Source organism: Dioscorea cayenensis, chromosome 7 (genome assembly GCF_009730915.1).
Source record: "Dioscorea cayenensis subsp. rotundata cultivar TDr96_F1 chromosome 7, TDr96_F1_v2_PseudoChromosome.rev07_lg8_w22 25.fasta, whole genome shotgun sequence".
NCBI lineage: Eukaryota > Viridiplantae > Streptophyta > Magnoliopsida > Dioscoreales > Dioscoreaceae > Dioscorea > Dioscorea cayenensis.
The window spans coordinates 5,640,631-5,712,719 of NC_052477.1; the positions used below are offsets into that span (position 1 = coordinate 5,640,631).

At 33.0% G+C, this 72,089-nt stretch overlaps 2 protein-coding genes across 2 annotated transcripts; both read left to right on the forward strand.

Annotated features, from left to right (window-relative positions):
• Positions 1–26,009: 26,009 nt before the first annotated feature.
• Positions 26,010–41,083, forward strand: LOC120265894 (ENHANCER OF AG-4 protein 2-like). Its single transcript, XM_039273848.1, has 12 exons — positions 26,010–26,333; positions 27,009–27,085; positions 31,307–33,379; positions 34,742–35,192; positions 35,851–35,959; positions 36,051–36,163; positions 36,232–36,416; positions 37,051–37,534; positions 37,615–38,080; positions 38,234–38,413; positions 40,502–40,551; positions 40,636–41,083. The coding sequence occupies exons 1-11, from the start codon at positions 26,211–26,213 to the stop codon at positions 40,525–40,527; spliced, it is 4,287 nt and encodes a 1,428-aa protein (XP_039129782.1). The 5' UTR covers positions 26,010–26,210; the 3' UTR covers positions 40,528–40,551; positions 40,636–41,083.
• A 22,020-nt stretch (positions 41,084–63,103) lies between these two features.
• Positions 63,104–64,289, forward strand: LOC120264561 (EID1-like F-box protein 3). Its single transcript, XM_039272384.1, has one exon. It carries the CDS (start codon positions 63,159–63,161, stop codon positions 64,089–64,091), a length of 933 nt encoding a protein of 310 aa, XP_039128318.1. The 5' UTR covers positions 63,104–63,158; the 3' UTR covers positions 64,092–64,289.
• The last annotated feature ends 7,800 nt before the right edge of the window (positions 64,290–72,089 follow it).

A 72,089-nucleotide genomic window follows, 5' to 3' on the forward strand; every position in this document is an offset into this window, starting at 1 on the left:
ATGTCATTGTTTAAACATCTTTATGTATTTGCTTAAACACAGTTGTCACTGTATAAAGAGTAAATCGATTTTGTTTAACATTTTGTTTTGTTTACAATGCCGTTTTTTGTTTCTCAAATTGTTTTTACTATGTCTCTGTTTAAATATCACAAGTTATCACAAGTTGACACTCAAATAAGTTTGTTTGATTTAAAATAGTTAAACATTTACAATGGCCTCTGATTAAATATTAGAAGTTCACAATCAGATAAGTTTGTTTCATTTAAAATAAAACATTTATAATATTTACAACATTTACAACGTCTTCTCGGATCTCGGACACTTGCGAGTCGACCCTCGTTCGTCTATTAAGATTTCGATTTGACTCACCAAGTATCTGTACCTTCGAATGCTCACGGCGGTTACATAACATACGCATCAACTTGAACTTGCACAACGTAGAACACAAACAGTTAAAAAAGGTTAAGCAAACACATTGATAAAAACGTCTATTAATCGATGTGCATGGTCTGACTTAAGCGAAGATCCTGAGAGTTAAACACAGAAAATAATATTTATACATTGAGGAAAAGTTTTTAAAGGGTGAGAATAATTCTCAAGTGATAAATATCAACTTTGTCTTAAAGGATGTTTCATGATCTTCCTCCTCTAGAGAATCCTCCGCAATCAAGCAATAAGTGAAAACTTTCTTTTCTTGCCCAAGTCGAAATGCCCGCTTAATTGCTTGCCCGTCATCCACCGCTGTAGAATCCTCCGCATTCAGGCAATTATGCGGGAATTTCGACTTGCCCAAGAAAAGATAGTTTAACTTATTACGTGATTATGGCTGATTGATTCTCAAGATGAGGAGGATCATGAGACATCCTTTAAGATAGAGATGATCTTAAAATTTTAGTCTGACTCCAGCGAATATCATAGACAAGAAGCAGAGGAGGAGAAGGAGGATGACGAGGAGGGGTTGTCCAGGGGAAGGGTTCTTCCTTCTCATTTATGGTGTGAAGTCCACAAGCCAGTTGACGCTTCAGATCCGAGAAAAAAAGGGAAACGCACGGTGGACCAAGCTTGACTGATCACGATGAACGAGTCTTCCGATATTTATGTTAAAATTTAGAAAATTTAATGCTGTCATTAATTCTTCTGCACGGGATACCATAAACTTGCCATCTGCCACATGCCAACACTTCAGTTCAAACGAAAAAGATCAATATTTTACGCAGAGACTTTAAGAGTTTACACGTTAGGTCAATATTTAAACGTTAATATGAATAGTTAAACAGATAAAGACAAATTTAAACGGAGACGATAATTCTTAAACAAATATGTAATATATTTAAACATAGAATAGCACAGTTAAACAGTAATTAACATATACAACTAGATAAACATAAATAAGAAGAACTTTACAATGAAATAAACTCGTTTTCAGTAGGATTCGACAATGGCACATCGTCTGTCTCGACAACAAGATCGATTACAGCTCATTTGAAGATGGAGTGCACTTGACCAATCCGCTGGAAGTCAATTTTATTTTCTATTGGACAAACCGATTTATATCTCTCGGGTATGATAAACTTCACCCTGACTCATTTTCTGAAACAGATTTACATCTATCAATACCACAAAAACTCTCCATTATAAGCATGCATTGTTTATAAATTCTGTTACTCCCTCCCTCCCGCAGAATAGTCAAAGTGATAGCAACGAAGAAATTCTCACCGTATTTCAAAACCAGCAGAACTGAAATCAAACAAACCAAATGAGGAGAAGAACAAGAAGATGTAATGCAACTTCTAAACATTATCTAACAGAAAACAAGCAGAAAGCCCCACATAAAGGTTGGACATTATGTGATTGGGCGCTTTTTTCCCACCATTTTCAAGGGCAAAAATGGGATTTCACAACATGGACCCATTTGAAGTGAACGGTAGGGGGTAAAAGGGAAGTTAAACAATAACGGAAGGGATGTCCGGGTTTGCCAAACTTGGAGGAGCTGTTTGGGAATATTTGAAATTCACGAGGGGTAAACAGTAATTTTCTCATTAGTATATTAATAGTGACAACTTAATTATGAGAGGTTTTAAATCGTCACAATTATAATAGTATTAGTGACAAAAAAATAAATCATCACAAGTAGTTTTAACAATAGTGTCAATTAATTTTTTTTTTGTCACAAAAAAACTAATATTTGTGGCAAAATAAGAGATGGCCACAGAAAAATTGTCACTAAAAGTCTTAATTCTTATAGTGTGAGCTAGAATCTTTAATAAATGTGTGGCAATATTATAGTCTTATGCCTTGGAAGTAGAGATCTTCCGTAGTTGTACAATATCTTCATTGATGTAAATCACTCTCCTTTCCCTTGACTTTTGTCCCATATCTTGCTCTTGGAGTCTTCACACATTGTTAATTATTAGAGGCTCTTATTTTTCATCAAGGCAATTGTACCCATCATTGCATTCTTCATTAATTGTCAAGGCATAGCATGTACTTGACAACTGGTATTCTTTAGACAACTTTGTTGCACTAAACTTGGCTATTTTGTGTAACCGACTTTTCAATCCACAATAGTCTTCTAATGCATGCCTTATTAAACAATGAAAACAACAATAATTGGGGTGATTCTTCATGCATGGAGTGACATCCCCTTTGGCCTTTGGGGGCAATAGCCCCTCCTCAACCATCTTATGAAACAATTTGTGGATTTTATCCCCCCCTTGCAATAAAGCTTTGGCCTTTTGCATTTCTTAAAGTTTGAAGTTCACTTCTTTGTTTCGTGATGTCTTCTTAATCCTCTCTATCTAAGATTATGACTCTCTCTTGCTCAAGAAAGCACATGTAGACTCCATAACTCCAAATTCATTCCAAGGAACATCAGCATTAGGAACATGAGGCTTCCTATAAGTGAGTTAGTATGTCACCCTTTGGATAAAAGGATGGAATCTCCTTATGTGGAATCACTTTTCTAAGTATATTGTACTTAGGTGCCCTTATTGGCTTATCCTTTAGAGATTACTGACTTGATCCAGAGGATTGTGTCAACATTTCTTACAATCTCACATTTGTTATGCGAGCCCATTCTTTAAAGGTTTGTCTTTTCTATTGCTTCTTATTAATATAAGGTCTTCCTCGTTGATCATAGAGCTGCTCAGTCACTGAATCATTTCCATTCGAAAAACAAAGCTCAAGCACATCTTCATTGTTATCATCATCATTCTCTTGTATCTCATCTTCATAGATAGTAATAACTCTACATGTCTTGGTCATGGGCTTCTTATCTGCTTCTTCAAGTTGTTTGCTTTATGGTAGTTGCAAACCATCCTTTAGTGCATCTTTGAATATCTTCATAACCTTATAGTTTTTCAAAGAATACCTCTTACTCATCCTTTCTTGCAGAAAGCTGGAGGGCTTAGTTAGTTCACTTTGAGTTCCGAGTGCTGGTGGGTTTGGTTTATCATAATTTGGTAGTATTGTAGCCTCTTTCACTTTGTCAATTGCAAAAGACACATCTTTGACACTTTCCGACTTTGTGACTTTTTCTTGTTTGATTTTGTGGGTTGTATCATAGGTACCATCTTCGAACTAGTTATCTCCAGCTTCTTGACTTTTGCAATAATCTCTTAGAATGTATGTATATAGGATGGCTAAGAAAAGGTGTCATCCAATTATCAATGTTTCCCACTAGTAACCCACAACTTACACTTGATCATGTGGCTGGTTAGATTACACCATCTTGTCACATAATCAATAACTTTCTCATCCTTGTTTCTTCTTATATTAGCCAGATCTGCTACAGTGATTTTATCACATAGTCCTCTAAATCAGATTCTGAAGGCTTCTCCCAACTGTTGCCATGTCTGAATAAATTCAAATAGCAAATTTCCGTGCCACTCAAATGTTATGCCAATTAAAATTGTGGCAACTTGTGGTAATAGGAGGGAGGAATTATTGCTTGTGTCTCCACATACTGTCACAAAGTGGGTCAGGTGTTCATATGGTGTTTCTTAAGCCATTGAACTGCTTGAACTTAGGGACATTGTATCCCTAAGGGTAAGTGATACCCCCCTTGCGTATCCATAAGTGCACAAATAGTACAAGTAGTAAAGTGTACTCAAATGGATAGGGTGAGTCGAATTCACAGAGACTTGTAAGCTTTCAGTACTCGTTGTTGTGGGCTCTTTTTCTCACCCGGGTCTTTAATTAGGGTTAGACCGGTTAAAAAAATAATAAACCATAAATCAACTTTTAATTTTTTATAACTTCATGCTGATTATGGGTTCATGACTTCCATTAGAGGCAAACCCCTAATGTTAATTACCATGGACATTGTCGCAGGAACCTCTGATTAAGAAATAAGTGTGAACAAGAAAATTAAGGGGCCATTTGTATAGCAAAATGGGAATGAGAATGAAAAAAATGGTAATGGTAATAGTAATGGTAATGGATGGCAATGTGAATGAAAACTGTGTTTGATTTGTAAAAAATTTCATTGGGAATAGGAAAAAGAAAAAGAAATATGTGGTAAAGTTGCCATTTTTCCATTTATGCAAATAAATAATTTTGAAACATTACTTATGTCAAACTTTTTATTAGTGAAATATTTTTGAATGTTGTATTTCTTTCTATCATCATATATTAATTGAATAATTTATTTTTATTATTATTTAAATTACTTACTACAAATAGGTATTATAAATATTAAAATATTATTGTCAAATATGTATGTTAAATAGTTCATAATAATAATAATATTCATTTTAATAATTATAATTACATATGTATGTTAAATATGTTGTAATTAAATATTATCGGAGATGGGTATTTATGTCAATTCCCTTTAATTCCCATCCATTACCCCCAAATTTGGAGGTAATGAAGACCAACCCTCTCTTGCTTTGACTAGGGAATTTATTCCCATTCCCTAGCTTCCCCAATCATGTGCTTCTCTTGGGATATTTGGTCATTTCCATTCCTGGGTAATCAAAACCCCCATCCAAACACACAATAATTGTGACAATAAATTTCATTCATTTCAATAAATATGAATTTGTAGATTTCATTTAAAGTACAAGGAATTTGAAATCATCTTGACGTCACTTAAGCTTATGGGCCTAAGTAAACAATGATTGTAGCATTTTATCTTTTTCTAACTATTTTGCCGAAAAGCGCTTTGACTCTTGTTGACATCTGATCTTCGTCAAATTTTGAGAATTTGAATCTCGAACATGATTTTGAAACTTGTGAACTTGTGTATGCAAGCTGTGTCTTTTGACATTTTTGTATCTTGGATTTGATTTGCATCTTAAATTTGATTAGAAGTTCAAGTTATCAATTCTCTATATTGATAAATCATAAACTTGATTTGACTTTTCATAAGCTTTGGCTTTTATGCTTGTGAAGCTTCCTTCAAGTCTTGACTTGTGAAACTCTTTGGGTCTTTGACTTCTGGTGTCTTGAGACTGCTGAGTTCAATTGTCAATTTGTATAAAATTTTCAAGTCTTGACTCTTTTCATATCTTGAATCTTGACTTGGTTGCTTTAGTTTTGATTTTTGTTTTGTCATATATATATATATATATATATATATATTTCTTATCACATCATATACATATATATTTGAACATATAACTTATATATATATATATATATATATATATATATATATATTATATGTCACTGCATGTGCCTCGTCATCGCGTTGCATGCCTCATAGCTATCTTGCATGCCTCGTTGCCACCGCTGCCTTGAAATGAGTATTCTTGTTATTGCTTCAGAATGAGTAATTTTGTCATTGCTTTGGAATTTCATACAAATATATATATACATAAGCATGGTTGCATACCATGAAGAATGCCCAGATTTAATTTTTATACAAATAACCTCACAATCCATGCTCATCATTCATTCATCTTTTTCATAGTGGGACCCGATTTTGGATATATATATATATATATATATATATTGAAATCATAGGCTTTGAAACCTGAAAATCATGACAAGAGCATTAATTCTATAGCAAATCACCTATATTTGCCAAGTTAAATCTTCATTTGGATTGCAAGATTCTAGAAACAACAACAAAAGGGTTCCTTGGAGACGGTACAATTTGGTGATCACTTTCATTGTTATTATTAATAGTGTTTGCAAAGATAGTAGTACGAAGGAGTTTGCATAGCTATTAATGGAGCTCTATTAATGGAGCTCTATTAAATGTAGTGGTGGTACGTACATGCATGCATGCATGTAATGCTTCTTTATTTTTATTTACCACTACCAAATCAGAGATATTCCTCTTCAATATTCATATACAATATTCATATATATATATATATATATATAATTGAGAGGAAACGTACACATAGGTTGTAGTTTGCCAGCATTTATCTAACTCAACCACCTCCATGATTTTTTTATACTCATCCCATTGGGCATATGATGGTTTGGAGTATTTTTTTATTTAAAACATATATAAACATATAATCATTATTTTTTCTTGTCATGGTTTTACCAAGCATACCATGACGTAAATGTTTACAACTATAAATATATATATGATGCAAAGAACTTTAAATTTAACTAAGTACACATGGGCATGCATGCTGCATGTATAGTACATGTGACATGCTTTTCTTTCTTCTTTGTTTAAGTGAACAACATCCTGGAAAACAAATGGTACTGATGGTGCCTGAGAACATAGTTGTATGCTAGCACTATCACATGAGGTCCATTAAATCATGCAATGACTAGTGACAAGTGCTTGGCCATTTCTGAAACTTTCCTCGATCTATGTTGTCATTGATAGCTTTGATGAATGATGGAACAAAGAATGCTTCAGGATGCATGTTGTATAATTCTGTATTCAAAGGCTGATAGCCTAACATTATTCTTTGTCTGTATTCTTTATGTTTCTGAACCTCAGATCGCTCTATGTCAGACATGTACCTTGTGGGGATCTCCTTCATGAATTGGACCTTGACATCACGCTGCACCTCAAGCATACTTGGCGGCAAATGCCGTTCCAAGGAGGTGAATATAGATGGTTCCAAGTTGGTTTGCAGGTCATCTCAAGATTTGTACTCTCAGCTGATCTAGGGATTTGAATATTTTTAGATCACCTCAAGATCGGTGCTCTCGGCTGATTTAGGGATTTGAATATTTTAGATCGCCTCGAGATATGTGTTCTCAGCGGATCTAGAGATTTATATATCTAAGATCGTCTTGAGATCTATGCTCTTAGCTGATCTTGAATACATCTAAATGTTATGAAATATATTTATCTTAATCATATATTATCCTAATTCCATTATGATTGGCTATATGTGATTTTTTTTAAAAAAAAATTTGATTTGATTTGAATTAGGATATGAAAATTTTTATATAAACAGTTGTTCTTCTTATATCTAGCCTGATCAAAGGTTAATAGAAGACAATAGACTAACAGCTATAGTAAATGTAGGACTAGAAGTGAATTGGGTGAGGATCACAGAGATAGAGTAGTGCCCCAAACTACTTCCGTCAACAAATGTATCAACTCTAGCAATGACTGCACGATACATCTCTTTGGACTACAGGATAAAACCCTAGATGGAGGGTTGGATAACATACGCCCTATCTCTAGGTGCGGACTCAACCCCTCCCCTATGTGTTCCCTAGCTAGATGAATTTCTCGATCATCATCTAGACAGTCGATATACAACTATGGTAGACATGCTCATTAAGTATGCAATTACAACTACTTAAGGCATGCTCATCAAGTTTTGCTAATGCAACTAATGGCAATCTACACGCCAAAAATTGTAACATGCAACCATGGCAATCCACACAAGAGTTTTCCAAATAAAGATATAACATAAGAGAAATCACAAAGAAACTCCATAATCAAGCAAAAGAGTCAATACATCAAATGTCAAGGGTCATAACCCGTGGCACCGAATGATCTCCATAACTTAGCCCTTATATTTTTACAAACCCATGAAAGCCTAAAGAAAACAAAAGAGAAAGAATCCATAAAAGACTCCCTTTATGCTTCCCAAACCACTCTGACAGTGCTCCGATGAAGTCCCACCAATGTTGCTCTGCTCTACTTAGTGTTGTAGCACCTCAAATCTACCTCCAATCAATGGAAAAATGATGCCCAACCACCGCCTCCAAGAAAAATCCAGAAAAAGTTCACCAAAAAGAGTCCCCTTGAAAACCTTATTTTGGGGCTTAAAAACATGTTCCTGATGCAAGCACAGCCATGCTTCTGGCCGTGCTTTTGTCCATGCACTTTACGAGAAGGTCTTCGGATGTGTTTCGTCATGAAAATCCAAAAAATTATAATTTGCACAACCTGAAGCACAAGCGTGCTCTAGGTATTGAAGCCGTAATTTTCTCCCTCTGAACTCACCAGTAATCATAGCCTCGTTCTCCCCTATTGGTGATCTTTGTTCTTACTTACTAGATTCAAGGTATCTCACACAATTAGCACCATCTTCTTTTTTTCCCACCCCTCTCTGTCTCATACCCCGGAAGAAAACGGACGAAGAAGATGGGACCCACTTGAGAAGAAAAGGCTTTCTTAACACGTGGAAGAGCGTTTTGTTACCTGCTAACGTGAACACTGTTGTGGCACATGTGATGATGTGGAGAAGGACAACTCAACTTACACCATGTCACCTACTCTCTGACAAGGGATTTTCGGCATCCACACAACCAAGCATAGGCCGAAATCCCTTAGGTGACTTGAGGTGAAAGAAAATTAAAGTTCGGTATCCATTTTGATTCAATATGAAGTTGGGGTCCCAAAATGAAAAAAAAAAGTAAAGTTTGGTGACCTACCAAAAAAAATTAATATAAAAAGTTAACTTATCCATTACAACTGTATAAAAAAAATCCTACAAACTAAAAGCATTATTTATTTAGGATGGAAATACCCTCAAATCATTGTCGATTTTTATGGGCAAGAAGCACTTCTACATGACCTTGGCCAAATTGAAAATAACTTATGGCCAATTTTGATTCACTTTTATGGTTCATAAGTACTTAACTTATAAAATAAGTATTTATGGCCCAAACTTGCACTTTTAGGAACACTTGTAGGAATTAAAAATACTTTGCCTGACATTATTCCATCAAACTATCGTTATTAAAAGAAATCTTTTACCTTTATGTCCCAATATATATATATATATATATATTTAAACATAAACATAAACATAATGCCTAATAATATCCTTTCTTCTTCATTCACTTTTTTTTTTTTAGGTTGGTTGATCATCACATCTCCATGTTCATATTTGTCATCTTGTTCAAAGTAAAGTAAGGTATGTTAGAAAAACATTGCAAAATATAAAATAAAATCAGATGTAGCAAAAGCTTAGAAATTTTGTGATATCAACTAGATGATTTGATAACCCCTATAATTTAATTAAATTTACTTAAATACAAATATGAAAAAAAAAAAATACCTTTAGATGTTTCAAATATGTGCCTCAAATCGTCCTTGATCTTCTAGCATCGAACAAAAGCCCTATTCCTCTAGATTGCATGCAAGAATCCAGAAGTACCCTCATTTTTCTCTAGAAAATAGTGGCTAGGGTTAGAAAGGGAGAAAGAGATCAGAGAATTATTCTCATAAGAGAAGAGAATTGATCTCCTAGTGTTAGAAAGGAGTCATTTATATAAACTTTATAAAACATATTAAACATTATCCCATTATGAAGTCCCATTATGAAGTCAGACAATATACATATATATGAGTCTGAAATTGACTTTTGTCTTCAAATCCTTATAATTCTGATTAATTATTTTATTCTCTTGAACTTTAATCAAAATTTAAACATAAGACAAAACCCTATACCAATTTACAATTTCAGTCCATCACGTAAGGTAAAATTGTCACCTACAATCAAAACGAGATTAATTCTCTATTCTATTAAGGTTGACTTTGTAGTTGTGTCCGACTGTCAATGGGAGGATACTAAAGGATGTAGGTAATACTTAGTCAATTCTATAGCCCCATGTTGTAGTTCAATCTAACACGAATGAATAGATCATTCTGCACCTTTCCGATTATGATTATCATATGTGTACAACCCCTTCGTTCTTGTATCCCAACTGAGTAAGAGCCATGAAAAGAAGTCAAATTGACTAAACTCAATATGCAACCATAGTAGAGTAAGATTACTAAACTACCCTTCATGACTTACATGATTAGTTTGAATGTGTTGCCAAAGGTCTTCAAATCTCACCAATTCATGATTACATAGGATACTAACTTGTTTACTTTTAAGAGAATATTCTTGGTGATTACTCACAATTGCTAGTTGCCTGATATAGCCGCACTTCGAGGTTGACCCTACCAAAGGATAAACTGAGCCTAACAACTATATTATAGACAAGATGTCAGAAGTACGTCGTGATCATTATACCTCAGGTCTAAGGTCACCTCATATGATCATAATCAACAATCTCAATCATTGATGGCCAAAGAGTAAAATTCATGTGATTGGATTGTAACGAGTCATGCTCAAATACGCCAATCGCATCTATGTATTTATGGCATACACTTCCACTATCTTATAGTGTATAGCTGACTCTTTTTGTCAAAGTACAATAAAACCACTATAAAATAATACTCTTAGGAAAGAAGAATTATTATTTTATGGAGGTTATTTATTTATCAACAAATAAATATTTCTTAATTTATCCATAAATGAATATTTATTAATTTAGATAGAGTTTTTATATTTTATAACTTGACTATAGTTTTCAATTTAATGGTTGATAGATGAAGTGTAGCACAAACTTTCAAGTACATTTGAATGTAAATTTTGTAAATAGGCATTAGTTTGTAGTTTAAAATTTTAAAACATTATAATTTAAAAGAGAATTACTTAAGAATCCTTTGTAATTGGCCAGAAATCTCATATATGTGACTAAACGTACTCTTATATATGCTATGTAAATAATTAGGAGAGGATCATTTATATTTATCTAGTAATATCCTATATCTTGCTAGTGTTGTAAAATTGATTAGGATTTGTCATGTCTTAAGAAATTACTTGCTACAACATGAGAAAAATATCCCAAATATGGTGTATACTTTGCAAAAAAAAATTAAGGATGAGATTGAATTTAGTTCACAAATAAAGAAGAAACAAATGGCTTTAGATGCATATTTTACAAAAGAGTAAAATTTACAATAAAAGTAGTAAAAATAAACTTCAAGGTTATGAGTTTTGTATAGCATTTTTGTATGTATTCAATGAATTATTAATTTATATTTTTATTGGGCCCTATAGAGTTTTTTTAAAATATATATATATATATTATCTCATACATTTAGCAAAATTGTTACTTTAGTGCACTGGCCTGAGTCGGGACTAGGAAAAAAATGTTACTTAATCAAGGTTATTAATTTATAGAACATTCACTTATCGAGGTTTTACTATATATGGAATACAAATTCTTATGAATCTTTAACGCTCAATGAAAGATTCTCTGATTTGAGAACTATTTAAATGTATAAGTACTAAACTCTTTTAATGATCTTCTCCTTTTGCCATAAAGAGTAAAAAGTTTAACTTAATACACATTGATTAAAATGTTCAAAAATTATTAGAATATCAACACAAGCTTTATATGAATATTAAAATAAATGTTTATTATAAATAATAAAAATATGTGATAAAAATGAAATGCCCTAATATAAATATCCCCATTGGCTTTGGAGGGCATTCTCCTAATAAGGTAAATTGTAATAGATCTCAAATAAATAAAAGATTCACACCTAGTTGATTCATAAATTGCTTTAAAATTGAACTGGATCTTATACAATTCAAGAAAAATGTATTGTAAATGCTTCAAATGGAATGAATTCATAAGAGGGATTTGATAACTAATAACTCCTTCACAAGCTTTACAGTTGTATGCTTATAAGAACTTTCAAATAAGGAAAGAGCAATGATCTATGCAATCAAATGCAAGATAATTTCTCACTCTCACTTCTAATGATCAAATAAACCAACCTCTCTAAAGAACAAGGATGAGATCTAACTTTCCTTAGGTTTCTAGTCACCTGAATCCCTCGATCTCCCATGTAACACCCAGTTCTTTTTTCTTTCTTTTTAAATTAGTAAATAACTAAATAAATAAATGAACTAGCATAATGTCTCACAACGTCTAACATTGGCAATCCATGTTTTTTTTATAAATTCTAACATTTGACCTCATGTAATAAATCTAATTCGATAAAAAAAAAATAACTATCATAATGTAGACTGGGATGAGCCTCCTTTTGTTGGCTGACCTAAACAATAGAGCAAGCGACCAGTGCTAGATGAAATGGAACCTTAATTGTGTATTCCTGAAAAATGGTTGGCAAGGAGTAAGCTTTTGGGATCAATAAGTACTATACTTATACTATCATGTAGGTCATCATACAATGCCATACAATTAATAGCATGTAAGTAATCATATTAATTTTATTCTCATGATCAAAAATATAAACAATAAATCAATACTTGAAATCAAGCATGTTACTTCAATTATCAAATCAGGAAAAACAAACAAACAGTTCATCATGCCAATTTAATTATCGAATTATTTACCCTTTTTCTCTACCATTCTCTCTTATTCCGTTTTATTTACTTGGGCCTGCTTAACTTAGCTAAGTATGTCCCATGATCTAATGGTCATATCTCTCCCTAGGCATGCACTATTGTCACCTATATATATATGACACGCATCCCAATTACATCAATTCCAGGTAATGCTATCGTCATCTAGATGTATGGACACAGTACCCTGACACTCTATCATCGCATGCATGGATAGGTGTCAACATTGTATCATTACCTATATGCAAGACAGGTGCAAGAAAGATCACAACAAACAACATCAATCTCTAGCCCAAAGGACATCCTCAACTAGGCAAGCAATACCTTTTTTCGATTATCCCATATTTCAAATTTCAATTTCAATCCAATTTCTTTCCATCAAATATTCCCATTAATTTCTTCTGATCACATCTTTTCTCTTCAAACATAAATATTATGTTTTATCATAATACAACACAAGTTTTACTATGCCATAAATCCAAACAATAAAATCATATTTAATATTTTCATAAAATATACGTAAGAAAATCAATCAAAACAATAAAATCTCAATCACACCTAATTATGTGCATAACATGATCAAATATAGATTTTCATACAAAGCAATCACTCAATCAATAAGCATACAACTACAATCAAGTATAAGCAAGTATTTACCTCTCGTCTAACGTTAAACCAAAATTTGCCCCTATCTTGCTTACCTATAACAAAACATACATATTCAAAATAAATTCTTAGACCTATCAAACAAATTTAACTACCTCATTATTAATTCTAATATCAATATTGAAAATACCTCGGGAATCTCGAAGTATTTAGGCAATGAGAAGAGAAAATTTGTATGATCTAAAAAGGGAAAATTGGTGGCTTCTAGAGGAAGTGGGAGAATAAAATATAGGGTTAAGAGTCATATACATACATATATATATGTGTGTGTGTGTGTGTGTGTGTGTGTGTGTATGTCTTTATTCATATTGATCCCTAGAATTTAATTAAATTCTATATTAGCCTTTTTTTATTAGTCATAAACATTATTATTATTATTATTATTATTAAGGTATGTTACATCCCAGCTCCTCCTCCACATGGGCCTTTCTTTCTCTCAGCCTTCTTCCCCTCTTCTTTTTGCCTTCTTTCCTTTTAATCCCCTCCATCCTAGCATTATAAACTTTGTAAAATAGTTATTAATTACTCTCTCTCTCTCTCTCTCTCTCTCTCTCTCTCTCTCTCTCTCTCTCTCTCATGCAACACCATGGACTAATGACCTCCTTCCTTGCATTACCCTTGGTCTGGACACCACCACGAGATAACGCATCCCACATCTTCGACATGTGAGTCTTTTTTAAACTTTATTTGGTTGGATTACTCCCACCACTGATGACCTTACTCCAGCTACCCATGATATAAACTTTCCTATTTCATTGTGTTGATGCCTCATATAGATCTTTATATATGTTTTTTCACATGCAGAGCAGCAAATGTGCATAATTCTCTTTAGTTTGTGGATGTTTATTTTTTTAATCATAGATCTATATTTCTCCTATAATTAATTCTTTGTGACTCCAGTGCACCTTTGTAATATCATACTTTATATTTATTTACCTCATATCTAAATTTATTTTTTATTTTGTTGGTATAAATAATTAATTTGTACATCAAATTATGGTTGGATAGTTTGAGATCTATAGATCCTCAAATTTTCAAGATCTATACATGGTGATACCATAAACAATTTGGTCAAATTCACAAGCTATGATCTAAAATAAAGAAGAATTTGTATTTTTCAACATTTTGCTTTTCATTTTTTGGAAGAACAATAAAGGATAAAAAAGGTAAATGCAAGTTGCACATATATCAAGCTAAGTTGTAGTTCTTACAACTATCATAAGATGAAAGATTGTTAATGTAAATATTTTGATGTAAGATATTATGATCTCAATTATGATATCTACTATGTCGTATTATTGTGGAAGCAGGATCACTTACCTCCAACCATAGTGAGTTGTAAAAGACTACAAGGGATTTGAAATATATGATTGAAGAAACCAGGGACTCTTCCTCAATACCAATCATGGATGTTGTGACCACTCCATAATTAGTAAAAATTCTTTTGATCACATGACATACCGACCATATGCATGAAAAATTCAAAGCAAAATAATTAATTATACTAATTACAATTAATCCACTCGAGGACCCGTTTGGATTGCAGAATAGGAATGAGAATAGGGGGAATGAGAAAAGGAGAGGAATAGGAATTGGAATAAGGGGAATGTGAATAATGTGTTTGGTTTGAGGGAATAAACATCGGGAATGGAAAAAGTAAAATGATAGGATGTAGTAAAATTACATCAATACCCTTGTAGGTAAATGGTATGATATTATATAAAATAATTTATTATGTTTAATGATAAATATTTAACATGATTTATTATTAATTATTTATAATATAAATACATATTTCAATATATTATAATTATATAATTAATCTTAATAATTTATTTAACTATTATATATTTATTAAATTAGTTAATATCATGAATGATGTTTAATTAAGTTAATTTCATTTATTGATTTTAATTTTAATTTCTCAAAATAATTTAATTAAATTATTTAATAGTTAAAGTTAAATATGTAAATATGTGATTGTATTATTTAAATTATTAATAAATATTCAAATTTAATACTTTGTTTCCGTCATTTGTATTAATTTTAATTATTGTCCTTAATTATTTGCATTAATTTCAAATTAAATATATAATTATATTATTAATTGAATTATTTAATAATTAAAGAGAGGTTTTATATATCAGGGGTATAGTAGTAATTTCATAGCTCAAGAATACTCCTCCTCCCATTTTTGGGTGGAATAGGATGCCTCTTCAAAGTGCAATCTTTTTCCCATGCATGGAGGTAACCCATGACTTTCCTGGTTACCAAACAAGGTCATGGGAATAAGATTCTCATTCCCAAGCTCTCAATCCGTGATCCAAACGCCCCCTCAATGTATGAAAAAATTCATATAATCAAAACCCTCCGAAAATAAATAAATAATTAAATAAATAAATTGCGTGAACATGAAAAAAACACACTTAAATTTGTTTGAATCAAAGCAACTTTGCACAATCATCCATCAATTTATTTTATTAAAAATAATTCAAAACAATGAAAAATATAAAACATAATAAGTAAAAGAAAAATACAAAATAAAATAAGATAATAAACTCAACACTAGGGTTTTGGGCAAACCGTTTTGGCTACATCCAAGGCTCTTATTGATGTCGAGGATGGTCGTATGCCACTTTGAGAGGGGGAAGATGAAGTGATTTTCAAGCTCCATGATTCTATGCGTCACACGATGGACTTTGACGATACTTGTTATTTTGTGGATGTTATTAACGACTTAGTTTCTGATTATGTGCAGGACACGTTCATAAAAGATGAATTATCAAAACTACTTGAAGACGACCCTTTTGATGATGTGGGTACTGAAGAGGGAGTGGAGGACTTACAATGTCTCGATGTGGCTAGGGTTGAAGCAACCGTACTCCCCGAGTAATCGACGAAGAAAGTCTCACGAGCAACTCGTTGGTGGAAGAAAGTGGTCAACAAAAAGATGAAGCCACCCAACTTATTACCCACTCTTAATCATCCAAATTCATGGACTTTTAGTGAGGCCAGTTTTATTAATTCATTACTATCATATTCTTGCTTCTGTATCGCAGGTAGTGAAGTGAGGCCTCGATGTCACGAGCCTCCCTGAGCGTGTTATAGGTACGTCAAGCTAGTGACGTTAAACAAGCGCTTTTTGGGAGGCAACTCAAGTTGTTGTGTGGAATTTTCATTTTCTTGTTTTCTTTTGTCGTTGTTTTCTTGTCTTTATCACCACTTTCACTGCGGTTTCTTAATTGTTGGACTCTCTTTGTGTGCTTTCCTTATTCTACGACATGGTATCTTCATGAGTCAATTTCGCGTGGTTTGTTTGATCATTTTTTGAGAAAGAGAACTCTTGTCCATGCCTTTTTCAGGGCAAGCACGGGCAGAGCACGCCCCTGCTTGTCCCACTGATTCTTACTAGTTTTAATTTTTAGAGATTTTTAGGGCAATCACGGGTTAAACATGAGCGTGCCTTAAGCTTCAGCACGATAAGCATGATTTGTGCACGCTCGTGTTTCCCTCCTCGTTGGTTCAAATTTGTTTCCTGAGATTTTCAGGGGGAGGCTCGTGCTGAGCGCACGAACGTGCTAGGAGGGTAAGAACGAACGTCATGTGCTTGACACGATCGTATCTCACCCCTCGAGGTTTTGAAAAGTTTTCTTGAGATTTTCAAGGGGAGAGACACGTCTTTTACACGATCATGCTTACCTTGAACTCAGAGCCTAAATCCTGAGTGCTACGAGCACGCACGTGTTTTACACATACTTGGTCACAACCGATCGGCTTCCACCATTTCACTTTGAAACCTACCCACCGGTCACGTTGTTTCACTCTATTTCTTCGACCATTCCTCTCCTTCTCTTTGATTTTGTTTCATTTCCGCGAAGTTTGTCTTGTTTCTTGCCGGATCGTGATTGCGTTCTATCATTATTTTACTCTTCCATTCCGGTAAGTCCTCGGCTCTATATTTAGGGTTCATTCGGAGTTTCACCATCGTCTTATCTTCTATTTGTTTGTTTTTCAGATGACCGGGCTCATGAGGATCAATGCTTGTTGTTTCCTTCAAAGTTATTGAGAGGTTTTTGAGTTGGTTGCTTTGTACTTCCCTGTGGGGACGTGATTGTTTCGGGATACGATCGCGTTTCGAATCCTTGCACGGTCGTGTCCCCTCGCTTATGCGGGAGAAGAGTGTGGTGCACAATCGTGTCCTCTGATACAACATGCTTTCTGTGCGCCTTACGCGATTGTGCTCCACCTGTTTCCCTATGTTCCTCATACTGATTTCACCCCTCTCTTTTACAAATAATGGCAAAGAAGCATACATCAGCCGGGCCTTCCAAGCAACCTTCAAAGCGACCCTGAGCGGAGGCACCCTCTTCTGATGCTGATTACACCCCTAGATTTCATACTACAGTCATCAGGAGAGATACACTCATCTTTCCCGTCGCCGATTTGGTGAGTCCCGAGAGATTGATTGGGATGTTCTCCGGGAGGTATGACTTAAGAAAGAAGTTCAGATGTATTTGAGTGTCGAGGCATGGTAACAGTTATTCAGATCACAGATAACACTTACGAGCAGTTGGCCCTTGAGGTGTTATCTACTTTTGAGTTGTCCCGCGGCATCGTCGCATTCCATTGAGCCAATTTCATACAGCTCCAAGTTTACGGTGCCTTTGCAACGGATGAGCTTGACAGACTTTTTAGTCCGTTTGGGACTATATGATATGGAATTCACTCAAACTCCTACTTATGAGGAGTTGTTGATTTCTCTGCCACCTGGGGATTCTGTGGAGGAGGCTTAGCGACGACTGAACACTGTACTTGTTTATGATCCTTGTCTGACCAAGGCCACTACTCTCCGCTCTTCGACACTTTGACTTTTTACTGAGCATGGTGGAAGGGTTCCACTTATATTTGGGATGTGAGGTGGCAGTTTCAATTGCACATCAGGGGACTGATCCCTGCGTTGGAGCCCTATTCATTGGCCCCTACATCACCCGCATTATCAGACATATAGGCCTTCTTCAAGGGACGGATCACATGAGGATTGTCGGGGGGTTTGCAACAATGTCCTTGGAGACTTTGAGGTCGATGGGGATGTTGTAGCGCATTCATACTGCTAGGGGACTAGAGTATAGAGTTCGTCAGTCTACTACATTAACTACAGCTTCTGATGTACCCTCGGCAGCTGATGACACCCCTGTTTCACCACCACCTACTGCCGCATCATGCCTGAGAGCCTGATCACCTCCCAGCACTCCGTATTAGATTACTTATTCTTCAACAACATTCCGGTGGCTACAAATGAGGGTCACTCGGATCGTTGAGCATCTGGGTGTGCGACTTTTCCCTGAGCGCCCCATTCGTCACATCGGAGTCAACACTTCTGATTTAGGGGAGTCTCAGGGGGATTCTACTGGATCAGGCTGTGATTCTAGCCCCAGGAGTGCACCTTTCTGAGTCTAGTTGTGCCACCGCCGTCTACCCTTCATTTTATGTTTCTTTGTTTTTCTTTGTCAGTTGATTCGTTTTGTTAGTCTTTTTCCTTTTGTTGTCAGTTAACAAGGGGAGTCTCCTGCTACATTTTGGTTTGGTTATCTTATTATTGTTGTAGTTGTAGTTTCTTTTTAGTCTTCCTATCTTTAATATATTGTCATATTTTGGGAGATTTACTTGTGTCCTCCATTGTTTTCAGGGATTGTGTGGATGCTTGGAGTTGAATAGCACACACGTTGAGAACGGCAACATCACTCTCTGTGTTCTGTAAAGTTTTTTTCAACCCTCATTTATCTGTTATTGTCTTCATTGTGTTTTTTCATGCGTACCATTTTACATTAAGGATAATATATCATTCAAGTGTGGGTGAAGGTTGCCTGCTTGTTTTGCTAGAGATGAGTGTTTAACCGATGATGGTCTCTGATCGATGACATGTTGAGCTTCTTAACCTTAGGGAAACACTTGTGTGCTAGTAATTATTTGATATCCATATTGTAGTCTCACTCTTACTTCGAAGGCCCAAGTTTATCACTCAACCCTAATTATGGAGCCGCATGTTTTCTTGTGTTTGAGTTTCAAAAAAAAAAAAAAAACTGGAAAGTCGTATCCAATGTGGGATGCCCTACCGGTTATTTGTAAATACTTTGTGAAAATATGGTAGAAAGAGCTATCACCTAGAAGAGTGAAAGTAGTCGAATTTTGGGCATTACAAGTGTACATTTGATGACCTACCGGGAGAGAAGGCTATCTCTAGGGTGTATGAAGCTATTACCCATTGTAAATAGTCAATTGTAGGTTTAATTGTGCTAGGTTGAAACCTGAGATCTATGAGGCACTCAATTTAGGGTTTGCATACACACATGTCCTTAGAAGTAAGAGTGTAGCCATTCATTGAGTATCCTTATTGTTCCTAACCGTTGTTGCTTTCCCTTTGTTTAAGAAGTCCAAGTTTTTCTTGAGATCAGAGGTGATGCACTCATCCTCCTTTTCATTTGAGTGATGTGTGATTGCTTGAGGACAAGCAATGATTCAAGTGTGGAGATATTTGATGAGTGCAATTCATATCATGTTTTCCTACCCTCAATTCATGCTTTTGCTTGTCTTTTAGCACTTCTTTGTATATATTCGGTGTTATTCTGGGTATGTTTGTTAATGATGCAGGAATTGAGGAGCTTGATGTAACTAGGAGTAAATTAGGTCATCCGATGAAGAAAAATGGAAGAAATGCTAAGTGTTCAAGCTCAACACGGGCAGAGCACAGTCGTGCTCTATCCCCCTGAATCTCCTAGTCTGGTGCGGATTAAGTGAAGAAGCTTACAAGGGTGTGATACCGAGACGAACACGGTTGAAGCATGATCGTGTTTCTCCCCTTGAATATCTCAGGCTGGAGTTTTATTCTTCTCAATGGGGGAAGCACGTGCTAGAGGCTCCTAGCACGATCATGTTCATGGAAACATGTGCCAAACATGACCGAGTTTTCTCCCACTGAAAATCTCAGGAGAACACTTAGCTTATTTACTCTAAGGCAGCCTATGGAAACACGTTCGAAGCACGATTGTGCCTAGACTGTGTTGAGCTTGAAAACAGCCCTTTTAACTCCAGTTTTTAGGGTTTTGCTCTCATCTTTGTTCGGGGACTCAACTCTCCACTGGGAGGACACTGAAGAGGGCGAAGATCAAGATTCACCACACACTCTAAGGGGATAAAGGAGGAGTCAGAGGCACAAGAGAAGTGGGGTTGAGCATACATTCTCGACAAGAAAGATCATCTTGAGTAGAAGGGAGTCATGTCTTTTTTCTCTTACCATTCATCTATGTCTTTCTTGTTGTACCCATCTATGAGGGAATAACCGTCCACAGTGCCCAGGGATGTTGAACTATGTGGTTTTGTATGCTTTGACTACTTGATTGTTAATGATTACAGAGTTCTTTGAGTTTATTGTGTTTAATCTTGTATTTGCATATCTTGATGGCTTGAATTGCACATCTGCCTTGGTAATCTAGTTATCTTGGCATAACGTGGTGTGTTTGAGAACCATAGATGTAACATTGCTTTAGGGCACACACTTGAATCTTAGAATGTACCTGGTAACCATTATAATCAAGTCAGCATACTATAACTCATAGGGATCGTCCGGGGGCATTGCTCTTTGTAGTTGAAAACACAATCCTAATCCCTCGGTTTTTGTCATCATTCACTCTTTCACTTTTAATTCTTAATTTAATTTTACCTCAATCTTTGCTTAACTAGACATCAGAAGATAGATAAGTATTTTATGTCTAGTCGCTGAGGTTCGATAACCCTACCCTTTTTGGGGTACCACTGTATTACTTGTGTGCGACCCATGCACTTGTGGAGAATGCATCCCAATTATAATTGAATTAAAGTAATGAATTGTAAATTCAAATTAGGAATAACCTTAAATGTCCAATTGATGCCATCATCCAAATGTAGCATTAGAATTAGCATCAATCACCCAAATGTAACATCAGAGTTAAAAAATAGAAATAAACTTTATGAGCAATTAAGTTTTCAAAACTCCTTAAACAATTAAGGAAATAATATAAAATTGAAAATTATAATCAATTAGAGAATCTATCAATTAAGAACATATTAATAATAAAAAAAACTTTTGAAATATCTTTAAAATATACAACACAAATAACATGTAATCACAAATATCTATAAACTAAAATTAGATGTTTAAATATGATTATAAAAATAATCATTCTCATGCTAGGCAGAAGTACAGAAAAAGCTCTGATGCCAATTGCAAGATATGATGATCTCAATTGCAACATCTAATATGTTGTATTATTATTGCGGAAGCAGGATCACTTCCCTCCAACCATAAAGAGTTGTAGAAGACGACGAGTGATTTGAAATCTATGCTTGATGAAACCATCGACTTTTCCAATCTATCCCGTCCCGTCGATGGAGCTAGATATTTGTCAAAAACAATAGATCGGGGACCCATGACGTGTTCAATATATAAACTTTCCATCAAATGATTAACTCCACTTAAAAATTTGAGTAAATTATTTTTCAAAGTACCAATTAGAATTAATTTAGGATCCTAGTGATAAAATCATAGACCACTCTATTCAGTTTTTCAAATTTGATTAATATCATCACGAACTTAATTCAAATAGAATTCGAACTAATATATGAATGATATATTATTAAAAAATTAAGGTTGTTGCAGTAAATATTGTTGTAATAATAGCTTTATATACATGGGAGCTCATGAGTTTTACTATATAGTTCAACTTATGTTTGATTTTGTAGTAAGTTAAAATATAATGAGAAGCTATTTGGTTAGCAGAAAATGTAGATAATGTAACTTCCTTTACAAGGAAGTAGTTATTTGGTTTGATATGAAAGTCTTACTTTAATATATAATACATGATATATGATTTTTGGGTTTAGAAGATACCATTTGTTATTTAAATTTAAGTACAAAATATTTCTTTAGATACAAAATTAAAAATAATTAAATATTTATACATTTAACAAATATTTCATTAAATTAATTAATTATTTATCTAAATTAATTTTTATGAAAAATATTAGATAATTATCATTAACCATAGATAATGGGGTAATATGATGTAATTTGATACACAACTATTTCTCTACACTGTAATTTTACTTATATTATGTTTTCACAATTTTATTTTCACTCATGGATAAACAACCACTCTCCTAGGTGTATTTAAAGTCTTTTACATTTCAAATTATAGTGGAGTTTCTATATTTTTTTATAAATAATTTTTTTTATATTTTCACTTGCATTATGATTCTTTGGTTCTATATAAAATGAAAATGCTTTATTTAATTTTTATTATTTGCTTTGAGGAAACTTGGATACAATCACCGTTTGATAACATTACCAATTATCCATGAATTCATATTTCAAAAATAAATTAAATAAAAAAAACTTTATTTAATGAAACTCATGTAAAAGATAAAAAAATTCTAATTAATCTAAGAATCGTATTTCTATCTAAAAAAAATAATTTAAAGAGCATATGAACTCATCACCTCCACTAAATTTAATTTTTATTTTTCATATGTATCCAACATGAATGATAGACTAAAAATCAAACCAAATTTAATTAAAATACAGTTATATAAAAACTCTATCTTTGCGAAAAGAGATTGAAACAGCCAAATCAAATTTAATTTAATATAATTATTTAAAAATTATACTACAATCCATGAAAATTTAAATTAAATTAACATAAAAAATCATATCAAGAATTTGATTGTTTAATTAATTTAAAGCAACTTACTAGTATAAAAACAATGAAAATAATTATATCTAGATAAACAACAATGGCAAACAATATCTTGATAGGTTGTTCGTGTCTTGTAAAAAAGACAAATTTGGACCTCAATTCATGTAAGGTAAAACTATTGGTGTGCTGAGGAATTTACTTCATGCTTGTGCATGTAGTTGACGTGATTTGTCCACATTTTTGAAAAAACAAAAAAACAATTAGCATGTATGTTCACTCCAATCTATGCATCTTCTTCTTTGTTTATATCCAAGAAAAATATAGGGGCTTGGGATTTGAAGAGTGACATGTTGGCAAGTGGGAGAACACAATGGCCTATTAATTGTATTGAGGAGGAGAGACACAAAGGGCAACACAACGACCTATTAAGAATTATTAAGGAGAGACACAAAGGACAACAACCGACCTACCATTAGGGTTTTTGGCGTATGTAGAGCTTCAGTAAATGAGAGGTGAGAACAAACTTCACTGCACTACAACAAAGTGGTTTTTGCATGAAATAGATGGGACTTTTACATAAACATAATAAAAAAAAAATTAAAATTTACATGTAAAACTACTTGCATTAAATCGCGTTAAGACAAAAATTACCTTACCAAAGAAGAGTTGGATTGTTCAGGATTTAGGTTTGTTCGATTTGCAGGTAAAAACAACACAAGAAATACAATACAGTATAAATTATATTTTATTGAGATCGGATATGTTAAGAGTGATTTGTTTTTTTTTTTAAAATTTTAATTAGTGATAATTTTGTTATTTTCATTGTGCTCTAACTTAGATAAAATCTTTGTAAAAAAAAATTATGAATTTGTGTTATGTTTAACTATCATTTTATGTTATGCAATTTGATATACAATTTTTTCTCTACACCTTAATTTTACTTATATTGTGATTTCACCCACCTATAAACAAACACTCTCCAAGGTGTATCTAGTCTTTACATTTCAAGTTATAGTGTAATTTTTATTTTTTTATAAATAAATTTTAATATTTTCACTTACATTATAAAATGTTTAGTTCCATATAGAGTGGAAATGTGCATTTAATTTTTATTATTTGGTTTGAGGAAACTTGGGTTATAATCACGTCTGATAACATTACCCATTATCCATAAATTCATATTTCAAAAAATAAATTAAAAAACTTTATTTAATGAAATACATGTAAAAGATAAAAAATTTCTAATTAATTAAAAAATCGTATTTCTATCTAAAAATAAATAAAATAACATATGAACTCATCACCACCACTAAATTAAATTATTATTTTTCATATATATCCAACATGAATATAGACAAGAAAATCAAACCAAATTTAATTAATATACAATTAAATAAAAACCATATCTTTGCGAAACAAGATTGAAACAGGCAAATCAAATTTAATTTAATAATTTTTTTAAAAATCATACTGCAATCTACTAATAATTTTAAATTACATTAACATAAAAAAATCATATCTCGAAGTTGAACGGTTAATTAACTCAATGCAACTTATCGATATAAATTAGAGAAAATATAGAAAAAATTATAAACGATCAAAAGAATTATCTTTAGGTAAACAACAACTACCAACAACCTCTTGACAAATTCGGACCTCAATGCATGCCCGTAGATGTATTGAGAGATTAACTCCATATTTGTGCACATTGCTGATGTGAAGGAAAAAACAACTAACATATATGTTCACTCCAATCTATCCATCTTCCTCTTTGCTTATATTCAAAGGAAAATTGTGCAAAAGTTCTAAAAATCTTTGGATTGAGGGTTACCGGGAGTTTGGGATTTGTAAAGTGACATGTTGGCAAGCGGGAGAACACAATGAGAAATTAAAGGCGGAGAGAGACAAAAGACAACGCCTGACTACACTTAGGGTTCTTGGCGTATGTAAAGCTTTAATAGATGTAAGGTGAGAACAAACTTCGCTGCACTACCAAAAAAGTGGTTTTGCATGAAATGGGTAGAACGTTTGTGTAAAAAAATGAAAGAAAATTAAAATTTACATGTAAAACTACTTACATTAAATCTAGTTACGACAAATAATTATCTTTACTAAAGAAAAGTTGTCTTGTTCAGAATTTAGAGTTTGTTTGATTTGCATGTTAAACAATATAAGAAGTACAGTACAGTATAATTTGTATTTTGTTTAGATCGGATATGTTAAAAGTAAAAAGTGATAGTTTTGTTGTTTTGATTTTGCTGTAACTTAGAAAATGCTTTTGTAAAAAAAATAATTATGAATTTGTGCTATGCTTAAGTATCATTTTATGTTGTACTCATATTCTATTTGTTTTTGATAAAACAAGTGACTTCAATAAACCAAACAATGAAAAGTGACATTTATATAAAATTGTTTACATGACATTAGTTGTTCCAAACAAATTAGACCTAAAAACTTTAAATGTACATTTTTCGTTGCATTTATGGAGTTTATTTTAGATATTAAAATATTTCCATGAAATTTATTTATTTGAGTCCATTTTATTTTGTCAATTAATTAATTTTTTTAATGTGATTTATAAAATTCATTTTCAAAGTATAATTTGGACACTTGGAATAATATTAACTGATACACAAAAAAAAAAAAAATAAAATACCTTGAGCGTTTCCTTTAATAGTAAAAAACTGAAAGAAGTTATAATTTTTTTATTTTTTATTTTTTTAATTTTAAATCTAAACTCCTTTAATAGTAAAAAAAAAATGACAGAAGAGATGATTTTTTTTTAATTTTAAATCAAATGCAACTTTATATATATATATATATATATATATATTATTTTTTTATTTTTTTTTTGGAAAAGAAAACAAAAACAGAAATTAGAAAATGGAAAACAGTTTTCAAAGGAAAACACCGATGATGTGCCCGAGCTGCCTCCACATAGCACTCGCTCTCACCTCTTCATCGCCTCATTTTTTCCTCTCTCTCTCTCTCTCTCTCTCTCTCGTTCTCTCTCTCTCTCGCCCCCACACACACAGCCCCCTCCGCTTCGATGCCGGCGGCCTCCGACTACGTCCTCGGATCAATCGGAATCGGGGGATTTCTTGCTGAGAAGAAGATAGATCTCTCATCCAGTTCGTTCTTCTGTTTCTCTGGATCTTGGAATCGTATGTGTTAACCCTAGGCTTAGGGTTCTTGGCTGGGGCTTGGTGGTCTCTTGATGGCGCCCAGTCGGAAGAGGGGATCTGCGCGAGCGGCGGCGGCAGCTGCTGCCCGACAACAGTGGAAGGTTGGGGACCTTGTTCTTGCCAAAATGAAGGGTTTTCCGGCTTGGCCTGCTGTGGTATATTCCTCTTGTTTTGGGATTTTCTTTTTCTGTTATGCTTTCTCTTTTCGTTGCATCTTGGATTGATGGGGGTTTTGTGATGGGGGTTTGAGTTTGGGTGTTTTGTGGGAGGAAAAAAAAAAGCTCTTTTTTCGGTGTAGCTGTTTTGATTTTGATGGCAGAAATGTTTTCACTACTTATTTTGACTTGCCACAAGTTTCAGTTGCATTTTGGATGGTTTTTGAGCATTTGATCGTGAATGCTATGGTTAGGTTACAGTGCAAGCAGTCTCCTTTTTACTTGAATTGGGTAAATTTAGTCTTTCTTTGTAGCTCTTTAGACTATAGATTGAATCTTGGATGGGTTTACCTGCTTGATGCTGTTGATTAGGGTTTGCACTTGGCTTATGGTGGAAAGAAACTTCTCTTTAAGATAATTTGTAGAATTTTGATGCTCTCTTTAGTTTACCTGGATGTGGGCTATTTCTTTTTGTATGAATATCTATCAAAAGCAATTTCAGCAAGTAATCTAATCCTGTCTGAGCTATGAGGACCCCTTGGTGGCTCAAATGTTTTTGTACTGCTGAAGTTTCTCTTTGATAGAAACAATCATTTCTTTTATTGAATGTCATGCATGATTCTTTTTACCTGTCTCAGCAAATTTTCTTTTGTTTATGTTTTGGTGGTTTAACAGATAAGTGATCCAACAAAATGGGGCTATTCCTCTGATCGGAAAAAATTGCTTGTTTTCTTCTATGGGACAAAGCAAATGTGAGTACTTTTCAGTGTAAAAATTCAATTCTCTCTGAGTTGTTATGTATTTTGTGCTTGCTTTGATATTGAACTTGTCCGGTACATCCTCTATTACCGTTTTATGGTAATTGCATGCTAATCTAATGGGATCAAGAGGTTTGATTATGCTTTATTGCTTTCTTAAAACCGTACTCCTTTCCAAGAATATTTCTTTTTCAAGAAATGTTATAGTCTTTACTGTCAAATTTTGGTAGACTTAAGCCTATGACTGTGTTGGATATGCTTTTCTTGCATTATCTGCGGCTGAGTCTTTTCTGTCACCTATCTACTTCTGTTTTCATTCTTTTATGTTGTTCTTCATGAAAATTTTCTTTTTTCTTGTTTTGTTTGCTATTTTTTGCATTAGGACATTGTGGTTATTTAATTACTGGATAGTATATATTTTACACCTCATTGCATGGGCAGTTGTCAACTGTTCTCTTGAATGGTTTCTTGTTATTTCATTGTTTAAGGACAGTCACATATTCTTGGAATTGCATATCTTGCATTTGCACTGTGTGCTGGAACGCATTGATCATTTGAACCAACGATCACACGGTAAACTATGGATGTGCTTTCAAGATTTATGGTTATTGAGATTGTTAAAACTTAAAAAAAAAAAAAAAGCTTTTTTAAGACTGAACACTGCACTTTACAGTCCATTTCTGGTCAGTGCAACTATGATTTTTATGCTTCTGCCTTTAATTAAAACACTTTACCATGCTAATTCCTATCTAGAAAAATAATATGCTTCTATCTATCTTATTTTATTTACAGTTTCCCTAAAAATCTCTTTTTATTTCTTCTCTAAATTTTGTTTTGTTGTAACATACAGGGGCCAAATAAGTTGCATTCAACTGAACATTTTTTGTTTGTTTGAACCTCAACATTTTGTTCGAGTAGTGAAAAATGAATGGGTGCATAATAACAGTACCAACTCTAGATTTTAAAGTTTTCTGGTGGGGATTTTTAAAGCAGATTATTAGTTCTCATTCATGTGGTCTCTTGTTCTGAATTCATTTAGAAGAACAGCATAATTACTTTCCAAGTACATTGCTTCAGAATAAAATAAATTTTCTTTTTATATATCATCTTTTCATTTCATTATTCTGTTCCACAATTCCATCAGAATTTTTGCTTAGGATTGTTTGCTTGCTTTTATTGACTGCCATGCTTCAATATTTGGATGATTTTATGTTTTCAGTTTTCTTGGATCTGTTAAACTGTTCAACATTTGCAGTTGAAAATATTAGAAATTAGTATTTTCTTCTTCATGTTTTCTGTAATTGATCAAAGGTTCTTGATTTGTGCTTGGGCGCTTGATTCCCTTGCATGTTGATGGGTTATTCAGGAGCCTTTAAGACACTATGTTTGTCATGCTTGTGATTAAAATATCATGATTATTTGTCTTTTAGTGTTATTATACACTTTGCTTAGATATGTTCTGCTATACCCAATAGTAGGTGCCCAATCATTAACTTAGGAAAGTTTTTGCAAATTCTTGTTTTAACTAGGAAAATCCTATTACATGTTCTGATATTCTGTCTATCAGTCTATGTAAAAAATACTTGCTTATTGCTCAAGGATGTGATTTTTTTTTTTTTTTGGGAGTGGATTAGGTGGTGCATGTTGTTTATGAATTTCTGAATTTTTATAATATTTTTATTTTATATAATTTTACTTTTGGTACTGCCTTCTTGTGGATAATTTAGTCACATGTTCACTATGTTTGTTTGTGAATTTCGTTATTTGATTTGGAAGGAACTAGAACAAACTTGCTCTATTGTGTTATGTGTACTTACAAATACAAGAGCCAACAGTGCCATCAAGAACATCTTCTAAGCCTTTTAATAGAATTCTGGCATGAGGGTTGGGAACGCTTCATTTAAGGATATATATCTGTAAATGTGTTGTGTTGTGGCTGATGTTTAGTGTTAGTGTCAGGTTGTTGTGCCAGTAAGTATATTGCTACTGACCCTAAAGGCAGTTTTAGGTTGTTAGAAGCTGACCTTATATTGCTGGAATTCCTCTGTTCATTTCACTTGCAACTTCACCTATGATTAAAATAGCTATTGTATGCAGTTTGTGGAGAAGCATCATTGGAATTTTGAATGTTTGACCTCAAAAAAGACTTGTATTTGTATCTTTGGAAAAAATCAAACTACATTTATATCCTTGTATGATCTGGTTTTGAGCGATTTACCTCTCCACCCTACCATGAGCCATCTTATGAAATTAAAAAAATGGTGTGACTTGAAATTTTAAATTCTAACGGGTTGTATAATTATTTGTTAGTCTTAATTTGTGAATATCATTGTAGTAAACTTAAGCGTTAGTAATTTGATTTTTTCCAAGGTGTAAAAACATGGTAAATCAAAACTATTTAGTCCAGACTTGTCCAGACTTGTGGCTCCTATGACAATACAAAATATATATAATTGCAGTTTTCTTTGAGCTTTAATGATATTTTTGCACAGTCAGGGCTTTGTGTTGATAGTGGTCTTAAGATTCTGAGTGAAAGTGTAGATATCTCACTTCAAGCCCTTTTGTTGATCAAATATAATCCTTGTACTTATTATTGGTTTGTTTTTAGTTATGCACTTCATCCTATTTTCTGCACTTCTCTGTGTGTGTGTTCGACTTCATGTTTTTGTGTATATTATTTGGCTAGTCAAGAGGAGGGCATACTGTATTACATGGAAAATAAAGTATTTGTGAGAAATGTCATAGAGAATATGATTTGAATATTAATTTCATCTGAAATAAGACTCTTTTTAATTCTATCATTCTTTTGGAAAAGTTTTTTGTATGCATTTTTATTTCTTCTAAGGGATGCTTTATGTTAGAAATCTGCCAGTTTCTTTTATTAATTGTACAAGCTAGTTTAGTGTTATTTCTTTTTGGTATGATAAACAATATCGATTAATAGGCCATGCCAGAAAATATCTATGATAGTTTACTATTTTAAAATATTATTGTTTATGATTTTTAAGGTATTTGTGGTTGAACAATTAAATACTGTATTATAAAATTATTCAAACTGTGTTTGAGAGACTTCCTCTGATTCCTGCATAATATTAATTTTTTTATAATTATGTGTACACCCAGTTAACAAATATTCTTTTGACCTGGCTTATCAAACTAGGCTACTGTACCAGACATACTTTTGTCCCCCAAAGTGTTATAAATCAATTAGATATGGAAAATTAGACCTTGTATTATTTATCTTTGAAGTTGCAGTAGGTCTAAGTGAATGCAATTTGAAGTTTCGTTATAGTCATCCTGTGTGATTAGCTGTATTTTGATCACTCAGTGTTTTCAGAACATGCTGTGAAGAAGAAACTAGTATGCTATGGATCTGATTTGAACACTTGTGGATCTGATACCCATTTCCTTCTCTTTTTTCATGACTTAAATAGTCAAATTACCTAAAACTATATGTTTATATAGCAAACTAGTTTTACCTACTGTGGTATGGATACAACATGATATTGAGAAGAAAAAAATGTTTGCATAATTTTGATACAAATACAAATCTAGAGAAAATTTAAAACACTTGTGTTTTTGATAGCTTTTGACTAATTTGCTAAATATAAAATCTATTTATGATGGGCAGCTGTTGGTTGATTTTTATGACTGTCTATAGAGTTTCTTGTTATGCACTCTTTGTTGTTCTTGCTGCACCACTTCCCTTTTTTTTTGTGCGATGACCATGGCTAAATATCAATGAGGTTTTTGATGTATTTTTATTGGGCTGAGGGTTGTAGTTCACATTTGTCTTTGAGCGAAGATTGTGTGAACAATGAACATTGTCGTATTAGTTGAATCTGATTTTGTAATTATGTCAGCTTCCCTAAAAATTGCCGCTTGCTTGCTTTTGTGGTTCACCCTGTGCTAGGAAGCTCCAAATCATGAGGATTTGTTGCTGAACAGACCTGTTTGCAAAAGACTTGCTTAAGCACCATGTGTCTAATTTTGTGACTTCGGCTAGGGTTGGTTTTTCTTTGTAGCAGAGTTGCTGTGCTCAACTTGTCTATAAGTATGTTCATAGTGTCTATGCAATAAATATTGCTACCCACCTTGTAGTGTTCTGTAGGTTTTATGAAAACATTGCGACTATCTACACACATGATAAATTTTCTACTCTTGTGCCCGATCCTTCAGTGTTTATGACTTAGTGTGTGTGATTCTATTGTGTAGTGCCTTCTGCAACCATGCTGATATTGAAGCTTTTACAGAAGAAAAAAAGAAATCTCTTCTTACTAAAAGGCAAGGTAAAGGAGCTGATTTTGTCCGTGCAGTAGACGAGATTATAGATATGTATGACAAACTTAAGAAGAATGATCAGCCAGAGAATAATACTGAAAATGAGGGTCTTGTGCCTAATAATGGTAATTTAGAAGATTCTGGAAGCAAAACTTGTGGGAAGCCGACAGAACTGAATTCTCATATGGCTTGTGATAGCCAATCTGAAGTGCTTTATTCCTCTGTAGATAACAGCACTTTAGCTAGTCCTCATTGTGTTCCTGTAGCCTCTGAGAAATCTGACTTTTGCAAAATGAATAAAGTGGCCAAGGAGCCTTGTGAAAAAATATCAATTCTTGATCAATTAAGGCAAACTCCTTTGGCTATTAGTACCACAGTGAGAAAGAGGCCTAGAGATGTGACATTGCAAAGCTGTGGAACTCAGAGGAAGGTATCATCTCTTCATAGGTCCAGAAGCTCAAGTGCTGACCCATGTAAACAACAAAATTCAACTTTGCAGCAATCAACAGGTGATTGTGACTCTGGTGATGATTTAATTGCTGATGCAGTACAATTAGAACATGTAAATAGAAAAATTGTAGTTGAGGAAGTGCAGGACCGCTCACCATCTGATGCTCTGAATCCTCAGGATTCCACAGATTTTGGTTCAAATAGTATCTGTAGAGAGAGTGAGCATAACATAGTTAGTATGGAATCTGAGGCCATTGATTGTGAAGCAGAAATGATGCCAGAACCTAGCTGCCAATCTAAACATGTTGGAAATGGGTTTTTGGACAATGATGATAAATTGAATCCAGAGCTTGACACATCCATCAAAACTGTGTTCCTTAAGAAGAAAAGGAATTCTACTCGAAAGCGGGTACAAAATGATTCAGAGTCTGCACTTTTGGGCAGTAATGCAGATTTACAGATTGAAGAGAAGGGGACAGCTTTGGAATCATTAATTTCTTGTAGTGAAATAAATGATAAATTTCATAAGACAGATGGAGATGAGCACCTTCCACTGGTAAAACGTGCAAGGGTTAGAAAGGGTGAGCCTGTTATAGATGATGCACAGCTAAGTACAGAGGAATCTGGAATGTTTGTTCTGTTACACAAGTCTGACCAAAATGCTATATCTGGTAGCCCTTGCAATAATTGTCCTTCTGATAAGCCTAACTTGGATGATACGGAAGCCTCAGAGTGTTCACTGTCCATACAAAATTGCATCTCTAACACTAGAAGTGATATGAACTTTTGGAAGGCTAAATATCAATTGAAAGGTATGCCAATAGATGTTGAGGCTGCATTGCCTCCATCAAAACGTCTTCACCGAGCATTGGAAGCTATGTCTGCCAATGCTGATGAGCTAAAAGTAGGTTGTATTGATGTTCCTATGACTGCAGAATTGACATCTAATGGTCATATGGATTCTCTGAAGACAACTTCTTTGCATCTTTCTACAGATGATGAAATTGGGGAATATTCAGCCCAGGACATAGGTTCTCCTGACAAAGTTCCATCCCTTGATACCATATCTGAATTGCCTTCAGGTGTTTTGGAAAAAGTTATGGATTCAAATTTGTTAACTTCGTCCAATGTTAATCCTGATAACATCTTATGTCATAATGTGGCTAAAGAAATTGATATGGATGTCAAAGACTCTGATGAATTTTCTCCCAAGACTGAAGAAGCTGATATACCAGAGGAAACTTTGAAAACTGTTCCTTGTTATTGTGAGAAACAAGTTCCTTCTACTTCCAAGGAAGCCATGGTTAGTGAGTTGCCATCTTATGTGGCTGGGGACATGAGCAGTGGGATGCTTCAATCACTAGAAGTTTGCCATGCTGGAGTTGGCAAGAGAGAAGATCAAATTTTGGAATTAATCCCTGAGAAACTGTATAGTGAAGCAGCTGTTTCTGCTGATCCAGAGAATGAGGCTAATGTGACTCTATCAATGAATGATGGGGTTGTAACTTCAAAATTTGTGCAACTTCCTGCATCTAATATGAAAGGCGAAAAGGAATTGTAAGTCATTCACAACTTCTATTTTTCATTTGTTAAGCAGATCGATATGATTTATATTGCAAATGGATGGATGTTGTTTTTCCTGATTTAAATTAATTATTCCTTCCATTTCATGGGCATACACATAATCTTATGTGGCAAACTCTTTTAATACTTTGACTTTGTTTTTATTTTTATTTGTGTAAGCCATGATGAAACTAGTCCATTGATGTCAGTCATACATGCTATAAAATTAGCATGCAGTACATGTTAATTTACCACTTCTTGTGTACTTGATATGTTGATTAGCTTCACCTTCAATTTTTGCCTTACAAAGGGTCAATGACACAGTAGAAATGATTTTAATTTTATGTGCTTAGAAACTTATCTTTCAGTGATATTAAAAGAGTTAGGCAAATCTTTAACTTACACACAGACGAGATGAGTATCATGTTTGATTATGGATATTTATTTTGTTGTGCGTGATTATCCAACCCTCTCTTTTGAATTGGTTGTCATACAATTATAACATGGAGCAAGGATATGATGTAAAATTTGTAGAAAAAGAGTCATGGATGAGGGACTTGACCTAAACTCCTTTATATATTTGCTTTTAATTTGTAGCAACTCCAAATCATGTTATGAGCTTTTATTATTCAGCAGAGTATCAAATTTTAGATTGCATTAATATTCAAGGTAATGGATGTTGTTCATATGAGTGGTACTCTCATATGTGTTAATAGAGCAAGTTTTAATGTGCCAAATTTGAAAATTTGGAAATTTGTTATTTGCAAATGTAGTAATCCAGTGCATCCCTTTTATCATTTACCTAAAGTAACCAGATCAGGACAGAAGAAGTTATCAATATAAAAGAGGTGGATCGGAATAGAGATCACTCTTGCTTTGCCTTGACTAATAGTTGTCTCATCTTTGAAAAGGAAAATGAGACATGACAACATAAGCCCTAGAACTTTATAGCACTTGTTTTGTAGGAAAAAAATACAGTTGTTTGAAATAATTTGGCCAATGTATACTTATTTGTAAAGACTAATTGTAGTTTTATCTGTGTATCTGTTTCTTTTTTTGTTCACCAATACATTAAGGGCCCAATAAACACTAATTTGGAGGGACTATTTCAAGCTGTTGGTACTAAAGATCTTCCAAATAAGATGTGGTTTGAAGTGATAAGATAAGGTATGACAGCCGAGAATGTTAAAAAGGTGATTTAGAAGGGATGATTGGAAAAGGAATGTTTGCCTGGTCTTCACATATATTTGTTGTAATTATTATTTGATTAACTATAAGTATGCCCATGTTTTTACCATGCTATAACTGATGCTTGTGCCTTCTCTGCCAGCCACATTAATTATTTTAGCATTTTAGGCAGGATTCTGTTGCAGAAATTACACTGTCAGCTGTTTCAAAGGAAAGGGGATTTTCTCCTGATCTGGCCCCTATCAGCGTCTTGATTGCTGCGGCCCAAGCTAAACGTGTCCTCTCTAGATCTACATCATTCTCTAATACTGTGGAAGAAGGCAAGGCTATTCCACATTCTCTTGTAAATTATATAGAAGATTCTTCAGAACAAGGGTCACCTTCAATTCCTTCGGCCACCCATGGAGCGCCTTGTGATGATAGGAGCCAAACGTCTCCAAATAGCTCTAGTCCTGCTTTACATCAAAAAGATGCTGACATTCCAACAGAACATGCTGAAGTTGAGGCAGCTCGAAAAGCTTTTGAAGTTTCACTTCATATTCTATCAAGGACAAAAGACAGTATTGGTCGGGCAACACAACTTGCTATTGAATGTGCAAAATATGGCATTGCTGGAGAGGTTTGGTGAATCTAATTCTTTCCCTTTCTGATATTGGTTGACTATGTTTCTATTATTTTTGCATTAGTTGTTTCACACTTAGTGTGTTATTTACTTCTTTATATCTGGATCATGAAATCTGGCGTATAATGTTTTTGTATTGCATCTCGATTTCACATTATATAGTAAGTGCCGTAATTTGATCACTTGCTTTTTGATTTTTTCCTGCTCACTGAAGCATTTTTCAGAAGTTTCACAAACTCATTTTAATTTCAGTTGGTAAGAAAATTTAGGATAAATTATGTTTCATGTTCATTATGAGTCCAACTATTGCAATATTAGCTGCTGAAGTGTTTTCCATACTGAAAAGTCATAAGCTTTGACACAGCCAAACAAGATTTAGATCTTCCTTGAACTTCTTCAGCTGAGTTATGCTAGAGTTGTACATTGTGATTGGCATTAATTTTTTGAAATGATGACATTGAGCTTTCATGTGGACTACTGGTGGCAACAGTCTGTACGTTGTTGTTCTATTATTCTGATGTATTATGCCTTTTCTATTCTTTAATAGGTAATTGAATTGTTACTTCGAAATTTAGATTCATGTGAACTTCTGGTGGCAATAGTCTGTACGCTGTTTATTATTCTGATGTATGATGTCTTTTCTATTCTTTAATAGGTAATTGAATTGTTACTTCGAAATTTAGAAAGGGAGTCAAGGCTGTACAGGAGAATAGATCTATTCTTTCTTGTAGATTCAATTGTTCAATGTTCTCGCACTCAAAAAGGTACTTGAAAGCAGTTTCTGTTATTTTGTCAGCAGCTTCTTGCTGTACACAAACAATTTTGTTCATGTTGATTTCAACACATGATTTTTAGGATGCGCTGGAGATGTGTATGCTTCATTAGTCCAATCTGTGCTTTCTCGCTTATTATGTGCTGCTGCACCTCCTGGAAAGCCTGCGGTGGAAAACCGCAGGCAATGTCTCAAGGTAAGAATCTCTTTTATTAATTTTCATGTTGCTGTTATAATATTTTCCATTGGTTTTATTTCAAAAAGGTTTTGAGGCTTTGGCTTGAGAGGAAAACCCTGCCGGAGTCCATTGTTCGACACCACATAAGAGAACTGGATTTTATGAATGAAGCACCATTTAGTAACCACTCCTCTCGACGTCCTAGAACTGAGCGAGCAATTAATGATCCTATCAGGGAGATGGAGGGAATGCTTGTTGACGAATATGGAAGGTGTGTCGTGTTTTTCTATATATACACAATGACCAATCATATTTTTAATTTTAAGAGAATTTTATTTGTAATATGAAAATATAATTTATATATATTTATTCGTATTTTGTTAGAATCAAATATTAAAATGGGCTATGTGAACTCCAGCAATTTTCCTTGACTGATAAATTTTCATAGCTATTTTGATATGCCCTAAGAATCCAATTCATGGATGTCATCTTTATAATATATTATTCTGTTCATTGTCTTATATGATAGTAGTTGAACCTTGCTTGAGAAATTTGACTCACTACGTCTTTGCTTGTGATCTAATTTTCAGTTCCTAGGTATATCATAGCACGCACATGCCACATGGTGGGATTGTTTATAATATATCAATCTATTCTGTATGAAAATAGGTTTATATTATTCTGAAGCCTTCCATTATTTCTATTTGGTACCTTGCAATGCTATCTTACATTGTTTAAGTTTGGCTGTTCTCTTAGAATTTTTTTTTGCAAGGATGGAAGCACTAATTATTCTAAATGATGAGGTCTTCTGAAGTGTTCTTTGTTTTGTATTATGTAATATGTAAAAGCTGTCAGGGATTTTGCTCATTGCAGTCTCCTTGATTCCTTTCTTTGCTTGTTTGCAGCAACACTAGTTTCCAGCTTTCTGGTTTGACGGTTCCTTGTGTGGTTGAAGACGATGAACATGATTGCTCGTCTGATGAGAAGAGTTTTGAAGCTGTTACTCCGGAAAGAAATGCTGAAGTTGATGATGGCAAGGGTACTGTCACTTCTCAGGAAAAGCACCGTCATATTCTGGAAGATGTTGATGGTGAACTTGAGATGGAGGATGTATCACCCCCTTGTGAAGTTAGAGTTTGCTCCATTAGTCATGTCGCAGCAACTGATAACATATGCAATTCAGATAAGCAGTATGATCAGCAACATTCACCAACATTTGTGCCTCCACTTCCTGAAGATCTTCCACCATCCCCTCCCCCATTACCATCTTCTCCTCCACCTATGCCTTCATCGTGCTCTCCTCCGTCTGTTGTCAACCAACAATTATCAGTGGGTGCATCTCACACTCTTTCTGTTGCTGTTGACTCAAACGCTTACAGTGCATCCCATGTAAAGATCTACCTTCTATCTATTTTCGTGCTGTTGTCTTCCTGTTTCTGACTTCAATTTTCTTCTGAACATGTCTTCAGAATATAAGAAGCCAATTACCTCAGGCTATATACCAGCCGCCTGGAAATCTGACTGTAAACTCTGTCCCCTCAGCTCCAATGCCTTACTGTAACCACCCTTATGGTGATATTCGGAGACAGATACCGCACCCTTCCTCTTCTCTTAGTTCTAGTTCATATGGTGGCTTTCCTGGTGCCCATCCAACTATGCATACTACAAACAGAGCTCTACCTTTAGTTAATCGACCAATGTTGAATTCCTACACTCCCCAGCCACCTCCTGCAAGAGTCTCAAATCAGTTCTCCTTTGTCCCTGCTGACCCACAACAAAGAGGCCAGGCTTGGGGAAACTGCTCCTCTTTTCCTAATAGCCTACAATCAGTACATGATCCCAGAGGGGGTAAATTCTATAATGACAGGGATTTGAACGGATCATTTCAACATGACATTGCAGAGAGGGGAAGATTTTCCCCAACTGTCCACCCAGGTATGATTCTTTATTGTTGTTGTTGTTGCTGTTATTTTGGGTATTCTGCTTGACTGTCTTCATTTAATATATTGGCAATGTATTAGAACAGAGCATGTATTTTTTGCATTACTTGTCTTTCAAACCAAAATTCATTATTCTCATATTCTGCAGGTCCTATGGTTTCTGACAAGGTTGATGCATCAACAATTCCTCCTCCCTTCTATGGTCCGCCTTTAGAGCCGCCACCCGTTCCATGTCGTGGGTGGCCACATCCGCCCAGGATATCTGGTTATCATTCAATGCCTGGTCCAAGACCACAACCAGAGAATTCTATTTCACCTGTGGAGGGAGGTAAACTAAGTCATCTCTTTTACTTGCTTATTTACCTTCCCAGAGAGCAAGTTCGGTCGCACTTATGATTTATCTGGCTTCCTTGATCTTTTAATACTGTTCAAAATTAGTTTGACATTGTTGGGGATAGACTGTTTGGTTTTCTGTTCACACGCTTGTATATATTTTCCTTATTTCATTTTCCTATTGATGCACAAAAAGTAGCTGTGGTTTTTATTATTTGAAATATCTTAATGCACACCCTTGATGTTGAATTTATAATGGATTAACTTCTTTAATTATTCAATACTGTGTGCCACTTATTGGGACAACAATGCATTTACAAGTACTGCCATCAAAATAGACTGGCACAATTTGTCTCATAATATGGAATGGACAGTGTGACATTGGTGTTGTAGTTTATAATATGTCAAGGCTTTACTGAATTTATCCTAACATAGCCTCGGTTACTGCTTGAGCCCATTTATGGAATATTCTAATTTATCTAACTTGTTCAATGTTAGAAAAGAAATTTTAGCATCTAGTTGTGAAGTTTTCACAAGAGATTAAATGCAGTTTAGATTCTTAAATGAATGCAATTTAACTTTGAGACAGGTAAAGTTTTTGAAAATAAAAGCATTGATCACTTTTGTCTGAGCATGACCTTTTGCAACCATTCTGTCTTTGAATTCCTTGATAAAGCATTCCTTATGATTCATTGTGCAATATCCTTTGTACCCCTGTTAAATAAACGGCTGATGTTATCCCTGTAAAAAGCGTAAATTAGTTCGTGTGTAAATTGTTTATTGGCAATCAGTGAATGTCTCTCAAAAGACTCAAGCGAAATAGTTGGAAAAGAGTAAATTTTCTATTGCCTGAAAAAGGTGAGGGATATAAGGGGATTCAATCCTCTACGGCTCTACTTTTCATCTAATATCTCATGCACCTTCCAACTTTGGAGGTTTGGGTAGCATGGAGATTTTATGAATATGAGTATACACTTTTAGTCATGTTATCCTTGGTTAGCCAAATTGGACCCTTCAAATTTATCAGCCAAATGATATAAGCCCTTCTATGCATTTTCATCTGCCCTAAATATGTAGTGAGAAGTTTGTGGCCACTCAATTCCTCAGACATGCCACAATGGAGGAATGGTATACACATACGGTTCATATATCCCCGTATGAACTGGTCATACCAGAAAACTAGTTATGTATGACTATCAAGTTCTTAGAGTGCATGCATTTTTTTAGCCTATTCTTATATTGCCCTTTTATGGTTATGTTTGGTTTTATTTTCTACTGTGTGGATCTGTGCTATTTGACAACCGATTCATATTGAGGGCATTGCCTTAGTTCCATTTTGCTATCTTGATATTCCTGTCTGATTTATCTTCCATTCTGAGAATCTGTGCTATCCCACGGTCAATTTATATTGAGATTGAGAGCATTGCCCTGGTACCATTCTTATTGCCTCTTCATTGGGTGGAGGTGTTTTTAGTTGTTATTTTCTTCCCCTCATAGCCATGCATTTTAATGCCTTTTGCATTAGTAATTTTTTTCTTTTGCTTTTCATTTTAATAATAATGCATACATCACCAATATTAGATTCACGCTGACCATCTTCTCAATACAGTCGAAAGACATGATACCCAGGCAATGGAATACACAACCAGACCCAAAGAAGCAATGATATGCTTCTGGATTGTTAGAACACCTGAATAGTAAAAGTTATAGCTATGGCTGACATGATATTTGCTGTTGGTTATTGATATATAAATTTCCTAATAACTTAGTTACTTATCTATTACCATTTCATTGTTGATTGTGCTTTGTTAAATGTTGGGTTCTTTCCTTTGGCATGACAAAAAAAAAAAAAATGTCTTGAGTCCTCTTAATGTGCTTTTATGGTTCCCACTTAACCAAACCGCGCCAGGGAAAATATTGAACTGATGGATCTCGTAGGATGAGTTTGAACTCATCCTACATCAACTCGCTTGACTTCCTTGTTTCTTACCATGGTTGTAATTTTAGAAATGTGTTAATTTAGTACATGATATATGAGTGTGTATTTGTATTTTCATTGACCGAGTTGCTTTTGGACTTGCAGCACACAGCTTCTGGAGACCGAGATAAACATTTTATCTGCAATATAGCCTGGTATTTTTATTGCTTTGTCCTAAACTTCAGTTATTTGGGTTTCTTGTGTTGCTTAAAGGTGTGCCATTCATTTTCACTTGTCAGGTATTTACTGTTCAATCTGGGCTCACCGGCATGCTCGCATGTCTAACTAATTTTTATATCTTCCATGCAAAAAGAACGGAGTTAATGGAAGATCAGAGACGCCTGCCAATGTACATATGTACTTTAGCAATTCTGCAAATGCAGAAGCGGAAAGGTGGCCATTGGGGAGAGGTGCTATTTCATCAGTTTAAGATCTTAGGCTATCGTGCGTTGATCGTTTCTTCATATGAAGATCATATCTAATCCTTTTTAATCTTATTTGATCTTCATTGAAAGCTCCAGAATTTACATGTCTGTTTGCGAGCTTTTATATTGGGCATTTATTAGCAAAGAGATATATTTTATCAACTGGTGATGGTGGCAGTTAGCCTAATCCAAGGGGTTCTAATGTACAGTGGTCAGACTAATATCAAATAGCTGATTGCAAACATGCATCAGTTTTTGGAAATGATTTTCCAGTCAGTGACTGCTATTGGTGTTATTTATTTGTCTTTTGCTTAATTTGGATGTGGTTCTCTCCTCAGAAGAGCAATATTTGTGGCAATGTTGCTTTTCTAGAAATAGCTTAACTAATCTCACAACAGAGATTGAGCACCTCTGCTGTTGTTTGTTTATAGGCATTCTTTGTTATAATGGTGTGTGCTCTGGTGTTTTTCCCTACTTTTTTCTCCTTGATACTTAGATATAGTATTGTTTGATTTGTATATTTGGTTTGTATGCACCGTGCATCACTGTTTGCAGTGAAAGGGAGCTGTGATTGTGAAGGAGCTTTTTCCATCGTCCAATTCTGGTATTTTCTTGAACTCTACACAATCTCTTGTGAGTTTACTTCAGTTATTCTTTTCTGCCCCTATTTTGATGTTTATGCTCATTGTACGAATGTGTGGGGGTTCTTAAGCCCAGAATTTTGGATGCAAGCTCCTGTTTGAGAATGGACAGAGGTTTTGATTTTTGTCCTCGATTTAAATTTGGCATTTATTCAACTTTGATTATTGAAACCTTTTCAAAAGTCCACTTTTGCATTTTGTCCACATTATTCAAGGGTTTTAAATTTTCCAGCTCTACTACTGTGTCTGAGCAGATTTGTTGTTATCTTAGTGGGTGAAGTTACTCCATTCAATATATTGTGCTGCTGGTTTTTATGTTATGTTGGAACTGAAATAACTACTACTTTTTTCGGATGTCCATTTTATTTTATTTTGTTTTGTTTTGTTTTGTTTTTTTTTTTGTTTGGCTACCTTGGCCATTTTAAATGTTTTGACATTTGCAATCTATCAGATTCAAAATATATTACCCAAGACCTTATTTTATTAAGTTGATTTTGTTTTATGGCCTTAAGAAGCCATGGGAATGTAACGGAAACAATAACCAGTGGGATATGAGGATATATCTGTTTGTGCTCAGGCTAAATTATTACATTTTCTTACCATGTTGTTACTTGCTTAAATTAAAAGCAAACTATTCTGACTGGTTGATGGCTTCATATTGCAGATATTGTATTCCACTAAATTTAACAAATATTGGTGTTTTGCTGTTATGAAATCAAAGTTCATAGCTACAAAAGGTATGTCATTCCTCCCATATCATTAACTTTCTTTTAGTTAGCCTATCCTAAGGGTTTAGTGCTGCCTGAGTTATCTCTCTTAATTCATGGATACTACATTTATAGTATAAATCTATTACCTGTTGTAATGTATATTGTTGGGAGAGGCTAGTTGATGGATTTTCTCCCTGTTGACATTTGTTGTTGAACATGAAAGGTCTTTAGTTCGTATCTGATTCTATGGTGATGGTTGACATTATTTGGATGCTCATTTTGGTCTATGAATCCTTTCATTTAGAAAGAAAATCTTTTATCCCTTTGATTCTGTTTTGTCTTATGTGCATGACCATGTTACATTTGCATCTTCATCTTCTTCAGCAATTGGTACTAAGATTTTCATGTTGTGCTCTGCTATCAGATTTTTGTCCATACCAGCTGCTATTTTGTGATGTTGATATGAAATAACTATTAGAATATCAACCTTTTATAACTTTAAGAACATGCAAATGCATGCATTTCTTTGTATGCAGTTTTGACATATATAAGTTAAATTGATGTACATATCTACACTTGCTCTTTGTCAATTTTGCCTTTCACTTAGTGACATCCTTTCCTACTGATCCTATTGCTTAGTGAGACATAATTTCTCTTCAGGATTACATGTGCCTCTAAGATCAAGATTTGTTTTACTCTACTACTGAACAAAATTAAACAAGGAACCCAGATTTTATTACTCCCTTCAAAGAAATATGAGCTAGATGACTGGAAAGATTTTATCAATTATCAATGGGCATAGCTATGAACCAATACTAATGTTGCATGCCCAATCCAATGAACTTTTAATAGCTGTTTTGTGCCTTGTAATCTCAAGAAACGTTTTCTATTGTTAGGTGTTACCATGGAATCGATTCTCGAGTCATCTATAAATTGGGTGGGGAGAAGAGAGTCATTTGCAAAGTGGTCAGCAGACCCGGATGATTATATAGAAGGGATTTAGAAGTAATTTGCTTTTCAAAAATCCTCCCAGTGAACTTTCCAAACAGCAAATCAAGTTAAAACTGCAGTTGTCAGTTACCCTCTCTTAGCTGCAGTTCATCGATGTTTTGCACAAATCTTCTTGTCGGAGTCTTCAGACACATTCGGTCAAAAAAAATCTCTCTTCTTTTAACATCGTGCGGTTTGACCAGAGTACCAAATATTTTCACCGGCAATATTCGTTTTCTCCAATAGGGCATCCTCATAGACATTTGTGTTTATAGTTTCTTTTTGGATGTGTTTCTCCAATAGACATCCTCTATGGTTAGTGTAGCTGTGTTCACACACACATATATATATATATGTTCCATTTCAGTATGCTTCCTCTGTGGTTGTTGTAGCTGCATTCCATATATAGATATATATTTCACTTATCAGTATATTAGAAGCATAATGTTTACCAAGGTTGCAGGAGTCTGTGTTCGCTGTGATTCTCATCACTATTAAGGGTTTGTGGTATTATTAGAGCGGAACAAATTGAGTGTCTCACCGATTTATTTCAACCCAAAAATACTGGGGGGTTTTTTTTTTTTCTCATTGCAAGGTTTCTCTTTGTACATCTTTAGCATTGTGAGAATTTGGGACTGATCTAGGGCTACATATTGTTATTAGTATGTCTCTGGCAAGGAACCATGGGTGTTGAATTGTGTGCATTGAATCACATTGATTCTTTTTAATTGTCTTTAATGTCAATGGCTACTAAAATTCTCCTTGTTATGAAATTTTTTCTGAGGATAATTTCTTCGAAGAAAAGGTCTGCAAAATCTTGTTGCAGTTAATGTTGTCAAGGGGTGTTTCTGCTAAATTCTGTTCAGTTTGGTGCTGCCATTGAACGATTTATGTTAAGAAAAAGATGTATTTTTCCATGATAAGGTGAAAATTTTGCCATTTATGGTTGATGTGTGTTCATCACAAGGTCTGATGTCAAAGATTTTCATGTGAACGTTTTGGTATGCATATGTACAGTATTATATCCTTGTCAGGGTCATTTTAGGATTTTTGTTTTTCGATTATAATAATTTATTGAGTCAGAAAGTCAAAAGTCAACAATGATTATAAACTGGACTGGGCAGTGTAGATGGGCCTTTTTATAATATTCTGGATTACTTGAAAAAAAAAAAGTGAAGCTTTCACAAGTGACTATCACAACTAATTCAAACAAAAATACCCAATAAAATATAAAATAGAAACCCTAAATTCTCAAAGTGGAAAGATGGCACAACCAAACACCAAAAGTCTTACCATATAATACATTCATATTATTCAATATAATCACTATAATTTAGGATCTTGTACATGAAATACAAATATGATATTTGGGAGGTTGAACATCATTTCCTCAAAGATTCCAAATATTAAAAATAGAAGAAGGGTGTTGGGCCTGAGCCATAAGCAATGTTTCTAATGTTGGGCTTGAGTTTTGTGGTACTTTTCTTAGTAGGACCATTTCCTCTTCCTCTATAGTGGGGGGGCTTCTTTATCTTCTTATCTAGTATATTGGTTCCTTCTTATGAAAAATATAGAATAACTTATTCACAAACAAAGGCTTTCTAGTGATATAAAGATAATAAGGAAGTTTTTGGTTATTGGCAAAATATGAGGGAGTTTCTGTTACTTTCATTTTATTATATTACTATTTTCATGTATACATATAATATCAATTTCATTATTTACATTTACAACAAACTTAACTAATTAGACATTGAGTTTTATCTTTAACTTTATTATGAAGATGGTAAACTAATCACTTGAAAAGCTGAAAACCATTAATAAGGCACATGTCATCATATGAATAGAAGCTGATGACAAAATGGATCTCCAGGCACATAATACCATGTAAAATTAATGCAGTTGGGGCATTCTTTTTAATGTCAATTATTAGGGGTAATAAGATGATTTAATTCAATGGATGATGGTTATCTTTTCTTAAGCAAGAGAGTAACTTAAATGCTTAAGTTACTTTTTTAAATGACTCATGGACTAATAAATAACTTATTTAAAAGGTATGGACTGCTTGGGAATATAAAAAAACTTTATGGACTTTCTATTCAACTACAAAGTTACGAGGAAGCTCTTGTTTCTTTCTCCTTTAAAATAACTAGTTAATATTTTGATCATATACGATGTTCACACTATTGTTTCTTTTAAATAAACTAAAAGTCCAAAGTGGTAACGAAGTTATATATTTTTTTTTTCATGTCTCCATTTTATTTAAGTTCAAATGTATGGCTTTTAGTTTCAATTAATTAACTAATTAACTAACTAATTTTTTTTAGTGGGTACGAGTTGATAAAACATGTGTGTTTGGATAACATCAATGATTACCATTTGTAGGATAATCATTAATTACACATTCCCATTGATGTGTTTGGATAACACATAAGGGTAATGATTACCCTCTTTTATTACCTCTTGGAGGGTAATCATTATTCCCCTCATTTCGGGAGGAATGGAGAAGGGAGAGAAGGGAATGGGTGCCAAATATCTATTTTACCTCTCTCTATATATTTAAACATTACATTAATTAACATAAATTACTTAATTTAGATATTTAATCCTAATAATTAAAGTAAATTATATTTTTTTTATCTATAATAATATATTTGAATAAATAAAAATAAGTAATTTAAATAACTATTATAATAATTAAAATAAGCAATAATATTTAAAATATTTATCATATTTAGTTTTTTTTAAAAAAGATTTTATTTTATTTAATTGATAATCCTAATATAAAAAAAAATAATTATATTTTAAACAAATATAAACATTAATTTATCATTATATATATTTAAAAATGAGAAATTTATTTAATTTAAAATATTAATTGTATTAATAAAATAATTAATTAACTTAATTAATGAGAATATTAATAATTGAAAACATTAATGTGTCATATATATATATATATATATATATTTTACAAGAAGAGCATAAAAGTAATTGTCTCACATATTCTCCACTCACTTTTTACATTCCCAATGCATAATCTTCCTAATCAAACACAGTTTTCATTCCTATCCCCTCCACATTACCCCCATTCCCATTTCTCTCTTCATTATCCCCTCATTCCTATTCCATCATCCAAACGCACTCATATTTATATAATTTTGTAGTTTCTTTTATAAATTGTGGAGTGATTAATTTTATATTCATTTTGAAAAGTTGTATTCCATTATCTCCTCAAACTAAAGACATTATAAACAATGATTCAATCTTAAAATTAAATTGACAGATTGAGAAATACATGCACATTTATATCTTCATTCATTTACACACATGCACCCTAATTTAACTGATATAAAAATATTAGTTATTTAATACACTTCTTTGATAATATTATTTTATTTTAATTAGCCACATTACAAATAAATGAGTTAACCAAACTCTAATTTCAACATGCAAGTGAACAAAATCCATTGACATTGTTATTTTGATATGAAAATACTAATTATATATAGGGCTCTCTTTACATTTTTTTTTTTACTCATCCATATCATTTTCTAAAGTTTGCACCGATTGTCAAAGAACATTCATTTATAATTATATACTAATATTCTCTCGCAACAGTTGGATTCTAATGGTTCCATTGAGTAAACAGTAAAAATTATGTTACACGATATTTTTATGAACATTATTGTATAATAAAAAAAATATGAAGTACAGTATTTTAATCAGAGTTGTTCGATTATTGTTCACTACAGTATTATTTTTTGCTAATAGTATCTAACAAATCACAACTCTCTATTCTAATTTCTACTAGCAATCTCAAACCAAAACAAATTTTATATAAAACACAAAACACTTGACTGATTCCTCTCCCTGTCTCTTTCTAATTTTATCTCTCTACCGAACATTTTTGAAGGACGTTATGCCTATATATATATAATATAATATAATATATTTGTGGGTGTTTGGTTGGTATAGATGAGGAGATGGAAAGTTGAATTTTTTGCCGCTGAGGGATGATGGATGTCTTTGAAGTCTTGAGGCTAGGGGTGGTAATATTTTATTCGGGCCGCTGGGCCGGTTTTGTTCGGCCCGAAATAAAAAAGGTTTGGATAAAAGTTGTATTAATCCGGGCCAGATTTGGGTAATGCTTGATTGTCCAAATTTAAATCCGGGCCAGGTCCAGATAAAGAAATTCGGACAATCGGGCTTTTGTACAACTAAAATTTTAAAACTTCAAATCATGAGCCTAATTGTTTTAAGCCCAATCATCCAAAAACTTCAAATTTATATGTTTTTTTTTTATTTATTAAGACTTGGAATTTTGTATGATTTGATTTGAGTTTTGGATTGTTGGACTTTTCTTTTGCATTTAATGTGAATTAAATTATTTTTTATAATTTAATATTTGAGTGAAGTTAAATGTAGTTTATAGGATTGGATAAAATTTGGACATCCGGACAACCCGGTTTTAAAAGAAACCGGGTCCGGACAAGTTAGGTTTGTCCGGATTTAAAACCGGGCCGGATCCGGGTTACAAATTTATTTTTTTATAGTAGTAGTTGCCCGAACCCAATTTTGTCCGGACCCAAATTTTTGCCACCCCTGCTTGAGGCAACTTCTGAGTTGTTTGAGTTATTATCTTCTAGTTGATTCAACATGTATTAGTTTTCCCAAAGGGTATATGAGTTAAAGATTTATTGTCTTTTACACCAAAAGAAAATCAAAATACCATTAATCCATAAATCATTCACAATTCATTCAAGGAATGCAACTAAAATTTGATATGTTGACACTTTATAAGCAATTAATTAATAATAATATTTGTTTTTAAATTATTTATTTTTATAAACGTGATTATTAAAATTTGAAGATGCCAAGTTAAATGAAAAAATTATTGTTTTTAGTGAAATGTTAAATAAACATGAATTTTATTTCATTAAAAATTACAAAATATGATATTTGTTATGTAAATTTCAAATAATCATGGGATAGGCAGCCTCCCATGATTTTGTTGTGATCCTGCTCATGCCTTCTTCATGGATGGAGAAATCCAAATCTATTTTTCAAATATTAACAAAATACTTGGAATCTCGGATGGACCCCATCTAGCAACCCAATCATATTTATATACTTTTTATAATTTTGAGAATATAACTTCGTAGACAACAACCACAATAAGTTCTTCTAATTTTTGTAGTTTTTTTAAAAATGTATAGCTTGTAAATAAAAAAGAATTAAATATTTACATTTTTTTTTTATGTAGGAGGTTTTTTTTTAAAAAAAATTATAGGGTAATTTTCAAATATAAACTTCAGATCACTAGAAGTCATGTTTGGATTCTTTTAAGAAAATAAAAACTTAAGTTATCTAATAAATATGTTTTGGGCCAAAATAACTCGTTTGGATTATCTTTGAGGAAAAAAACTATAGAAGTACTATTTTTTTTTTAAAAAAAGTTGTGAAATTAAAGCTTGTCGGAGAAGACTTTTAAAAGGTCAAAAAAAGAATTTTGACTAAAATTTTGTAACCAAAGTGCCTTGTTGATAATTTTTTTCCCCACCATAATCTTATATAAAGTTAGTGCCTTAACTTATCATTTTCTTCTACAATTTGTTTGGAGGCTCTTAATCTTCTTTGAAACCTCACCATCAATGCTTTCCCTTAAGCCTTGTCGATTCCTTGAGTTTCTCTTAAATTCTAATTTTTTTTTCATATTTTTATATCATATAATTTTTGAATTGAGAAATCTGTTACTTCTTCATTGAAAAGTTAGATTTCTCATAACAAACTGGTTTTCAAAATTTAATTGGATAGCTAATCAGGTTTTGTACTTGTATAACTTCTTGATTGTGTTTTTAAATCTTTTACTTGTTTGGTAGAAGAAGTTAGAGCTATGAACCCAAACTAGTTTCCTAGCATTGGTTGGACAATTATTAAAATTTTATTGCCATATAACTCTTTATTTGTGTTTTTTAATTTCATATTTGCTTCTATCTTGAAGAAATTAGTTTATTTAGGTAAACTAGCTAGTTTGAAAATCAATAACAAAATTTTATTCAAATTTAAAGTATGTTTATCTGGGTTAAGTTTCAAAAGAATTTAGGGTTTGTTTGGCATTGTTACCAAATCTTTGTTTTTGTTGCCAATTCCAAATTTTGGAAACAAAATAAGAAAAACACTTTTGGTAAGGTGTTTTTGTTTCCAAAAATTTTGAAAACAATACTCATGTTTCCAGAAAAGTAGAAACACAATTTTTATGTTTTCAACTATTTTAAAAACGTTTTCAAAACATTAAATCAACCCATTAATAACATTAATTGTTTTCTCTTCTCATAAGCATTAATGGTTTAGATAAACGTTCCAAGATTTTCAACTATTTTTTTCTTCATAATTGTTTTTCTTGGTTTTTAGGATTTCAAAATTTATTTTCTTCCAATTTTTTAGATTTATTTCTATTTTTTTTTTAAAGAAAGTTAAGAAATTAAGATAAATATAGTTAGACATTTGAGATTTTTTTAAATCTTTTTTAGTTTTTTTCTTTTTAAATTTCTCCTAATTTTATTAAAAAAATCTATATATCATGTGTTCCTTTTTTTTGTCACTGATACAAATTTGTAAAAATTTGACATCTCTATATTTTATATTTTTTATAAAAATATATAAAAAAAACTTTGTTTACTAACGCGACTTAATTTTGTGTACTAATATAAAAAATTATAAAAATTATATTAATATAAATTAAGAAAATAATACAAAATTTTACAACATTATTATTTTTGCTTTTGTGCTTTTGTTTTCCCAAACATAAAACTTTGGTAATCAAACATGTTTTTGTTTTAAAAAAATTGGTAACAAAACAAAAAGGAAACACAACAGAAACAAAAACAAAACAAAAATAAAAAAACAAAAAAACAAAAACAAGCCAAACCCCTTAACTATTATGAATACAATTTATTATTTTAGAATTGCTTTCACATCCATATTCTCAAGTACATAACATAAATTAAAAGTTCTTAATTAATGAGTCATGCAAACAAGCTAGTGATGTAACTGCTTATGTTTATTTATCTAATCATTTTAAAAATAACCAAGTCTATAAATATAAAATAGTACTTAAAAAGATAAGGATCCAAATGGTCCCATTAACGAAAATTTAGATTTAAATTTAAAGATAATGTCAAATGGGTACAAATTTGTGGATAATGTGAAATTGATGACATTTATGGTTGATGTTGTACACATTGATATTATCATGCGTGTGCATTGGATTTGTAGACCATTAGAAAATGACTTGAAGAAGGTTGTTGACAAGTTTGCTAAAAACCATCGTGTCATTGAAACATTTCCATTATGTTGAAAAGGTCCATGTTTTTTAAAATCATGCCCGGATTATTATTATTATTATTTCACTGGTAGGCCCACCAAAATAGCTAAGGTGACGGTCACCCTAGTTTGGGTGTGGTGAACTTGTACAGGCTACAGTAGAGGGTGTAAATGAGTCGAGCCGAGTATCACCAGATATGAACTTAGCTAATGTATATTATTTGAAGGCTCGAGCTCGTTCGAAGCATGATTTTTGTGTTCGAGCTTGACTCACTAAAAAGCTCAGCTCGTGAAGATCAAAATTAGTTATAAATTTAAAATAGCTCGAGAAACTCAAACTCGATTAACCTACAATTTTCAAACAATGTAAATAAACATAACATAATTTATAATAAATCACCAAATTCATCCATATCCAAATTCAGCACATCTCCATCATATTCATAATAAAATTCCAAACTCCAAATTCAAATAACACAAATAACATATCCATAATTAAACAATCCAAATCAAACACAAGATAAGTTTCATCTTAATTGAAATACAACAACAAAGTTTCCTAAACAAATGTTGAAATGATTGAACCACCACTCCAAGGCATTTTCATCAAAGATCAAGCTTGATAGGAAGAGTAACTTCTACTGCTTTCTTCTATTTTTACAATACAAAAGTAAACATTATTAAATGAAACTTGATATATGTTAGTTACTATATCAGAATAAATCAAGTAAAAACAAAAGATTTAATAAACATACCTTACATTTTTTCTTCATACATGATGGCAAAGCAACCAATCACCTACCTCCACAAATCAAATCTTGCACAATATCAACATACAATGATGCACAATATAAATCAATAACTCGTCCATTGGCCCTAAAAGTTCATTCAAAAGCTACAATGGTTATAGGTATGGCAAGAATATCTCTGGCCATCTTAAACAAAACATGATACTTCAAGGTATTTTCCAGAATCTTCTTCACAAATATAACACCCCTCTTCAAGATAAATATCCAAATCAGATTTTTGTGGACCAATAGTTTCAATTGTCTTCGCAATTGCTTTAGATTGAGACCATCCTGAAGAAGAACTTTGTTTATTTGCACTACTAGTATTACTTGTGCAACCAACTGATGTAGTTTCAGCACTATTCTCAGATTCAATGGACTAATACTCAGTAAGATATTCATTGTAAAGCTCATACAAACAATTTTTCACATCAAGAATGTGAGTTTATGCTTCCAAAGATGGATACATTCTAGGAAATGAAAACTTAATAGCTCTCATTTTGCAAGTAGGATCTAAAATAGCACCAATTGCCATCAACAAATTGCATTCATCCCAACACTTGTCAAACTTGATTATCATATTTGTAACCATGCAAAAATAAAGTTATCTATACCTCTACTTTCTTGATATTTTCTATCTAATACTTCTTTTACACGAAATACTTCATTTAAAAACAAGTTTGAGGTAGGATGCTCACTTTCAGAAATGATATTGGTGGTTGAATTGAACACTTCGAGAATTTCACAAACTTTTTTTTGTTTTTTTCCCCAATCTTCATTGCTTGGACAACAATCATAGGTGGTATCACGATCTTTGTATCTTGGGAAGACATCATTGAACTGCAATTCAACTAATAGAATCTCATAAGTTGAATTCCACCTTGCCTTGCAATCAAGCAACAATTTCCTATAAGACAATTGCAACTGCTGCACAATCTCAGAAAAACATAATTAGTCTACTTTAAAATTGTTTAATATGAAACACACTATCACAAAAAAATTTTATTGACATTTTCAATCATTGAAAAACCAAATTGAACCATTATGTTCAGAATCTGAGTTGTGCATCAAACATGAAACATTCTTCCACCACAAAATATTTTCTTATGTCTTGCAAAAATTTCTTTCAAATTTCTAATTCAACATCATTCTTTGAAGCATTATCAACCGAGATAGTGAACACCTTACCTTCAATTCCCCATTATTCGCAACATTTATAAATACCATCAACAATATCAATACCATGAAAAGGTGGAGGAAGATGCACAAAATTAAGAATATATTTCTGTAGTTTCCAATCAACATCAGCAAAGTGTTCTGTCATAATTATGTACTCCATCTTTTGAGGTGATGACCTTCACATATTAGTTGTCAAGCTAATTTTGTTGACATTCTATAACAATGCAAACAACCTCTTCTTTTCATCCTCATACGCAATCATACAATTTTTTTTCTCTATGACACGAGAAATATTTTCCCATTTAGGCATTCTACTTTGTTGCAATATGTTAAAACATCCATCCTTTACAATGGAAAATGGATGCTCATACATTAGACTCCAATGAGCAATTGCCTCTCCTCTCATCTTCCCCATGTCCAATTTGCCATCCATAAATGGTAGTGTTAATTCTATGCCACCATATTTCTTTTCTTTTTGTTTAAAACTAATCTTTTTTTTGTTAACTTACAACAGATTTTCTCAACGAACACATCTTCAAATGTCTTCCAAAGTGTGTTGTAGCACCACTCGCAAGTATGGTGAGCTTAGTCTTGTCATGGACACACTATCCTATCTTCTCCCCATACAGAAGAATGACTTCAACAAATTCAGTCCAAACAGATGATGTCTTTTGCCTTTTTCTCTTTCAAATGTCTCTTCTTCTCTTGTATTTGTTGTTGTTGTCATTGTTGTATTAATGTTAGTATTGGTGGTAGCATTTGTAGAACATTCATCTTCTAAATGTGGACTATAGTCATTGAATTATTTTGACAAGATCACATCTACATAAAAATATTACAAAATTAGGCAGTTATAAAGAGCATTTCACCTGTTATAATGAGCTCATTAAAGGCAGATTGCAAGCAAAAGCATATACCGCAGTTACTTCAAATTTTATATACTAATAAAAATTACTAAGCTAAGCTACTGTAAGCAAGCAAAGGTTGTAAACTAAGCTATTGTAAAAAACATTTCATATCCTTCATTTACTTCAAATTTCCTGCAATTTACTAACAAAAATTATTTAAAATTTCATACAACTTAATTAACAAAAATTCACCAATTATGGCTGAAAAAGGACACAATTTAACATTTAACAATTTAAAAGACTCAACATATTTATCGCTGAAAATACAAACTAAAAGGCACTGACAAATACAATATAATAAAAAATATAATAATAATTAAAAAAACATATATATAAACTCAAAGTCACACCCCTTTATGGGTGTCTGCAGTGGACTTTACACGATGGCGCCAGTGGAAGCTTGCAAGATGAGTTAACAATGGCTAGCCTGGAGACGATGGTGGTTGCCTTGGAGAAGGATGCCAGGATGGTGGTGACTTATGCTTCAACAAAGGAGAACAGGTTTCTGCAGAGGAGGACGTCGGCAGAAAAAACTTGGGACATTCACAACAAACTTGGGACGACGGTGGTGAGTTGTAATAGGTTAGGGTTATTTGTGATTAGTATTGTTTATATACTTGGGTATTTTTGTAATTTAAAACAACTAAGGGGTTGAGTTTAAATATTACTGCTATAATATATATATATATATATATTATATTAGTTAGGCTCGTGAGCCTCACAAGCTGAGTATTTTTGGGCTTGAGCACAGCTCACCAAATTTAATGAGTAGCTCAAGCTCTGCTCAACTTGTGAAAAGTTGAATCAAATTCGAGCACTGACCGAGCCGATCTCGAGTAGCTCATGAGTAGCTTGACTCATGTACACCCCTAGGCTATGGGTATAGGTTACCACCTAATGAGCTCACCCAACCTCAACCTTTGTCTTGGCATGGCCTCGCTCTAGCATTTAGAGGGTTAGCTCATAGTGGCATCACCTAGCTATCACGAGCTCATGTCAAGCCTACTAGAGAAGGTAAATATGTAGTGAAAACTTAGTACAAAAGTAAATAGTAATTTTTGACATATTTAATCTAACTAGAAAAAAAGGATTAAACTAATATAATTTCGAAATCGAAAGTTTCATTAGGTATTTTAAAAAAATTAGGGGTTTACTATGTCCATTGAAATTTGGGAAGTTTTTTTTTTCTCTACTTTTATTTATTTTATTGTTATTTATTTAATAACTATTTATTTTGTTGGAAAGGATGGTCTTAAATAAAAGTGGGCATGGCCTTTCTTGGAAAAAAAAAATAATTCACACTGTAGCAGGTCTAGTTACAGGTTAGTTTTTCTCAACCCATGCCCTGGTAGATTGATCCACATGGTCACAAGGTTAAGCAACCTAGCCCAAATTTTTTTTTATTTAAAAAACCATGGGTTAATTAGTGAATTGGAGAGTTCTAGCTTGGCCTAGGCAGGGCTCAGGTCACCCTAGGGTGAATCATGGCCGAACCTGTCAACCTGACCCACTAGAACTACCTAATAGATGGGCTAAGCTCAGGTCAAGATTTGAGTGAATTGGACCTTGCGGGTCTAATTACCCATTATTTTCCTATATCTAGTGTAGAGTTATCAAAGTCATCATTTGGATAAACATTTGGAATATGAAACCAAATTAATTAATAGCTATATGGGGTCTTTCATTCTCGTCCCACCTTAGTTATGGTCGACTAGCCAAAATAAATAGATCACAAATCAAATTTTAATTATCTAAGATGCTGTTGGGCATTGTTTTTTGTTTTTTGTTTGTTATTTTATTTTTTTTATTTATTTTTGTTTTGTTTTTGTTATATTGTCAATTTGTCATAAACAAAACAAAATGATTGGATATACAAGGTGTTTTCATTAATTTTATCAAAGTTTAATTTTATATTATTTTACTAAATTATATTAACAAAAAATAAAAACATGCAATTGGTACTATATAGGTCAAATATATTTCATATAAATTATATTTCGTTGAAAATATTCTTCCATCAATAACTCTCATTGCAATGTGCTTTCATGGAAAGTGCAAAACTTCCTTAAGAACATAAACAAAAACTTTTAAAATACTCAAATTGTGCCATTTGAAACTAGAAAATTTATACATTTTGATAATTTTCCCATAGTTGAGTTGTAACTTTATCTCTAACACAAATTATTTGTTGCAGATGACTCGGTGTAATATTAACTTTCATATTTTATTTTTTATTTTTATTTTTTAATTTTTTTTTAGTCCTGAGAGCAGATGATGCTTTTAATTTTTTATTTTCATTTTTTCAAAAATATTTTATAGTTTTAGAAAATTAATGATTATTTAAAATTAAAAATTTAAATATCAAATTAAGTAATTACGCTTTTTATTTACTAAATATAGAGATTATACCATATTTTTATAATTATTAAATATTATAATATATTTATATATAATTTATTATTGATCTCGGCCTTCATCATATAAAAGCTTTTGAGACACCATGATTTATGGGAAATAAAGTATTTCTTCAAAAGAGGTGTGTTCAAGTCTTTTGTCAAGAGACAAGATGGACACTTCACAAAGTGAAGAGCATGGTGAAGGTCTTTACACACCTGGCAGATCTTTTAAGAAGAATGATTAGAAAGACTCAAGGAGGCATTCCAAATCAAAGCATCGAAGGCTAATATGTAATTCCCACAAGAAGCAAGGTCACGTTAAGAAAGATCGCTACAAGTTGCAAAAGAAGAGTCTGAATAATGCTGTGTTAATCAAAGTTAAGCAAGTTCCATCAGGTGAGCCCAGTTTGATTTCTAGTGATGATGACTGTGTATTGTTTGTTGCAGACCAAATCACAAAGAGTTTAGAGGCATTCTTGGTTTCACACGACAATACCCTCAGAAGAGGTGAATGGACTTTAGATTCAGCATGTTCCTTCCATATTACTCCACATAAAGAGTGGTTTTACACTTATCGACCACTAGATCATGGAGTGGTGACAATGGGAAATGAATATACATGCAAAGTGGCTGGCATTGGATGCATTAAAATTCAGATGCATGATGGGATTATAAGAACACAATCAAATGTCAGGCATGTTCCGAACATGAAAAGGAACTTGATTTCTCTAGCAACTCTTGAAGATGATGGTTATGAATATGCTTGCAAGAATGGTACATTCAAGATCAATTGAGGATCACTAATAGTTATGAAGGGTCGGCGCAAAGGGAAACTCTACATTCTACATGGCAAAACCGTGGGAGGTCAATCAGTAATAATGGCATATTTGGTTAGGCCATATGAGTGAAAGAGGTCTTAAAGAGCTGAGCAAGAAAGGATTACTAGGAAACCATAAGATTAGCAAATTAGATTTCTGTGAGCATTGCTTCTTTGGGAAACAGAAAAAGGCATCTTTTGTTACTCCAGCAAAACAAACCACTAAAGGAACTCTTGATTATATCCATTAAAATTGTGGGGGACCATCATGTCAGGAATCTCTCGATGGAGCTCGCTATATGATTACCTTCATTGATGATTTTTCAAGGAAGGTTTCCTCATTCTACTTGAAGCACAAAAATGAGGTTTTTGACACTTTTAAGCAATGGAAAACTATGATTGAGAAGCAAACCGGGAAGAAAATAAAATGGCTTAGAACAAATAATGGTTTGGAGTTTTGCTATGGAGAATTTAATAATTATTGCAAGGATCATGGAATAGTGCGGCACCTGACAGTTCGAGATACTCCTCAACAAAATGGGGTGGCGAAACGTATGAATATGACACTTTTGGAGAAGGCAAGAAGCATGCTTTCTAATGCAGGTTTGGGGAAGAAGTTTTGGGCAGAAGTAGTTTTGACAACTTGTTTTTTGGTAAACAGATCTCCTCATACTTACATCGATTTAAAGACACCAGAAGAAGTTTGGGTAGGATAGCCAGCTAATTATGATGATTTGAAGATTTTTGGATGTATAGCTTACTCACATGTGAATCAAGGGAAGTTAGAGCCCAGATCAATTAAGTGTGTTTTTGTTGGATACACTACATGAGTGAAGGGATACATATTATGAAATCCTCAAACTTCCAAGGTTTTCACATCAAGAAATGTTGTGTTAAATGAAGCATCCATGTTGCAACAAAATGAGGAGTCTATTGCCACTGATTTTGAAGTTTCAGATAGTTAGGATAACATTGATAAGAGTGTAACTAGAAGTAAGGTGGGGTTTTGTATACAACCTAATGATCATAGTCAAGATGCTAAAGATACTCAAATTGAGGTGGAACCACTAACTTCTTCATACAATTTTCATCTAACTCAATCTATTGCTATTGATCAACCATGTCATAAAAATCAAGGTGTTCCTCGTAAGAGGTTGATTAAATAAGCAGATTTTGTTGGATTTGCTTTTGTAGCTGTTGAGGAAACAGAAAATTGTTATGAGCCAACCAATTATAAGGGTGCAATTACTTGCTTAGATTCTTCCAAGAGGGGTGTGGCTATGCAGGAATAAATGGAATCACTTCAAAAGAATGGTACTTGGACTTTAACAAAGCTACCAAAAGGTAAAAGGGCAGTTAAGTGCAAATGGGTGTTTAAGAAAAAGAAGGCATTCCAGGAGTTGAAGAACCCAGGTATAAAGTTAGATTAGTTGCTAAGGGTTTTATCCAAATTCCAGGAGTAGATTTTAATAATATTTATTCACCTGTTGTGAAGCATACTTCAATTCAATTGTTACTTGGCCTTGTTGCATTAAATGATTTTGAGTTAGATGAACTTGATGTTAAAACAGCCTTTTTGAATGGTGACTTAAAAGAAGAAATTTTTATGGAGCAACCTGAAGGTTTTTAGGTTGAAGGCAAATAAGATCATGTCTACAAACTTCAAAAATATTTGTATGGGCTCAAACAGTCTCCTCGACAATGGTATAAACGTTTTGATATTTTGTGTTAACTATTGGTTTCAAGAGAAGCAGTTATGACTCATATGTATATATGAGACCTGTCAATGATGGTTCCTTAATTTATTTACTACTTTATGTGGATGACATGCTTGTTGCAGTCAGGAGCAAGTTAGAAGTTGCCAAGATTAACGAGCAACTAAGTGCAGAATTTGATATGAAGAACTTAGATGCAACAAAAAGGATTCTTGGCATGGAGATTAAGGCTATATCTTTCACAGGAGGGTTATATACAAAAAGTTCTGGAGAGGTTTTGCATGCAGAAAGCAAAATCAGTTTCAATACCTCTTGCTACACACTTCAAGTTATCATCATATCAATCACCAACTACAAATGAAGAAATTGAAAAGATGGTGAAAATGCCATATGCTAGTGTGTTGGGAGCATTATGTACATGATGCTTTGCACTCGTCCTGACTTGGCACATGCAATCAGTGTGGTGAGTCGTTATATGGAAAATCCAGGAAAAGAGCACTGGCAGGCAGTTAAATGGATATTGAGGTATCTAAAAGTTACAGCTTTAGCATGTCTTGAGTTTGGAGACTCTTCAGTTGGTTTGGTTGGTTATGTGGATTCAGATTATGCCGGTGATCTTGATAGCGGATGATCCACATCAGGCTATATATTCATGTTTGCTGGTTGTGCTGTGAGCTGGAAGGCTCATTTACAAGCAACAGTAGCTCTTTCAACTATAGAAGCAGAGTATATGGCAATCACTAAAGCAGTTAAGGGGGCAATTTGGCTTCAAAATATTTATGAAGAACTTACTCAAGATATTCGAAGATTGGAAGTACTTTGTGATAGTCAAAGTGCTATTTGTTTGACTAAAGATAATATATTCCATGATCGCACTAAACATATTGATGTTAGACACCACTTTGTTCGAGAAGTTATTGATAAAGGTGACATTGTGGTTGTAAAAGTTAATACAAAGGATGATGTGGCTGACATGTTGACAAAGACTCTTCCTAGAGCCAAGTTACAACATTGCTTGGACTTGGCAGGTGTTGTCTATTAACGACAATAGTCTGGCGGGCCATGAAGTTTAGAGGAGAAGATTTTCGTTCGATATGCTTTCTATTTTGAAGGCTTATTCCAAAATTGAGCCAAGGTGGAGATTTGTTGAGTTTGTCTCAATAATTTGGGTTAGCACAAATCAAGTTATTTTGGTTAGCCACATTAAAGAGTTATGAATTATAAATACAAGCCTTTATGTAATTGGTGAATTTGTTAGGCTTATATGTGTTATGAGAATTAGGGTTTCTGCCGTCATTGGTGATTGTGAGATCTTTGTAATTCCTTCTTCTCCATATTATTGGATATCTTCATCGGCTTACCGCCCGAGGTTTTCTCCTCGAATTGGGGATTCCTCGTACATCTTGTGTGCCTCCTTTCTTTTCTTTCTTTGTGTTTTATACTTCATTGTGTTTGTTGCTTTTGCATTTGGTTTTTTCCTTTGTCGTCTTGATCTTTGGATCTCTTCAGTCATAACAAAGAGGGTAATTAAACACCACTTTGATACACAATGGGTTTTAGTTTCACATGTTGTTTCATAAACATTTTTAGGTATCAAGAAGCAAGAGTGAGATTCTTTAGAAGAGAGTAGTCAAACACTGCTTTGACATCACTGAGGGTCACTATTTATATGTTTTTGCCTGTCCCTATGAGTGTCAAGAGGCAATAGTGAAGCTTTCTTCAAGATAACAACCAATGCTTTGACTTTATAGTAGGTCATTGGCTTCAAAAAGTATTTTCATCAACCCCCTTAAATGCTATTTCTGTGCACTAGATCCAAACTTAATTTTTTTTAATGAGTTTTTCATAATTTATATTAATAAACACTTAAACTCTTTTTTTAAAGCAGTTTTTAGAAATCTTACAAATTATTATAGAATTTTCAAATTTTCACATTTTTCTACAAATTTTGCAAATAAATCTAAATTTGTCTCATTTTTATAATTTTATAAAATTTTATCCATAAATCGAATCTTTCACATTTTTACATTTTCTACATATTAATCTCAACAATACATACATTTCTAGCGTTAATCCCTAACCAAAATCTATCTCGGAGAGTCTCTAAAAACTTAAATATCATTAGAAAAACGAGAGGGATTTGAGCAGGATGTAGAAGGGGAAGTTGAGTGTCGTAAGATATGGTATATCATAGTTGTAATTTTTAAGTTTTATTAAGGGTAATTAAGTCTTTTAGTTGTGTTGTACCTTAATGAAATTTTTGTATTGTGGTTTTGGTAATACAAAAATTTTATTAACTGATGTTGTACACTTGTACCCTAATATCCTCTTATGTTTCTCAACTTATTTACAAATTAAATAATGAACAAGAAAAGTTGTGCTCTACCTCAACTTGGGGTCTCTAATATAATGCACCCTTAAAGTGTTTCTTCAATTGCATAGTGTAAGTGCAACCTCAACAAGCGCTTGTGTCTTCAACTTATGTTGGCTTTGGGGTACCATTTCAGATTCTCCATGAAACGAACACGTACTTAGGCAAAAAAAATCTGATATTAATAGACCAAAAGGCCATTAGTTATTTTTTTAAAAAAATTATTTTTTTGCGATGATTTTTTTTTTTTAATTTATGTTTTTCCTCCTTGTTTCTTTTCCTTGTAATATTTTTTTCTTTATGTTTCCCCTTTTTGCTTTTTGCTCCTTTTTGCTTTTCTCCATGATTCTTCTCTCATCCTGGACTGGAATTTTTTTTTATTTTATTTTTAAGTTTTGAATTTTGAATATTTTTGAAATATTTGAATTTTTTTTTCAATTTTTTGATTTTTTTTTTGTTGATAGAGAAATCTACATAAACAAAACTTTGAAAAATTGCATGAATTATCCATCTTACATGAAATATCCAGAGACATAAAGTCACTGTCACTCCCTTTTTTTTTTTATAACACATTCAAAGGATCAAGAAATCATAATCAGGTTGATTTTGTGGTTTATCTTCAAGAACAAAGTCCAGCTAGTGCCATGTTATGTGTCTTTCTATCAGGTGACATGTCCGTGGTTCTTATTATAGCTCTCCTATCAGGAGACATTCCTATCTAATTCACCCATTTAATTAACACTATTATTAATTCATTCATCAATTAATTAATAAAAAAAAGCATGGTGAATCTTATTTTGCCATCTGGTACTCTCAGTGCTCGCCATGTGCCTTTCTCTCATAAAAAACATAAATAAATAAAACTTACCAAAAATTTCATGCATGTTTTCCTTCTAATTATATAGCTCTTCTTTTATTTATTTATTTATTTATTTATTTTAGTATTTTTCTATCGAATCCACATTTTCAATATTTTAATAGAACACTAAAAATATCTCTAATACAACCACATAAATACAAATAATTTGAAAATTTTTAATTGAAATTAAATATAAAAAAAATTAGTTTGGCAAGTGAAAGAGGTGGAGGATCTATTTTTTTTCCTTTAAAAAAAAAATAAATAATAACCACACCTTTTCTCCTTAATTCCACTACAATGACTACATCACTCACCTTGCTGTCCTCTTTCTTCACCTTCCACGCGTCCTATTATTCCTCATTTTATTCTTCGCTTCTTGTCATCACTTCAACAATAATTGCACTTTTTCACGGGTTTGTACTTTCAAAAAAATAAAAGTAAAATAAATAAATGATTAATTATTAATATTAAAATTCCAGATTGTTTATGTTGTTTGGACTTTAGAAGTAATCAAAACGTTTGATAGGTTTCGCAATTAGATAGGCTCAATTCTGTCAAAGTTCGAGCCAATATCTAAATGGTAAAAGTTCAAAGGGCTAGATTATAAAATTCAAGAAAATAATAAAAAAATAAAGATTAGCACATACGTGTACGGATGTGATTCATCCACGTGTCCCCTGTGTGGTACCTAACTCATCGGGGAAGATGAACTGACACGTGTAATCCACCCAACCGGAACCCTCCACACGTACACCACGAGATATTTTCCCGGCCCGCGAAAAAGATATCTCGCATCCCGGTGATGCCCGAACACGTGTCCCTTGATCCTTCCATCACGCGGCATCAGATGAAAAGCCAGGATCGCGACACGCGTCTAACTTCGAGACGAATCGGACACGTGCCATCCGTCGAGGTGAGCAGAGATTACTTCTAATTATCCAGTGGTTGCTCGCCACGTGTCTAACCGCCTCCCTGCTTCGGGACAAGGCCCCGTTACGTTGCTCCTCGAGACCATTTTCTTTCTTGGCCCTCTCAATTCTCTCATGTGTCAAAAAAGTAGCTGTTTGGGGTATAGATATTTCTTTTTCTTTTTTTTAATGAATTAAAAATTTAATTTACCTAAATCATGATTGACTCATGAATACCCATTGTTTGTGATATATATATATATATTACTAGATGCTATATCTAACAAAAAAAACTCTTCAACTATAAAATAAATATATAAAAAAAAACTAAGCACTTTTCAACAACACGTCAATTAATAAAGTGGTTTTGAGTTAAAATTTTATATTTAAAAAAAAAAAAATCAAGTTGTGACATATCTATTTTTTTATAAATCTCTTAATATTTCATCCAAACTTGTTTAGAGACCTACAATAAAAATAAAAGTATATTATAGTGTAAGAATTAAAAAAATAAATAATAAAATGAATAACATATTTTTTTAAAAAATAAAAAAAAATAAATCAAATAAATAATCAAGAAACAAAAATAAGTAAAAAAGTGTGGCACTGATGGTGGCAACAGACAGACACGGGTCTCTCACACCCCTACATATATATATATATATATATACTCTCTCCCTCTCTCTTCCTCCTGTCAACCATCTTCATCTCTCCATCAATGAACCCACAATGATCGAGAGAGCACGCTGCAGCACCAACCTCAGCAACGATTCCGACGATCCTCCTACCCCCACCCCTCCTCCGGCCAGCCGTGCCTCCTCCAATGCCGGTTCCGGTCCCTCCCGCGACGGCAACATCGGCATCAACGATGAGCGCATCCTGATGCTCGTCTTCCGATCCATCAATTGGGACCCTCGCGTCCTCAGTGTCACCTCCTGTGTTAGCCGCCGTCTCCGTGCCGTCGCCAAGCGCGTTCTCTGGCGCGAGCTCTGCTTTTCCCGTGCCCCTCGCCTCGTCTCCGCCCTCACTTCCGGAGCCCCCAACGCCCGTCTCGTCGGCGGATGGCTTGCCCTCGCCAAACTCTTCTTCTTCTGCTGCGGATCTCAGTCCAGTCGCTTCTTTCCCCTCGATCACCCCTTTCCCGGCCACTTCATCGCCGTCTCTCGCTTCTCCAAAACCTCCGGCAAGAGCTTCCTCCCTCGCCGCTGCTGGGGCGATCTCCTCTACGTCAGCGACCCCTGCGAGCACTCCACCCCCGCCGGCGGCGACGATCTCGGCGTTTACCGTGGTGTTTTCCCGGGATTCATCAGATCTCGCACCCGCGCTTGCCTGATCAACCGCCAGGCCGAGCTTGATTCTAGGGTTCGTTGCCCTTATTGCGGCGCTCGCGTTTGGAGCATGACGGCTGCACGGCTCATCCCCCGCAGCGCCGCTCGCAGGCTCGGATCTCACGACGGCGATCTTGAGTACTTCGTCTGTGTTTACGGCCATCTTCATGGCCTCTGTTGGCTTGCTCATTTGTCCAGTGATGATGAGGGCAAGCATAGAGGAGAAGCACCTGATGATGATGATGATGATGATGGAGATGCTCATGGTGATGATGATGATGATGATGATGATGATGATGATGATGATGATGATGATGATCATATAGCCTTTTGAATCTGGTACTTCTCTACTCTGATTTCTTTGAATTCTTATTTTGTCTCTCTTTGTTATTCCTTGTTTGCTTCTTCTCCTTCTTCTTCTCTTTGTTTTATTTATCTCTTCTGTCAATCTCAGCCTTTTTTTTGGTCACTTCTCATGAATCATGTGTGTTTGTTTTGGTAGAGGACTAAACGAGAGTTCAGATTTTGTTTTCATGCTTTGTCAGCTACGAGTTGTATTTTTCAGCTTGATTTTCACTTTTTCCATTTATTGAATTTTGATATTGCCCTTGAATTATGATGAAAATAATTATTGTCACAATATATAAATTTACATAATATTTCTTTTTTTTTTTCTAAAAAATTGATTTTTTTTTTTATGGAGGTTTGTTCTGTTAGTTTTGCAATGATTTATGTATGTATTATATAAATAGTGGTTATGTATGGTTAGATTTTTAATCTGATGTGTTGGGAATAGAGACCATTGATCATTCCGAAAAACTGAAAGGGTCTCTGAAACGGAAGTGTTGTGTTGTCCTTTTTGTTGAATTGGGGGGGGTGGGGTGGGGGTCAGATGGTGTGCCCACCCACACTTGGCCTTGAGAATAAATTAACATTGCCTTAATAGGAAATATCCCTCAACTTTATAATACTTATTATATAATCTATGTATCTTATCTTAGATATATACATATTTTAGCACGCATGTGTAGACCTGTAGTGATGTCACATCTGTCCTTCTCTTCATTCATTGGCCAATTAGAGACTAGGCATGAGGTTGGTCTGGCTTGAGAGTTGGGAAAATGCTAGAACTCTTTGGTAGGATTTTGGCATCTATGCTTATGGTAAAATGATTAATTTGTATTATATATTAAAAACATTGCGTGTGTGTATATATATACGAGGAATATGTTTTCCGCAGAAATCTATAAACATATGTAGAAAATAAAAAATAAAAAGGAAATTTTAATTCTAGAGAAAGAAACAGAAAAGTTAAAAAAATAAAATAAAGGGAGATAAAAAGGGTATTAGGAGGGTATTTTAGTAACTTAAGAAGGGAGAAGATCAACAGAGAAAAGTAAGTATAGGGGACGGTTGGATCTGACGTGTATAGATTTAAACTCTACCATGTCTCCAGAATACTTTGGTTTATATAATTTTGTTATTTTATTTATGTTTTTATAATTTTATGGGTTTATATACAATTTTATAAGTTTAAGAGTTAATATATGAAAAAAATCTTCAATAATTGGTCATATTTAATTGAGTTTATTAGTTACATATATTACATATTAATGAGTGAATAATGAATAATTTTGTAGTCATATACTTGTTAATACAGGTTGATGGGGCTAATTTTGTGATGTTTTGTTGAAAATTTACCAATGGTTGAGATAATTTGTTAGTATGATTTTTTGTTGACATGTCACATGGTCAATTTTGGCAAAGAACAAATTTTGTCATTAGAAAAATATATATTTATTTTTTAAAATCTTTGCAACTGGATGAGATGGCAACAGCCGCAACACTACCATATATATATATATATATATTAATATTATGATGTGAGTGTGATGTGTCAAAGCTAGTCATATGCCAAACAATTCTTTAACGGCTTTCTGCCATGTAGCTCACATGAATGGAGAAATTAAACTGAACAATTCTATTTGTAAAATCCATATATATATATATTAATAAAAAACATCTATAATTTATTTTATCTTAATGTGCATATGAAAAAGTTTTCCGAGCTACATGTGTAGTGATGATATTTGTATTTGCTTTTGCAAGTTGTAGGTCTATAATTTTCGAAGTATACTTACTTCCCACAAGCTTGTTGTTTGTTTGTCTAGTTATTTTTATCCTCATATACTATTTCTTTTTTTAATAAGTATTGGAGACATGATGCGGGTAAATTTTTTAGTAGGTTACTAAACTTTGCCTCATTTTCACTTTGATCACCAAACTTCAATTTGTATCAATTTGGTCATTCAACTTTAAGTTGATTTCAACCGATAATAAATCAAAAATTTTAACACCCAATTGATAAGATGTGTTTCTAAAAATCTAAATCAATCCTTCCCATGACACACTATTAATTCTATTAAAGGTGTCCATGTCATCGGAAAAGAGCCACATTATTCATTTGGGGGCCAAAATCTCTTAATTTACTATCAAATGAAATGAAATTAAAATTGAGTGATCAAATTGATACAAATTGAAGTATAGTGATCAAAGTGAAAATGAGCCAAAGTTTAGTGATGTGCTAAAAAATTTACCTGACATGATGTGGACAATTGAGATTGTGTGACATATGGTATATTATTGTATTATGTTTGAGAAGTTTCAAACTCGAAACCTCTCAAACATAAGCAAATTAGAAAACTACTAAGTTATGCATTGGTTCCTGTGACATATGATATACACCACATTAATTATCACACGTCATATGGTTAAATTTTTTTTTTTAATTAAATTTATATAATTTTAAATTATTGATTTTGTCATCCATGCCTTATTGACAGTTAAAAAAAAACTTGACAGAAATGTTAACTTTTACATGACCATAGTAGTTTAAGTCCTGCGACATAGTAGTAATATTGTTCACCTAATGTTATTGGGTATAAGTATCATTAATGGAGGAGTTGTATTTTTTCTTGTAGGTTATATAATAAAAGAGATTTATTAATTTTATATTTTTATATGGTTCTTGCGAATTTTTCTTATGTGGCGTTTGACTAAATTAATAAGTTTTTAAGTGTCAATACGTAATGGGTGCATATTTGTATATATATATATATATATATATATATTCTTTGACAAACTTTTAAGTGGGTGTTAATTTATGCCCATTATCAAAATAATAATAATAATAATAATTATTATTATTATTATTATTATAGTATATTGGTGAGGGATTTAAATGTCAATTTGTTTTCTGTTTTAGAAACTCAAATAGAAATCAGTTTCGAAAATGTATTGGGCATACTTAATAAGATAAATGTCTCTAATATAATTATATAATTCTACTAAGGCCATAATATACTAGTTTACAAAATTAGTAAACAATCTTAAGATAAAAAGTAAAGAGATAAAAACTACTAATATTCTTACTAGTTCCATGGATTATAGCCGTAGCGAAACCCAAGGGAACATAAAATAATAGCTACATAGTTTACTATGTAAGATATAGTAGAAGCTAAATTTAAATTTGCAATATTTAAATCTATCATTATGTCTACTAGTTCCATGGGTTGTTTCCGTAGAGTAACCCAATGGAGCATATAATAATAGCTAAATATCCTGCTATGTTAAATATAATAGAAACTGTAATGAAAGCTGGGACTAAAGAAACTAAATGTAAAAGAATTATTGTAACTATCATATAATAGAAACTGTAATGAAAGCTGGAACTAAAGAAACTAAATTTAAAAGAATTATTGTAAAATAAACTACTGATTTGAGATATCATTTTTAAAAAATTTTCGTACTCAGTACTTAGGAGGATTCTTATCAAGATAATCCTTGTTTTTCCATATCTTTACATCGATCATTCCGTCCTCTGATAAATACCCCTCATGTTACCAAGCATCAGCCTTTCTCCTGTTTTTTTTAAGAAATATGATAATCAATTATTATAATATCTCTTTGGCATCATACCTACGCTACTTTTCCCCTTCACACGGCTTCCTTGCCTTCAACGGGTACTTTTTCGCCGGTCCTTTAGCCAAAAGGATATATAATAAAAGATTTCATACCTTGTAATGAGCATAACAGGGTATTGGGCATATTTGCTCTTCACCGCGACGGAGTATGTATCTTCACCATAGTATCTGAATGGTTAGAGGAAACCCATATCTGGGTTTATCAACAGAAGAAATATTAAAGCTAGAAATAGAAATGATAGAAAAAGAACATTTAGATATTAATGATATATTAGAATATGATAAAAATAAAAATCTAGTTGTTTCTTACAACCAACAAGAAGTAGAAAAAGAGAATAATGATAATCCATTTTTTAGTCTTAAGGAATTTGGAGTAGGAAGCCATAATCCCTCCTCTTCATATCCTACAGGAAGTAGCAGCAGTACACCACTTTATGGAACATCAGTATCAATCCCAAGCGGACAACCTAGCCGAATTCCCTACAATACATATAACCCTGAGAATGATATCTCTGACAGAAATAGACCCAGAGGAAGAAGGTTAGACTTAGAAACAATAGATAAAAAGTTACTTATAGATGATGGAAGATTATTAAATTTAACAGCCCATGACCCCCAAAAATGGACCACTGTTATTGAAATATGGAGCCAAATGGTGTGCAGAAAATATGATGAATTAGATTATACAAAAACACCAGTAGAAATGTATAGTTATTTAGAGAAATTTTTAGGAGAATCAGCTAGAGCAGCATGGGAAGCCTATAAACAAAATCATCCCCAAGATTTTGCTAGAGACTTAGAATTAGGGGATAATCCATATAATTTTGTCAATAAGATAAGATTATTACTCTTAGGAGACTCACCAAATGCAAATTATGGTCTGACGAAAGTATGAAGCTATTAAGAAACTAGAACAAATACAAATAAAAATTGGGCCTTTTGATCAAACCATTCCTCACTAGATTTTATGTATTACAGTTGTATAGCTGGATGTTTCTATGACAAGACAATAGGAGATAAATTGTTTATGAAATTACCTGAGCCATTAGGAACAATAATCCATAAAAAATATAAAGAGACCCCAGCTTTTACCTCAATTAGATAATATTTCAACCGAATAAAATCTCATTATAGAACAATTAGTAGAAAAATGCCCTTTGAAATCAAATAACTACAACAATTTAAAAGGAAAAAGGTGAATATAGTTTCTGTAAAACATATATATACCCCCCAAAGATACGACTCTAGTAATAAGAAACAATTTAAGAAAGATAATTATAATTATAAACCTAAAAAAGAAATACCATCTTAGAAGAAGTAGCTCTAGAAAACCTTACCTAAACAAAGAAAAGCATGTTAGAAAGTTTGACAAAACAAGAGAATATAAAAATAAATTAAGCTATTTCACATGTGGTAGTACTAACCATTTAGTCCGAGATTGTACTAAAAGAAAGATAGAATGCGTGAATGAAGATTTATTACACATAGATGAAAATGTAAGTGATACAGAAAGTATATATAGTATAGTTAGTTATGCAGATCCTAACGATATAAAACAAGATACTAGTGATGATGAAGATGAAGGTGTTTTTGTTAATAGAATATTAGGAGGATTAGAATCAAATAAGAAATACCAAGACTGGTATAATAGTGATTTAGACCAATTAGACCAAATAGAAACTATGTTAGCAGCATTAGAATGAGAAAACCTCCCTCTTATTATAGAGGAAAATATAAAACACTCAGTAAGAAAGACCCTCAGAAGCTTGAAACAGAAATAAGCATACTTATATATATGCTAGAAAAATTTAAAGATATAATTAAAAAGAATAATCAATTAAAAATAACTAGAAGTTATATTTTAGATAGAATAACAGATGACATGGATTGTCTTAGGAAACATAGGAAAAGGAACAAAGAAAAAACTCCTAGTAAAGAGATAGAGATAATTTCTCCAGTTATAAATATTGATCCCTTCGATATAGACCCCTTGGAATTTCTACTCTCTGAAGCTGAATTAGATAAACTTGAAATGAGTCTTGATACACTTTCATGATATTATGAAAAATTCATGTACTCATAATTGGATACCTCGAAGTGGCAATAGTGATAAACCCTGTCACTTTTGTAATAAATATCCCTCCTTAAAAGTACGTTATAGATGTAATAGTTGCTTATATGAAAGTTGTAGATTTTGCTTAATAGATAATCATCAGTTACCCCCTGAAACTTCTACAAACGAACCTCCTCCTAGAATAAATAGAAATGAAACTTTGGAACTTCGAATTTTGTATTTAGAAACTCTTGTAGAATCACTACACAAACTTATACAAACAATACAAGAGACCCTGGCAAATTTAGAGAATGGAAATAAATAACTTTGATTTATTCAATCATCCTTGTATAAGTAATGAGATTAAAAATCATTATAAAACTATGAAGACTAACCAAGAACAACTTTGGGAAAATCACAATAACTTTCTAAATAAAATAACACAAAAACTACAAAAGACTATAGAAGTAGTTTACCAAGAACAACTAGATCAACTAGCAAACCTAGAAGAAGAATCTATGATAAAAGAAAACTTAGGTGAAGTAACTGGAGAACATTTTGAAACAAACCCAACCTCAGAAATTACACCTATCTATAGTATAAAAATTTCGTGTAGAATTCAAATTAATGACTGGATACTAGATATATTAGGACTTATTGACACTGGATTCAGAATAAAAAGATAGAATCTACCAATGAAAACATCCAAGAATATAAAATGCATATAAATGACTTATTAAAACTAGGTGTAATAAGAAGAAGTACTAGTAGACATAGAAGTCCAGCCTCATTGTTAATAAACATAGTGAGCAAATTAGAGGAAAAAGTAGAATGGTGATAGATTATCGAAGACTAAATGATAATACTATAGAAGATGCGTATGATATCCCAGATAAAACTGAACTAATTAATTCTATCCAGACAAGTACAATTTTTAGTAAGTTTGACTGTAAGTCAGGATTTTGGCAAGTTAAAATAGATCCTTCTAGTATAGAATGGACTGCATTTACTTGTCCTTTAGGTCATTTTGAATGGCTCGTAATGCCATTTGGATTAAAAAATGCACCTAGTATATTCCAAAGGAAAATGGATGATATATTTGGAAAATATAAAAATTTTGTGTGTGTTTATATAGACGATATTCTGGTATATAGTAAAACTAAACAAGAACATATAAGCCATTTGAAATTAGTTCTCAGTGAATTTTTAAAACATGGAATCATCATTAGTGGTAAAAAAGCCCAGTTTTTTAGAAAAAATATTGAATTCTTAGGAGTAGAAATAGGAAATGGTAAGATCAAGTTACAACCACATATAGCCAAGAAAATATTAGATACACCACTTATTAGAGATGTTAAAACACTACAACAATTTTTAGGACTAGTAAATTATGCTAGACCTTTTATTAAAAACTTAAGTAAACTCATAGGGCCCCTGTATAGTAAAAGTTCTTTAACAGGAGTTAAAATATTTAATATAGAAGATGATAAACAAATAAATAAGATCAAGGAATTAGTACAAACACTGCCAGATCTTAGGTTACCATTAGATTCAGACTATATGATTGTAGAATCGGATGGTCGTGAGTTAGGATGTGGTGCAGTATTAAAGGCAAAACCCCATAAATATAGTCCAAAAAATGAAGAATTAATTTGTCGATACAATAGTGGTAAATACAAAGAAAAAGGACCAACTCATAGTATAGATCAAGAGGTATTAGCAGTTTGTTATGCATTAGATAGTTTTAGGTTATTTCTCATAAATAAAAAAGAAATTCTAGTAAGAACAGATTGTGAAGCTATAGTAAAATTTTTTGAGAATAAAAATAGCAAAAGAATTAGCCAGAGAATATGGCTGGCTTTTAAAGATAGAATTTTAAATGAAAATTATAAAATTATTTTTGAACATATAAAAGGAAAAGATAATGATCTTTATGGGCAGATGACTTTTCCACTCGTTGATATCAGACTAACAAATGTCTGAAAAAGCCTCCTTAAAAATTCTTTGCTAAAGTATAAAACGCTACTACTCGTCCATACGCTTAGTAGAGGTGGGGATTACTGAGGCGATGAAGTTCCTCCGTACCTTTACTAATGTGGGGAGTAAAGCTACATTACCAAACCTTAGCTGGATTTCATCACGCTTTAGCTATAGAGGAATTATAAAACCAATAAGTTCCTCTGAGTTATATGCTAATGTGATAGCTAAGCTTACTTTCCTAACATTTTTAATTTTTAGATTTCTAATCATTACTTTACTTACTTTAGGAAAATGGAGTCTTCTCTCGTAAAACAAC

What these genes read in the sequence shown, in the direction of transcription:
- LOC120264561 (XM_039272384.1), top strand. Translation starts at nt 63,159, where the DNA reads ATGATCGAGAGAGCACGCTGCAGCACCAACCTCAGCAACGATTCCGAC.
- LOC120265894 (XM_039273848.1), top strand. Translation starts at nt 26,211, where the DNA reads ATGGCGCCCAGTCGGAAGAGGGGATCTGCGCGAGCGGCGGCGGCAGCT. An exon ending in ATGTTCTCGCACTCAAAAAG is followed by an intron (nt 35,960 to 36,050) that starts GTACTTGAAAGC and finishes CATGATTTTTAG; the next exon opens with GATGCGCTGGAGATGTGTAT. An exon ending in CTTGTTGACGAATATGGAAG is followed by an intron (nt 36,417 to 37,050) that starts GTGTGTCGTGTT and finishes GCTTGTTTGCAG; the next exon opens with CAACACTAGTTTCCAGCTTT.